This window comes from Grampus griseus (assembly GCF_964374135.1).
Source record: "Grampus griseus genome assembly, chromosome: 18".
In the NCBI taxonomy this organism is placed as follows: domain Eukaryota; kingdom Metazoa; phylum Chordata; class Mammalia; order Artiodactyla; family Delphinidae; genus Grampus; species Grampus griseus.
The window spans coordinates 12,730,262-12,802,350 of record NC_139012.1 but is presented as its reverse complement, the minus strand read 5'-3'; positions in this window follow the sequence as shown (position 1 = coordinate 12,802,350).

Sequence of the window (72,089 nt, the reverse complement as noted above, 5' to 3'; positions counted from 1 at the left end):
ATTGTACAGAGCTATTGATGCCACATTAAGTGACACTGCCAAGATGGGAGAGGCCAGCTCTCCAAGTGCAGGACAGAGCACATCATACTGTTCACCATGTTTCTGATCCTACCACGTAGTGATACTCAGCAGACGTGTGTCTAATGAAACAGGTACCATGAATGAATGAACTGACAGCCTTTCCCATGTTTATACCATCTTCCCAGAGACATTCCCATAGGGTAACTTGGTATTTTTCACCACACCCAAGAGCTGGCAAGATCAGGAAATGTTGATCCCACTTTGGATATAAGGAAACTGATCTGTAGACAGGTAAATGGGCTGGAAAAGCCCATGGTAAGTGACTAAGCCTGGACTTAAAGTCAGCCAGCTTTCTGGCCATGGCTCTTTCCATTCAGGCCAAGCTCCTACCTTATTTTTTTAAACCTTTGCCTCAAGTTTCTGGACCCCAGATTCAGTTTTATGTTACATTGTATAATGAGTTATGCAACTGACACACCCATCCATGTACATAACCAACATCTGGTTTGTTCTCATACTGTTTTTAGACTGGATGTCATTTGTATGTGAGATTTACATTTTTATAAACCTGCATGGAAGTTTAAAGAAAATGTCTCTCCCGTAAACCCAGGATTTCTGGGCTCCTGGCTTTTGCAATTGCCTGTACTCCCCACGTGGTCTCCATCCAAGAGTCTTTGCACATACTGTTCCCTCTTCCTAGAAAGCATCCTCACTTAGTGAAGAGTCATTCAACTTTAGATCTTACTCAGGCGTCTCCTCCTGAGGGACACCTTCTATATCTCCACGATTAGACCTAATTCTCCAGTTATAGGTTCTCATAGCAGGACATAACTGTCCCCCAGATCCCTTGTCATAGATACAATTTTACATGAATGTGTGTGATTATCTGATGGCTTTCTGCCTCATGGCAGAGACTATGCTAGCTATTCCTAGCCCAGAACTTGGCATGTTACTGCTGGGCCCATCCTGGATTCATCTTCTTATTTACCTCATCTTTTGCATCCCAACCACCTGGCTGCCTTCCTGGTTCTAGCCTATGTACCCAGATCAGTTTTGCCCAAACTCTCCTTAAATAATGTCTGGGGCTTGCAGTTCTTTCCCTTGTAATTCCCTGTTACGATGCAGGAGCCCTGCTGATGTGGTGGTGAGATGTGTGGAGGGATGAGTTCTATAGTCCTGGATGAAGTCTTGGTGTTTTTAGTGAGCCTGTGCCCCTGGGCTGTGACCAGCACAAGGGCATCTCACTTTTGTTTCATTTTGTTTTGTTTCCTGCACCCCTTAGGTGAGACAGGAGGGCTAGAGGGGCCTGGAGTTAGGTATTTCCCTTCCCCACATCAGTTTGGTTAGTCTTTTGTAAAACCCCAGGGGGTTAAGCTCTTTTAAAATAGTTTCTCTCGAGAATGGGCCTTGTTAATAAACAGAATTTTCTGGGGCTATTTCAAAATGGCTACTTTCCCCCTCTCCCTGTCAGAAGCACAAGGGGATTTTTTTTCCTCTGGTCTTCTCAGTGAGAATGTTGTAGGGCTCCTGGACATAAACTCATAAACATGTGGGACCCCACCCCCTTCCAAGACTGGATCTCCTGGACTTTTTAACTCTCAACTTGTCCATACTGAGCCTTCAGAAATTCATCAATAAAACTTTAGGTTTTCCTCCCCAGGTACTGGTTCCTGCAGAGTTTTCTGCTCCTTGGCCTCTGACCTGTAGTACAGTTGTGATTCTCTCCACTTGTCTCTTCAATTTTGGGGACAGTGGTTTGCCCTGTGACCTCATTTCTCTGACGGATGTAAGAAGAGATGTTGATTTTTGGTTTGTTCAGCTTTTTTCTTGTTCGAAAGCTCCTTACATGCTGGACCAGAAACCAGAAGTCCAAGTTTGCCCAAACTCCATCCAACATGGGAAATGGCTTTCGACTCAGTCCTGGCTGACTTGCCCTTCCTGCAGTCTTGCTGACATGTCGTCCCACGTGGGCTCCCTGGAGAATGAACTCCACATGACTCAAGACAAGAGATCTTGTAGTTGGTATATTTCAGAACAGGTAATCTGATTTTTATGTAGGCAGTCACCCAAAGTTCATAATTGAACAGGCCTAAATTTCTTCCTGGATTTTTATCAGATGCCATTCAAATCATTTGAGATTATTTATATAGAAAGAGTTTCATGTGATAACAAGGATTTCATGTGATAGCAAGAATATTTATAAGAGGTCTTCTTATTAATAAGAACAAAGAAAAAGGGACTTCCCTGCTGGTCCAGTGGTTAAGACTCCATCCTTCCACTGCAGGGGACTGGGGTTCAATCCCCGGTCAGGGAGCTAAGATCGCGCATCCCACATGCCACCACCAAAAAAAGAAAGAAGAAAATTAAGACAGACAACGGTATACATGTCTCCACCTCTGTGACTGAGTCAGTCCACATTTTTTGCAATATTCACTGGCTGAGAACACTGATAGGCTCTGGAGAAATTACTAATGAGTTTACCATCTAATCAAAAAGGCAAAACTGACAGGAACGATTGTATCCAAGGCATTAATCATGCAGAGAATCAGAACACTCACAGAAGGAAAAAAGGCTGAAGGTTAAGGAGGATGAAGAAGGAGGCCAGGGTCTTACTTGAATCGTTAAGGAGAATGAAGCCAAGTGGAGCTGTGATGGGCTGATGCTTCTCAGATATTAGCCCGTGTTTTCCCCGCATCCCTCCCACCTACATCCCAATTAAGCCATTTTGTGCTCATTGCCTCAGAGGAAAGGTGTGGCTTGGTGGAAAGGAGAGGATAACAAAGAATCCTTTATCTTTTGCGGTCCAAAGGCAGATGTCGTTAGAGAGATAGAAAAGCTTGGACAAAATGCCTGTTGGAGATAACAGGAGACATTTTCTCCTTCCCAGACTAGAATGGTTTCCAGAACTTGTGGAACATAAAAGAGAGAGACAATTGGCATGTGCATGTGTCAGCATCTCTGTGTTGAGTAAGTCCATCAATAACAGGAAGGGAATATTGAGATGCAGATGAAAGCGTCTTGTACCTTGCCTCCTGATTACAGTGCCTGGGAGGCAGCAAAACCCACCAGAGGGTTGATGAGCCCCAAAGGCAGAAGAAACTTGTGCTCTTAGATAGAGCCCCAGAAAGGAAGAGAGACCCTCGAGAGGAAGCATATCTACACATGGATCAACAACTAAAGACCCAAAGAAAGGAGGATGTCTCTGTGGACAGATGCCATACAGGACCAGAAGTTCCCCATCCCCATCTTGCCTTGGCACTCCCTAAGCCTGCCCCTAAGTATGTATACCCAACGGAACTCAAATTGAGCATTTCTACTCATCCCAGAAGAATGGGACCCACAACCCAAACCAACCTAACATTAAGTTAGGTTGAATTCTAGAGAAGTACAAAATATGTTTATGGATTTAAGTCTAGAGTCATACCTGCAATTGGCTAATTGGCAATTTTGGTCCATCTCAACTTTAATGAATATCGCTTATGTGTCAAGTACTAAGCTAAGCACCTTCCTCTACGTCATGTTCACCACAACCTATAACAAAGAAGCCAGGCTCCGGGAGTTTAGGTAACTTGCCAAGATCACCAAGCTAGTGAGTGGAATCAAGAACTCCAACAAGGGCCAGATAACAAAGCCTGTGCTCTTAACTCCCTCTATTCTGACTCCAGCTGGAGGGCAAAATACAACAGCGAGGTACTCTATACCTGCCCTCACTGAGCTGACGGTCTAGAATGAACCAGAGGATGAAGAGGGCTTCCAAGGAGACTCACCCAGTCCGGGGGAACTAGAAGGTGCAGGAGCAAACAGTCTAGGTCATCCTTTATCTTCACGAAAAGGAAATCTCAGCTAGAGACTGGAAGGCAACCAGGTGTAGATTATCTACTCTACAAGTACAATTAGTTTTGGAATCAGGGTTTGGTGCAAACTGCTTGTGTGGAGTGTCAGCAGTGTGGCCTCGGGCAAGTAACTAATCCACTGAACTTCACTTTTTTTACCTTTAAAACAGGAATAATAATACCCAACTCACAGGGTCATTGTATAGATGAAACGTTCAGCCTAATAACTGATTGGGAATCAATATGCATTAGCTCCTCTGCCTTTCCTCCAACACAGAGCATCCTCGAGAACTGCCACCCCATCCCGAGTCCTTCCTAGTTGAAGAATTCCCAAATTGAGATACCAGGTGGACCTTCCACAGTGAAGGCAAACCCAAGCTCCTCAAGTTCTCAGTGTCAGATGGACATAGCCTGCCTCTAAACCAGAGTTGTCTTGCATGGTCTGGAACATTCTGAAGTCACTTCAACTGAGTTATTCCATGCTGGACCCACCAAGTCTGGTTATAATTAAAATGGCTTCTGCTTCCAAAGCACTGGCCATAATCTACCTCTTGCAGATACTATTCTCAGCCTAGCCCTCAGAGGTCATGTTTCTAATTTCAGTGAACCTGTATGGAGTTCCCCTAAGTGAAAGCACATGGTCTCTGCCCTCCAGGAGTTCACAAACTGGAGAAGGAAAAAGATATATACAAAAATAACACAAAGCAGACGGATAAATTCCACAAGAGACGGTGAAAGTGCCCTAAGACATAGATTTATACTGACTGAAGAGGGAGTCAGGAAGGTTTCTTAGAAGAACTGACATTTGAAGTTGGCCTTGAAGGATGGCTGTATAGTATGAGGAGTCATAAGAGAGTAAATAGATGGAGATTTCAAAGCAGAGGGAATACCTTAAGCAGAGGCAGATGCCTTAGAAAGCCCATAGTGTATCCTGGGATGAGATGTGGCCAAAATTGATGTGTGGTAGGAAGTGGCCTGGATGGCTAAAATATGGAGGGTTTCTAATGCCATTTGAGCATCTATCTTACATGGAACGGAGAGTTATCAGATAGTTTTGTAAAATGGCTAAAACAATACTGGATGAGTGGGGACAAATATAGTGACTATTACAGGCTGTAACTAGAGTAATTAAGTGCATCTTTTGAGTAATTATGTGCTAAGGAAGTAGTATCATTGGGATAAAAGTTTGACCATCTGCCACTGAATTTAACGTTTTTTGCTACTAATCCTAATCCAGGGGTTGTCAACTCTGGGTACAAAATAAGGTCATCTGAAGAATATTACCCAAAAAAGCCCATGTCTCGTTCCCACTCCCATAAATTCTGAGTTACCTGACCTGGGATGGAGCCTGAGCATTGTTTTGGTTTCATCCCCCCAGGTGATTCTAATGTTCCGTCAGGCACGCTAAAATCCACGACCTGTGGGCTCCGGACCAGTAGCACGAGCGTCACCTTGGAGCTTTTTAGAACTAGGAAAACTCGGGTCCCAACTCAGACCTACTAGATCAGAATTTGCATTTTTCACAGTATCCCCAGGTAGTATGTGAGCATCAAAATATAAGAAGCACCTGTATATACAAAACTGCCTGTTCATTCCCCACTTCTGCCAAGCCCATGTTAGCCTGAAGAGGGAAGAAATAAAAGCCCCAAAGCCCTAGATATAAGGTTATTACTGAATCACATAACAGAAACGTGAATAAACTTATCTCAAATTTGCCACGTCAGGGCTTCATTGCATAGCACCAGATGACTTGAAAAGGGAGAGAAAGGGGGAAAAAAGTGATTGTTTAAGTAGAAGGAATTCCTGACAGAAGGACTAGGTCCTAAAATAGTCTGAGGCAGATGGGGGTCAGCAGAAGCCTTCAGTGACTGGGATGTGACCATGACTTAGCACGTGCTCCTGACACAGCAGTCCAGGCTCACAGGACAGTGAGTCAACGCCCAGGAGCTGCGCCTGGCTCGGCCCCGTGCTCCTCTGAGGACACAGGGCTTACTCTTCCACCTCCAACCGTTCTAAGGACCACGTATCTGTTGTCATTTTTACCTGCAGCCTTCAAGGCGCAGGCCCCCAGTGTATTCAAGTTCAAAGAAAATGCTCAAGACCAGCCATCGGTTTGTGGTAGCTGGAAGCACAGACCATCACAGAGACAGAGAACTAAACCCTCAACTGTCCGAAGCTGCTATGGTCTAAATGTTTGTGTCCCCCCACCCCAAATTCATATGTTGAAACCTAACCCAAGGGTGATGGTTCTGGTAGGTGGGGCCTCTGGAAGGTGATTAGGACGTGAGTGTGGAGCCCTCATGAATGGGATTAATGCTTTTATAAAAGAGACCCCACAGTGCTCCCAGGTCCCTCCTGCCATGTGAGCACAGAACGTGAAGTTCTGTCCATGAAGAACTGCGACCCGGGAGAGGGCCCTCACCAGACCATGCTGACACCCTGATCTCTGACTTCCAGCCTCCAGAGCCAACCGTTGTTTATAAGCCACCCAGTCTGTGGCATTTTGTTATAACAGCCTGAATGCACCGGGATAGAAGCCATTACTAAGCACCACCTGAGACCCTGCACACACCCTAATCTTGTCAGCAACCCCACCCTTTTGAAACTTTGCAGAAGAAAGAAGAATGCAACACTGTTACATGAGTCCTGACTATATACCCTTTCCCTATTCCCCAGGAGGGGGACACACTTCTTGAGACGCTAGCCTACTGTGTTCCCTCTTCACCTGGCAAAGAAATAAAGCCGCTCTTTCTTTCTCCTCCATAACTCTGTCTCCCTATTTCTGTTTGGCATTGGTGCACAGAGAGCCAAGATTTTGGCAACAATATTACAGAGAATGATAAAGGGGGAAGTAGGTTAGGTACCTGTACTCTTCTAGGCTCACCAATATTCAGGCAGAGAGATGAGAAGGCATAGTGGTGTCCTTGCTTAGTGTGCTAGGTAAAATCCTGGGATGACCCCCATGACTTTCACCTTTGTAAAATGTTATGGAAAAACCTGAACGAACTTTTTGGCCAACACGATATAATCCCTTCCCCATTGAGTGTGGGTGGAATTTGTGATATGACGAGGTACCTCCTTTGTGATTATGATTAAGGTTATACTTAAAGGGATTTTTCAGTTGGCTTTGAGTTAATCAAAGGAGACATTACTTGGGTGGACCTAATCTAATCACAGGTGCCTTTAACAGGTGCAGGAGTTTTCTCCAGCTGACAGCAGAAGAGAAGTCAGAAAGATTCCAAACACAAAAGTAAGGGAATCCCTTTGAAGACGGAGAGGGTCAAACAGCAAGGAATGTGGGTGGCCTCTAAGAGGTACTTACTACTGGCAACCAGCAAGGAAATAGGGACCTCCATCCTACAACACTAAGGAACTGAATTCTACCATCAGCTCGAATGAGCCTAGAAACAGATTCCTTCCCAGAGTCTCCAGATAGAAACTCAGCCCAGCCAACGTCTTGATTTTGGTCTTGTGAGACCCTAAGCTGAGAACCCAGCTAAGCCCACCCAGACTTCTGACCTCCAGAACCGTGAGCTCATAAATGGGGGGTGTTTTAAGTCTCTAAATTGGCAGTAAGTTGTTAGGCAGCAATAGAAAATTAACATACCAAGTGAGAGAGAAAACTGCAAGATAAGTCAAACGTTCACCACGAAGCTCTGAAGGCTCCAGGTGGACCCCAGCATAGAAGGGATTCCTAAAGGGACTTACCCAAGCTCTTACCTGGGAGGCCTGATCAAATCAGAAGTGCAATCACTGAAGCCAAGATCTTTCAGAAGCACCAGGCCTTGGAGGGGTGGGATGGACCGGAAACTACGAGATGAAAAGATAATATTAGAATTTTGAGTAGGTGCCTAAATTTCACCTCTGCATCCCCACCTGGGGTAGGGTTTAGTTGGAGACAATAGAAAACTGCCCAAGAGATGAGATGCAGAATTGCCATTAGCAAGCTCAGGACTGCAGCCCGGAGCAGAGCTAGACAGTGAGGGTTCAGGTGGACTGCTGGAGTCAAGGGATCAACACAAAAGGAAACCAGGGAAAGAAGGGGTGGGTGGAGATGCAAACTAGCCAGACAGCTGTCCTCATTCTCCCTCAGGTACAACTCACCCTGCACAGACCTGTGTTCCTGTGAAGTTTCCTTCTTCAAAGGTCCACCTCTGTTCTTCTCCGTCATCTTCTTACTCTCCCTTCAAGGACCAGGAGAAATCCCATCTCTTTCAATCTTCCTTTGAACAACTGCCTGAAGTCACCTTCCTACATCAGAGCTTCAACTTTCAGTGAAAGATCCCCGGTCAACAGGAGGCGCTTCCTACCTGATTAGTTCCAAGGGCAATGACCTCATTTCTTCGAGCCATAACCCACCCCCTTTTTTTTTTTTTTGCGGTACGCGGGCCTCTCACTGTTGTGGCCTCTCCCGTTGCGGAGCGCAGGCTCAGCGGCCATGGCTCACGGGCCCAGTCGCTCTGCGGCATGTGGGATCTTCCCGGACCGGGGCACGAACCCGTGTCCCCTGCATCGGCAGGTGGACTCTCAACCACTGCGCCACCAGGGAAGCCCATCCCACCCCATTTTGAGGCAGTTTTAATGGCTAAAGAGCTCCTCCTCGCACTTAATGACTGTGTAATACCAGGCAAGTGAATCCCTCTATGAGGCCCACTTTCCTCATTTGCAAATGGGAGTGAAATCAGTACCTTCCTCAAAGGATAGTTGCGAGGATTAAATAAAATATTCCAAGTAAAAGGCTTTGTACTGTGTCTGACACATAGTCAGGGCTTGATAAATGGGGTTGGTTGTTACATTGTGGAAAAAGATGCTGTAATGCGTCTGTTACAATGTCTGGTGCCCTGTAGGCACTCAATTAGCGGCAGCTCTTATCAGCTATGGCAGCAGTCTGAAGCCTTGCAGTCTCAACACCGCTCTTTTCAGCTGATACCTTCCAAATATATAGACAGTTGTGTAAGCTGCCTGAAAGAGAATATATGATCCATAAATGTTATTTCCGAAGTGTTCTCTTGTCCAAGTAAGAGCCCACATTACAGGGCTTCTTCCAGATGCCCTCTACCAACTTTCTAACTGCCTCTCTCCAAATGAACCCCGCTCCCAAAACCGAAGAGAGATCTGCCCATGTGACAAAATACTGAGTGAATATAGACGAGGCGTAATCTACCTTCACCTGGAAAGAGCGGTTCTCCTAATCTGATGGAATTAGCTTTTCATATAAAATCTGAACATCATATTGATTACTTACATTTCCATCCGTGCCTCTCTAATTTAATCCTTCAAGATTATTTGAAATTTTTATTCTATTGTCCATCATGTTTGCTATTCTTTTCAACTTTGTCATCTGCAAATTTGAGAGCCTGCTTCCCAGGCCTCCATCATCATTTAGCACTAGTTTTGTTCTTATATCTCATCTCCTAATGGATTTTAAGATGTTTATGAGGAAAAAAAAGGAAAAATTCCATGCTTTATAATATCCTCTACCGTAGTAGCTTTTAAACTTTTGTAACTGAAACCTATAGTGAGAAATACATTAAACATTGCAATTCAGTTCAACTACACAAACACACACACATATATCCTGATATAAATATTTAAATATTTATATCAGGATATTTATTTATGATGCCCTCTCATATTATCCATTCTATTATATTTATTATTATTATTACTTGTTGGTCAAGACTCATTTGATCAGTTTCACAATCCATTAACAGATCCTGGTCCATTGTTTGCAATATGCTGTTCTATAAAATAGCTTTTAAAATTTTCCACTAAAGTGGCAGAGAAAAGGTCATCTGTGCTCTGGGGCAGGGGAGAGGTAGCAGTGCTACACAAAGAAATCTTTGCTTTATCTTTAAAACCCTTGAGAGTGTTGTACTCCACTGTATAACATATCTGTGTTTATTTTAATAGACAGCTAATGAGACTTTATTTTTTCTAGTAAAAATTATAATCCATGAAATGCATTCTATTTTTATTCCATGCTTCGTTTGCCCTTTGGTACTCCACCAGAAACCCACTGACAGATGGGTACCCCAGTTTGAGAATAAAAGCTCCACAGTTCCAGAAACAGGGCTAAGCACATAGCCATTTCTCAGTAAGAGTGGGCTGAATCTCTCAAGAAAGGAGTGTGTGAGATAGGATGAATTAAGTGCTCCATTCAACAAATATTATTTGACTTTTTCTCAGGACGGGAGTGGGGGGATGGGATAAAGGGATGACTAGTGAAACATTGACCAGGAAGATGCGCTTTGTAAGGAGACAGCTCCCCGTGGGTCTCCCACGTTTCTGCACAGCTCCTGAGCAGAGGCACTGACTGCCTTTCTTCTGGGCTGTCTTTTCAAAGAGGTCTATGTACAATCAAAAAACCTTAGAAAATATGCTTAAATATAGAAATAGTGTTTCCCTCTGGAGCAAAGGGCAGTTTTGTTCACTGTCCAGTATAATAAAGGTAATGTATCCCCCCAGACAAAGGTCAGGCTGGCTCATAGCCCATTATAAAAGATTTGGGTTCCCTAGGTTCGGGAGTCCTCTCCTGTAACATACCCCACTGCACGTGCAGATGCTACCTTACCCTCTTTATGTACTCCTGGGGAAGGTTTGGGAAACTACAGCAAATGCTGATGCTCCGGCCACTGCTGTCACCGTGAATGATAAACTGTCCTTTATCTCAGACCTAGGAGTCTCAGTGTACATGACATTGTGGTGGCCTAGCTCAGCTGGACAGTCTCACATTACTGATTCCAACAGATGAGGCTATGTCTTGAAGTAACAAAGTTTACTTTTTATTCTTTTTTTTAATGTATTTACTTAATAAATAAACACGTACTGAGTGCCTAATCAATGCTAGGAAATTTCCAAGAGGATGGGAATGAGGGGAACCAGCCTTAGACAAGGTCTCATAATAAAACACAGAAACCTCATCATAAAACCAAGTTTAGTGAGGGAAGACAGGAGATAAACAAGTAATCCAGTAAGCAAACAAAATCATTTCAGAGAGTGTAAGTGCTAGAAAGAAAATAACCCAGGATGAAACAACAGAGTGATTGAGGTAGACAGGGAAGGCTTGACGCTGGTGATCAAGGAAGGCCTTTCAGAGGCAGTGAAACTCGACCTGAGACACTCATGACAAGGTCAACCAGTGATGAGACGGTCTTGGGGAAGAAGATTCCAGGAGTAGCTACTGTAGATGCCCTAAGGCAGGAAAGAGGATGATGTGTTTCAGAAAAACCAAAAGGCCACGGGGAGCATCAAGGGAGGTGAGGGTAGAGAGGTGGGCAGGGTCCCAGGAGAGGGCCAGGTCTCAGAGACACTGGGGGGCTTGGGAGGTCCTGGATTATCATTATTTCCTCTCTCTTTCCCTTCACCCCTTCTGGCTCTCCTCCTCTCTGAAACTGTCTGCAGGGCACATTCCTGATGGAGCCCCTGGGTGGCTTTCTCCTTTGGAAAGTGAGTGGTAACTGCCTTAAGACTTTAATTTGCGGTCCACAGAAATATTTGCATGATAGGAATGAAACTGTAAAGACTGAGAGTATGTCCGGTGCATCTCCAAAGGCCGAATTTCAAACGCTTGGCATCATGGAGGAGGGACTTCTGGGTAGATGCCCTCCAGAAACTCTTCTCACACCAGTCGATGGGACAGACTCCTCCCAGTTCGAGTTTAATTTTAGGATGTAGGCACTCATCCCTGAAAGCAAAAAATGAAGAGTGGCTTCCAGTGGCTTGTTTAAAGAGCTCCTGAGGCTTCCTAAAGAGTCTTATTTGGCACTCACCAACGAGTGGCATCCTGAAAGGAAAGAAGAGGAAATGGACCCAATGTCTTGTGATGAGGAAAGTCATTGGATAATTATATCAATTCCTCACTTCTATATGAAACTCACAAATAGGGTAAAACTCATTTAGAAAACTAACTAACCCAATTAGTTAGATCTCCAAACGGAGTAAAACTACTTTAGTTAACCTACTAATTAAAAATATTGGGATACTGCAAGTTAAAACTCTAGAATACGGTATAAATGTCAAAAGAAACGCTAGCTTATCCTTTCTAGTAAGTAGAGCAACTCGAGATTACCACTACCTTGGACTTTCCAAAGAGATCCTACAGAACCTGACTCACTTAATAGAATGTTCTATGATATCGCTTGATTCAGACAACAGTGCAATTCATGCAGTCTATAATTGTATATATGATTTTTAGTTCCCTTTAATTCAACAGGATTCCCATAATTTCATCTTTAGGGGTTGCTTTCTTAGCAAACACATTTTTCATAGATAACTCACAGGTCAACTCGTCAGCCATCTTTATCACAAACACCACACTATTTGTGTCTCCATTGAGGTGGTTGTATCAGAGTTTTGTGATCATTTAATCACAGCTGATGCTGTCTTAGGGAGATTGAAAACTACTGGAGCAGAACATAGCTATCTGAATTCTCTGATACGAGTAAGAGATAGAAAAAGGCTGCCATTCAGGTAAGAACCAGAAGCCTGTTTCGGGGATCTGGTCCAGGTGGGGTGGATCTGAGACTGTATCCAGCAAGCACTGTATCTACAGACGAGGTGGGGTTGGACCACACATCAGATGGCTCTGGATCTGAGTCCTAATGAGATTCTTCCCAAAGCTCAGTTAAGACAAACTAGAAGTTTCTCAAAATGGCTGTCATCAATGTTTTCAGGTATGGAGAAGTCATTGCTTTTAGATTCAGAAAGATCTGAAAAGGCTGGTGATGGGAATTTCCACAGCACATGAATTTCTGAATCCCATTTGATCCCGGGCACATGGCACATGCAAAGCCAGACTGCCACCTACTGACACGCAGAAGGGGTGGCCTGGCATTGTTCTGTTCTCAGTGTAACGAAGATGCTGTTGATTACAAACGGTCTCCTGAACCCAGCTGCTGCTTTTTGAAAACCCAGTAGAAGTGAAGCAGTCATTGATTTGAGACCTGAATTATATATACATTTTTAAATGTTTGGAGAAAAAACTTCTCTGCCCAAACATATATAATACCTGCTGATGGGTCAAAAAGAGAAGGTAAATCTGGCATCCGGAGATGGACGGGGGTAAATGTGGCTTCATTTCAAACAGCCCCTCCTGTTTCTTCAGTATAAGAAATGAGAGGCAGCAGACCTGTACCACTTAACTGAAGACTCCTCGGAGGCAGGAATTGTATCTTACTTATGTTTCTTTTTCCCTAGGCCTGACATCTCTCAGTGCATTTTGAAAGCAAACAACAATTGTTAAACGAGTGTTTACAATTTTAATAATAATTGTAAAATTAAAAACCAAATCAAAGGCTCATAAAAAGGAACGAAGATAACCCAAGGTTTATATCCTGCCTCTGGTAGCTGTGTACTTTGGGCAGGTGACTTAACCTCTCTGAGCTTCAGGTTAGAATCTTTAAAATGCAGACGACATGACCCCTGGGTTGACCTATGGGGATTAAGTGACACGATGCTTATGATGTGCTTAGCGCAGTGCTTGGCACACAGTAAGTCTTCAAGAAAGAGAAGATGTTTTAAGAAGTAAAACAGGCCTCGGGTGCTGTCTGCTGACCCTGGGCTATGAGCTCATCTCCAACTCAGGATCCTGCAGCCTCAGCTTCCTTGGCAGCTTCCAGAGGTTCTTCAGCTGGCCGGCCGCTTGCACACACTTGACACGTGAGCACAAACCAGAGAACCATGGCGGAGCTGGCTGGGGAGGCGGGAGATTAATTGAAGACTTTTATTATTGTTATTTTTAGTTACAAAACGGCAGGAAAACAGTTCCTGTCGGATGGTGCATCTCTGGCTAGAAGGCAAAAACGCAGGTGGGAAGAGGGTTGACCATTAATCATAAGGAAGCAGGGAAGGAAACCGAGACAGGAAATGTCAACAGCAAGATGTCCTTCCTCTGGGTCACTCTGAAGGCACATCCACAGACCCGCGCGCTCAATGCCGGGCCCCGGCTGCAAAAAAGCCAGTCCAGAGGAAACGGCAAGCAGTCGAATGTCAAACCAAAAATAAATCGGGCACGTTTCCCTTCTAAAGCAAAGGGACTAGCTCCTCTTCTATTTGGCCCCCAGACTCTGGGAATCTGTCTTGAAAGAAAATGCTTTCATACGGATGAGAGTTGAAGAAGATGCCAAAATAGTGGAGGACAGGCGCGTAGCCTCACGTAACTTTTCTGAGCCTCAGTTTTCTAGTCTGTGTAAGGGGGATTTGCCCTCCTCCCAGAGGTGCTATGGAGACCAGGAGCGTAAGCTGATGACATTGGGCTTGTCGTGACTCTTAGGAATTCTTTTGACTCCTCTCATGATAGAAAATGAAAACCCAAACCTTGACAGTCCCTTTTGCCCCAGTCAACTGAGGCAGGGCAAACCCAGTCCACATGGGGACCCCTCAATCTCTGCTGAGGATGGGAGACGCAGTTGCTAGAGGCGCCCCATTTGTGCCTTTGATTAAAGCTTCTGAAGAACATTTACTTTCCTTCTGATTTTGTTAAATGTTGGCTTTTCCAGACAAGTATTTTTTTAAAGGAATACATTTTGTTGATATTACAGATTAAGCCCTAAGGGATAAATGAATGAAGTAAATGCTTATGTTGTGATAGCTTTTAGCCCTAAAAAATCTTTTACTCCCAATACTGTTTTTATCTTTAGATATTTCAGCGTTGGGGGGAGTGATTCAGAACACAGGCTTGGAGTCGAACGGATATGAGTTCAATAACTACATCATAAGCCTTCGGTATGAATTATTTGGCATCTAAACTCATCTATGCCTCAGTTTGCTCATCTGTAAAGAGGGAGAAATAAACACATGATAGCTAACCCCTCACTCAGTGGTAACTAGTGAGTTTATGACGCATCTGGACCATAAAGTTTCCCAGTCTTATTTTTAATAAATTGGCAGGCTCACATTCATTCAGCATTTATTCCAGACCTATAGTCCCTGGGCATCATATGAAACAATTAACTTGCCAGTGAACGGAGCTGGACCACTCAATCTAGTTGATGAGACAAACATACAAACAAACGATTGCAGTTCCCATAAATGCTGTCCCAGAAGAAAGTTCTCAATTCATTTGGTCTCCAAAGAAGGGCACGATCACCTCTGCTTGGGTGGATCTGAGACTTCACAGAAGTGGAAATTCATACCTGGTCTCATTGGATGAAATGGAGTTTTCCAGAAGGAGGAAAGGAAGGACATTCCAGGAAGACCAATAGTATACTCCAAAGCCATCAGAATACAGTACCGTAACTTGGAACAATTCCCCAGCTCTGAGGCTGCAGCATAAAATACACAGAAGCAAGCTCAGGAGATGGGGTTTAGGGAAGCTGGGGCCAGGCCACAGAGAGCGGAATACTCCATTCTAAGGAGTCTGGAGAGTAACTTGAAGGAAATGAGTAGGTTTTGAACGGTTTTAAACTAGGGAGAAAATAATCATAGTGTTTTTAAAAGATGAGTCCAGCAGTCTGATTGGATTGGAGAGAGGCCCGGGACAGTGGTGGGTTAAGCGCCCACTCTGATGGTTTGGGCCCAACAAGAAGACATGAAGGCAAATCACAGGAAGGAGAGGAGGACACAGGGAAGAAAAACGTCGAGAAGGTGTCACTGGTAAGACCTAGAAGTCCTTTGACATCTTTTGAGGAGAGGGAGAGAGGTATGGTGGAAGGAAGGGAAGGGGGTAAACAGTGGAAAATTCTAACTAAATGAACCTTTTTAAAAATAAAGTTACAGGTGCTGGGAATGCGGAAGTAAAGCCCACAGCCCGGCTTTCAAGAAACATGCATCATCCAAGGGAGGGGCTTCCCTGGTGGCGCAGTGGTTGGGAGTCCGCCTGCCGATGCAGGGGACACAGGTTCGTGCCCCGGTCCGGGAAGATCCCACATGCCGTGCAGCGGCTGGGCCCGTGAGCCATGGCCGCTGAGCCTGCACGTCCGGAGCCTGTGCTTCGCAATGGGAGAGGCCACAACGGTTAGAGGCCCACGTACCGCCAAAAAAAACAAAAAACAAAAAACACTTACTACGGCCGTGCGGAGCCTGTGCTCCGCAACGGGAGAGGCTGCAACAGTGAGAGGCCCGCGTACACGCAAAAAAAAAAACAACAAAAAAACACTTACCACGGCTCCCCTGGTGGCGCAGTTGTTGAGAGTCCGCCTGCCGATGCAGGGGACACAGGTTCGTGCCCCGGTCCGGGAAGATCCCACATGCCGTGCAGCGGCTGGGCCCGTGAGCCATGGCCGCTGAGCCTGCACGTCCGGAGCCTGTGCTTCGCAATGGGAGAGGCCACAACGGTTAGAGGCCCACGTACCGCCAAAAAAAACAAAAAACAAAAAACACTTACTACGGCCGTGCGGAGCCTGTGCTCCGCAACGGGAGAGGCTGCAACAGTGAGAGGCCCGCGTACCGCAAAAAAAAAAACAACAAAAAAACACTTACCACGGCTCCCCTGGTGGCGCAGTTGTTGAGAGTCCGCCTGCCGCTGCAGGGGACACGGGTTCGTGCCCTGGTCCGGGAAGATCCCACGTGCCGCGGAGCGGCTGGGCCCGTGAGCCATGAACGCTGAGCCTGTGCGTCCGGAGCCTGTGCTCCGCAGCGGGAGAGGCCACGGCGGTGAGAGGCCCGCGTACCGCAAAAAAAAAAAAAAAAAAAAAGTCACATCCAAGGGAGAACATGAACGGAAACCAACAATTATGGAACAGGGTTTATTGTCTCACCTTGACTGCTGACTTCTAACCTCCAGAACTGTGAGACAATAGATTTCTGTTGCTTAAATCACCCAGCTTTGGAGCACTTTGTTAGGGCAGCCCTAGCAGACTTCTAGAAGAGCATCCGTATGAGAAATGAAGACCTCAAAAGATTTTCACAGTCATTCACACTGCAAAGAAAGGGCTTTGATCCCACCTTGTTGTCACAATGAAAAGAAAAGCTTTTACCCTGAGCTGTGGGCAGAAGGAGCTCTGGAAAGTGGCTGAAGAGGAACGATCTGGAGATCAGAACAAGGTGTGGGTCTTTCTGTGACTGTCTCCTCTCATCCAGTCAGAGGAACCCAACTTTATTAGCATGGCCTCATCTGCTACCACTCTCACTGATAGTTTAGGTTCATAGTCAGTGGTGTTATAGCAAATACAGGGTAAATACATGTACAGCAAACTGGCTCTTCAAAAGAAAAACGTGTACATACATGTTTATTATAGATTTTAACAATTGATATGTAGCATTTAATTTACAAATAATAATACCCTTGGTTGTAAATTGTTAGCCAGTTGATTCTCATGGAATGCGTTCATTGATTTTTGCCAAACCCTTGCATCTGGGGCCAACCTCTAATTGCAATTAAACCATGACTGATAAATGGAGTTGCTTCCCAATCCACTAATTCTTCTCCCATCGAATGTGCTGTCATGAAATCTGATATGTGATTTTCTGTTAAACTATTTCTCACCCTTGTATTAATTATATTCATTAACTGAACATGTTCCAGCTTCGGCAGTAAATCAAGCTCCAATTTACCATGTCTACTGATTTCCATGGTGTAAATACTGCACAAGGACCAATTTCAAGCTACCGATGTGTCATCACTGAATGCAGATTTGGGGAGAAACGTCCAGTAGTGCACCGTTACGTAGTATTTCCACCGTTCAGAGGCCATAGATGTAGATAACCCAAGAGCATAGGCTAAATGTACTAAAATATTTAGGCAGTGATGGATTTTAAGTATTATTGTCTTTGTTTTTGGTATAATGCATCTAATTGTAAGTTTGTATCACTTAATTTTTTCTAACGGCTGTGTTTAACAACCAGCTCTCAAAATACCTAAAAATTTAACAACTGGCTCTCCTGGGCTGGTGCAGGCGAGCCCCAGCACACCACTGCCTGTGGCTATTAACAGCTTGTAGATTTTCCCATTACATGAACACAGGCAGTTTCCAAGCTACACCCTGAAGAGGAAATAATTGCACCTAATACAATATTACTCTTTCTCTTTCTACCACTCTTGCCCCAAGATGCAACCCATAGAGTTCAGCATCACCCATCATTAGTCATGAACACTGATTACATCTTATGGTGTACACCAGCCTGTGAGCCCTTAAGATCAGGGACCATGTGTCCACATCACCGAGCAGAGTCAGATACATGGTAGTTTCTCAGTGAAAGTTTGCAGAACCAGTGACCTAAAATTATGACCTAGTGTTCCAAGCAATCACAAGTCTACTTAGGGTGCGTGACCATTTTTTCCCCTTCATTGTCCCTTTTCTGATCAATTTATGGACAAAATGGCATAAAACTAAACAGACAAAATGAACTGGGTCCACAAGTCATTCCTGTCTTCCTCTTCTAAGCTTAGTTGTTAAAGAATGGCTGTTTGGCTTGGTGGGTGAACGAGCAAAACTGTCTGAATATCACCCTAGGAGCCCTCTCTGGATGGCTTGGACTACGAGTCAGCTGGAATCAGCAGAAGGGGCTGCTTCCAGTGGGACCAGTAACTTTCTCCCTCTAGAAGGAAGGTACATAACGTCCTATAGGCCCCGAGGGAGGTCTCTAAGTGCTGAACGGCTAATATTCCCAGACAATTTCTACCTACAGTCGGCTGCCCAACCCTAGATTACCTGCTACCAAGCAAGCTGTGTATTCCCCACTGGCCTGGGTACTCTCTCACCTGTGCTGTAAAGAAAGAGTCCTGCAGAGAGGTGGGGTCCAGCCACTCGGGTGGAGACCCACACTGAGGGTCTATCAGTGCCCTGGCCCAGCACAACTTTCTGGGACAATGAGAAAATCAGGGGTAGAGCCCTTCTCTTCTCTCAATGCCCCCGGCCTCTGTTAGTTTTTCACTTCCCCAGTAAAGCCTGTATTATAACCCAAATGGTGTAACATTGTTGAATTGGCCTCAGACCCAGATGGGATTCACCTGGCAGAACAGGTAGGGCCCCAGAGGAACCCACCTTCAGATCAGGCACCCACGGTGTTCTGCGTTGGCTGGGACTCTATGCACGTGGCTCCGGGGGAAAGCCTGAGCCAATGAATCCGGCAACCTGGAGGCCAGCAGTCCCTCAAAGAGATGTGTGATCTGGCGACCGTTTTTCTAGATCCCTAGTCCTCAAATGGCCTATGTGTGAATTTCCAATAACACACAAGCTGAAAAGCAAAAGGCGGTCAAGTAAAACAAAACTCTAAATGTCCCTCGATGCCACGAAGCCCACCGAGCCACCGCACTTGATGTCATACGATCTTTACATGGTAATTTCTTGTTGATGCCCGGAGGGAACTAGGGGCCCGTGTTCACAGTCCAGAACCTAAAGGGGCGGCTTTGTTCTGGGAATCTTTGGAGTACAATGAAAGAGGTATAAGAGGGCTTCCCTGGTGGCACAGTGGTTGAGGGTCCGCCTGCCGATGCAGGGGACACGGGTTCGTGCCCCGGTCCGGGAAGATCCCACGTGCCGCGGAGCAGCTGGGCCCGTGAGCCATGGCCGCTGAGCCTGCGCATCCGGAGCCTGTGCTCCGCAAGGGGAGAGGCCACAACAGTGAGAAGCCCGCGTACCGCAAAAAAAAAAAGAGGTATAAGAGACTCAATTCTTCCAGATGTTGTGACATGAATGTGTAACAAACAAATGGTGAAAGGTGAATCTCAGTTCATTGAAAGCTCCACAGATGATCCCACAAAAAGAAGGAAGGTCCCCAAAAGATGCCAAATTATACACCAGCATATTTGGTTCCTTTTCTGATCATCATTGGGAAGCAAACACCCAGGGTCATCAGCAAGACGCAGCTGGTGACCACCTTAACGCATGCAAGACACACGGTAACTCTACACCAGGTGCCACTGACAGACATTTTGAAAAATATTTGGAGAGAACGTCTGGGGCACCACGTGGTTAGACCACACTGACTAAAAGAATAGCAAGCTCTTCATGCTTCTGCTTCAAGGGTTCAAGGGCTATACGGAAGCAAATTGATCCAAGTCTGAAGGAAATTGGAGTCCATTTTATGTTATTCTCTGATGCCTCCGAAAAGATAGCATAATTCTTTGCCGAGGGTCAGGAAAATGAAACTGGGCTTTGCTTCTCGTGCAGTACAGCTCAGCAGTGACAAGCACAACGGGGTCGTTGTCTTCACATCTTCACATCACCCCAGCTGCTACCCTACAACCAGTCCTGCTACGCCTTCAGATCAGGCACCCACGATGTTCCGTGTTTTTTATGTTGGGAATTATATTGTTGGTTGAGACTGTCAAGTAATTACCAACAGCAAAAAACAAACAAACCCAGCACAAACACAACAGCATGCAGCCCTAGGCTGACACATACCTCTAACTCTAGCCCTGTTGAGAAGATTCTCTCTGAACAGGGAAAAAAGGCAGTCATAGCCACAGAAGCTGTTTACCATAAACGCTGTCAAGAAATTGTTTGTAATATGACATTAATTGTGATTGAAGAGCTGTACCTACAGTTTCTGTCTGCAGACTCCCAGATGTTTTCTTTTTGCTACTTGAATCCCAAAGCCCTGTGTGAAAGACTGAAGGTCACCGCAAAACTCAAACGTTAATAGCTTGGTTTTGATGGAAGTAGCTAATGTCAATATATTTTCCATAACCTATTTATTCATTGCACATCTACCTTCTACCTAACACTGTTGTTTCCACACACAACCGTGTAACATAAAGACATTCTTGTGATATAATATTAAGTGAACAAAGAAGGCAACCTACGTACACACAAGGTTCCCCTGGATAGCTCACATCCATTCAACGAATACCTACAGCATTTGTATTCAGCAATCTCTATCTTTATTTGGAGCTCTGGAACTAGGTCATTTTTTTTCCCTTTTAAAAATAACCCAGCATATTTTTTCAAGGTTGGTAGGGTTGTTTTGATTCTTTCATCTAGCACATAATAACGGTGAAAGCTATGTTTATCTTAAGGATATAGGATAATTCTTAGAGGGCTCTGAAACCCACCAAGAGAGGAGCATCTGAGATTCTTTAAGGTAATCATGGTGTGAGTTCTTAGCATTCAAACCTACAGTAAATGGTTTCAAGATGGACAATATAACACTGATTACCAAACTCCAAATTAACATTCATGTTCCACTTCTAAGGTGACACACCTGGTTCTGCTTACCAGTGAGTTTAATTTCTTTCATAACTACAACTTGGCAGGTTATGCCTTGCATAGTCATTGAATTTCAGTGTTTTGAAACCAGCCTACCTGTGTTTCAACAACCTTGTCAGTAGTTTCAGATCTAATCATCAAACCATAGTGGCAGATGCAAAAAAGTGCAAAGCACCATGATTTAGGAATTTATAATTTCCAATAAAACAGATGTGTGTAAAAAAGTTAAACTGTAAGAAATTAGTTATAACTTCAACACGTTAAGATGATACTAGAAGAAATGTCCATTTTGGTGCGTGATTGAGTATGTGATTTCCAACTCAGATCTGACTGGCTCCAAACTCTGTGCTCTTGGGTTGGACATAGACATTTCCAGAAAAGGTCTGCCAAACTTGCTCTATCCACTAACCTCAGAATTTGTCTTTTAGCCAAATGTCTCTGAAAGGCTCAGCTGTCTTTCACAAAGAGGAGACGTACGGCAGTTGCGAGATGGGAAGACCTTGATACAAGTCTCGGGGGCTGGTCTGCAGGAGGGACTCTGGAATGCTTTTCCCCAGCAGGGGCATCTCATGTCATCTGTTGTTCTGGAATATTAAGGACACTCTCCAGATTAATTGATAATGACAATGGTAGCAGCTGTTGGCGTTCCTAAATGCTTGCATGTTAAGGTTTAGAGGACTTTTACATGAGAAACTGTGCCATAGAAAGATCATCTGTCCTGGTTTTGAGCTTGTCCTATGGTTTATAAGATGTTGTCAACTGGGGGAAACTGGGTGAAAGGGACACCGGACCTCTGTGTCCTATGTTGGCAACTTCCTGTGAATCTATAATTATTTTAAATTTTTATATTACAAAAAAAATTGTAACTCTGTAGTTCAGTAGGAGGGACACACCTTTTCCAAGGTCAGAAGTAGAAGAGGCTCTCCTTGCAACTCCTAAACAGACCACCTCCCTGCATTGCTCTCAGTCCCGGAGCCAGGCTTTGCAGCTGGGGCTGGAGGTGGCCTGGGGTGGAATTTGGAATTCAGAGTCGGGGGGCAGGGTGGTAGCCCTGGTTCTCCCACTAAGCAACTCTGTGATCTTGCCCACATTCCTTAGCTCTGAATCTGTTGTTTATCTGTCAAATATGTCTGTCTCTTTCAGAAAAGGCCACCTTCAGTTCAAATGAGATAGTGATGGTTCCTTGAGACAATATGTATGAAGGCCCAGGTAGCTGCAAGAGGACATACAAACGTGGGTTTCTTCTGAAAATCATCTTTGCCAGATTTGGCCCAAGAGTCCTGTGAGAGGCCAGCAGCCCGCCCCATGAGATGCTTAAGTCCCTCGGTTTTGCAGTAGAAGTCCTTGAGATGCTCATGGCTCAATGGGCTTGAGTCTTTGCCTCTTAACCTCACCATGAGCCCAGCACCTCCACTCAAAAGAAGCGAATCAGCTCCTCTTCGTTTTCTACAGCTGCTTGCATTGCCCTCCCCACACTCCACGGCCCCCGGACTGTCATGCTGCCTGTACTAGTCAGATGTGTCCCCACCATCATGGCAGACCCACCATCGGCTGTGACTCAGGGCAAGTCCCCAAGCTGCTTTCCAGGGCTTCTAGTTGGAGGTTTTGTCCTGCCCTGGCCTGTGCCACAGAGCTGAGCAGTGGCACTGAGCAAAGTCTAAAGTGCCCAAGTGCAAGAGGATTCCTTCCCCATGGAAAGGTGAAGACCAGCATGGCTGCATGGGCTTTGCTTTGACCTTGAAGCCACATGGGTCCTGGAAGCACGAGCTGGCCGGCCTGATTTCCTGCTCTAACCTGCACACCTGGAGAGCTCTCCTTCCTGCTCATGTCCAGAGCATGGGTCGAGTTTGCTCAGGAAAACAGGGGCCATGCTATCCCTTCCGCGTATGATGAGTCTTAATTCAGGGGAAGGGAAACGTTGAGGCAGTTATTTCTGGAAAGCTGGACGTCTCTGATGTGGCGTGGGGACCAGCAGCACCCATGTCACCTGGGAAATTATTAGAAACGCAAAATGGGGAGGGCAAGGCCCGGACCCCCTGAGTCACTTACCGCAGGAGGAGAGCCCAGCAATCTCTCTTTAACGAGCCGCCCTCCCACCCAGTGCTTCTGATGCGTGAGAACTACTTTGAGCTTCTGGCAAGTTGCCATGGCTCTTACACCTGCCTGCAACTGCTCCTGAGTCTCGCGTGTCTGCCTCTCTTTGGGAAGCTCTACCCCAGGAGCATTCAAGGGGAGCAGATTCTGAGAAATATGTTTCCCAGCTTCTCCTCTGAAGAGGAGAACTTAGACAGGAATATTAGTGGTATCAAAGAAACAGGTCAGCACAGCCGGTAAGCAGGAACTTACGATAGTTGCCCCTGAGGCAGTTCTGGCCATATTCACAAGGAGTCACGCACCAAGTCATGTACCAGATCCTTGTCTTCAAGGGTGTCCCCTTAAAGCCTCACCCAGGGCTTTTAAGGGCTGGACTATGTGCCCAAGAAACATCTTTCTACCCCAGGGATGGCCGCAACCCCCCCCCCTTCACATGAGAGTTTTACATTAAAAAAGTCCTTGAGGTACAAGTGGGGAGTACATAAGTAACACCAAAGTGGGTAGAACTTGAGCCAAAGTAGCTAACAGAGAACTAAAGGAGTGACATGGGGTTACTAGTAATGGAATGCTAACATTCTGGCTCACCTTTCCGTTTCATAATTGGAAATTTATATATACAAATGTATGGAAATTATATGCAAACACCCCCAGGATTAAACAGTCACTAACATTTCATGTTATGCATAAGTATATTAGGTCAGTTTCCTAATTGACGCAAAGGTATTTTGGCAGCACTGGGCAACTGCAGGGAAGGTGGAAAGGGAAGGGGAAGACGGAGAGGCAGGTGAGAGTGCAAGGATGCCAGAAGCAATCAGCATTGACTGGACTATCAAGAGACCGCTGGTAGATTGCATTTACTAAAAATTTTCAACACCTGTGGGCACCCACCATGAGCCCGGCACTGTGTTAGGTCCCAAAGACATAAGGAAGAATAAGACACAGTCCTTCTTTTCAAGTGGTTAATGTTCCAGTAGCCAGATAGACACACATACAAAAAATTTAAAACAATATAATTAGTGCCGCGGTTAAGATTGTGGGTAACTTGTGATGTGATCATTGGAGAGAGAAAGAATTGCTTCTTGGGGGCTGTGCTGGATATCTTTTATTTGCCTCTCTATATCTGCTTTCAATCTTTCAGCACCCTCTCGGTGGGCTGCCTGTGGTCACCAGCTTCCAAGACAGCTCCCAGTGACCTCCTTCCCCTAGTACTTATGTTTCTGCATGACCCTCTCCCTCATTGTATTAAGGTTGATTTATGTCAGAAGAGATACATGACTTTCAAAGCTAGGTCTAAAAGACATCACAGCTTCTCCACTGTCCTCTCCCTCTCTTCAACCACCTGCTCTGGGAGGAGCAAGTGGCCACGTCATCAGGACACTCGGGTAACCTTATAGAGAGGCGCACAAGATGTGGAACTGAGACCACTAACCAACAGCCATGTGAGTGAACAATCGTGGAAGCAAGCTCTCCAGCCTTCAGATGACTACGACCTCAACCGGCTTCTTCAATTAGCCTCATAAGAAACCCTGAGCCAGAATCCAGCTAAGCCTCTCCCCAGTTCCTGCTCCACAGAAGCAGGATAATGTCTGCTATTTAAGCTACTAAGTTTTGGAGCTTCGTTGCACAGAAATAGATTAACTAATACACTGGCCTATAGCCTGCATCAGCGGTCTCCCTTGCCCTCTCACTTCCAGCTGGGTTCAGCTAATAAGGGTTATGAAGAGAGAGTGAAGGTAGAAAACAGAGGGAGTTGGGGAAATTTGCCTACCAGGCTTCCTTCCTACGGAGTCACTGTGTGCTGTGTATGAAGGTCTCAGTTCCTGTTTTGTGGTCAGCCCCGTACAGCTACTGTCACCAGGTCCTATAGTGATGACACTCTTCCCCTGCCCTTTTGGGCCCTGATGTTACAAACTCCGGCATCCTGTCATCTTTCCCTTGTAACTTCCATATACCCAGACCATACCTTTGTAAACAACCCCTTTATGAACCCTCCTCAAATTACCCAATTTGAGTATGCACCTGTTTCCTTCCTGCTGAAACATGGCTAACATAAACAGTGAAACTCAGGAAGTCTCAAAAAAGTGATATTTGATCCAAGTCTTGAAGGATGAGTGTACTCTTGTCAAATAAAAAGGGAAGAGCAACACATGTTCTTGTATCAGTAGCCACAGGCGAGCAGAATATCTCGTTCCAATATTGTTACAGCCATGGTTGCTCAGTTCCATGCGACACCATTCACACTGTGTTCTAAGTGGATGACACACAGACTTAGGCAATAGCATCATAACTGTAGGACTGGATTTCAGTCCATATCCAAAGGTGCATACGAAATATTATTTTCCACATTTTCTACAGTTCAATTTCTATTTCTATTTCAAACAACCCATCCCATAGGCAACAAAGTTTCTTGATTTGAGATTTCTGCTCTCCCTCCCCTAGGATGAAATGGGGCAATAGGAGATTTAAAATTTTTTCAGCAAATATTTCAAAAACACCCAGCAGTGTTTAGTAACATTTTATTTCTTTGGAATACACTAACTCAGTATTTGTTACAGTCCAGCGTAGGTTAGGTTAGCGCTCAGGGTGGCCAATGGAAAGAGGTTCTGTCACACAGCCGATTAGGCTGAATGTGATTCAGGAGCACGTTTAATCTCTGTAAGAGAGCAAATAACTTTTAACGGCGTTGGTCCATCCACTGTTTGTATGTAAATAGGAATGCTAATTATATACATAAGTTTTATCTACTCAATACAGCAGCTCAGCGGGACGTCCACTTGGAAGTCTTCTGTCAGAACTTTGTGAGAATTGTTTGAGTTGCTTTTTGCATTTAAAATACATTTCTTTAAAAAAGACTCAAATTCAGTCTAGTAACTAATTTACACTGACCTTCCACCCAATTAGTGCCCACCAGTGAAGCTTAACCACAGCTTGACAGGGATGTTGGCAAAAAAACGGCCAAATGCATTAGAATATAATCTGTAGGATCAATGAGGCACACTGGAATCTTTTCAAATCCAGATTATGAAAAAACCCTTGAAATAACTAATTAAAATAAGAACCGACCATGCATTCAACCAGCTGAGCTGAAGTATTTACTTAATAAGGTTACTGGCAATAACATTGGAGCCAAGGGAGCAGAATGGAAAAGACCCTCATATCACAAAGGCCCAATTGAAGCCGAAATTAAGTATGCTGATCCTTGCTTTCAACCTGAGATAAGATGTGGAAATGCTGGCGCTTACCATCGATTAAGCAGCTGTTTGGAATTCCCTTACTTCTTTTTCTGCTTTCACAGAACACCTGCTGGGGAAGTGCACAAAATTGCAAGACACTTGGAAACCAAGACGTGAACTTACCTTTACATCCTGGGGTAGTAACCCCAAATATCTATCATAAACACCAGACTGAGAGTTAAACCACAGGAGACAAGGCTATGATTTTCTTCTTAGCCAGTTATATTAAGAAAAGCGCTTGTGGTATTCTGCGCCCAAGGTACAAGGATAGTTCTAGTTTAAAAGATTTGTTTCAGGCTTCCCTGGTGGCGCAGTGGTTGAGAGTCCACCTGCCGATGCAGGGGACACAGGATCGTGCCCCGGTCTGGGAAGATCCCACGTGCCACAGAGCAGCTGGGCCCGTGAGCCATGGCCGCTGAGCCTGCGCGTCCGGAGCCTGCGCTCTGCAACGGGAGAGGCCACAGCAGTGAGAGGCCCGCGTACCGCAAAAAAAAAAAAAAAAAAAAAAAAAATTGTTTCTGTTGCCCTGTCATTGTCCAGCTGGGAGCTCTCTGCAGTTCCACTGATTGGATGGGGAAGGAGGAAGCCATCCTCCACCTTCCTGGATCACTCCACCTCATCATTTTCTTGGGAGACAAAAACGATGACATGTTTCAGGTATATACACACCCACCTGATTCACAAACCACATGTCCAATTCTTTTGTTTTGAAAAGAGTCTTCATACTATGTTCAAACTAGATGAGGCTAGTTTGTGCTGTGGTAACATCCTCCAAATCTCAGTGGCTTCAAAGATTGACTTCTCACTTGTAGGACACGTGCTTCATTGTCTGAGGGCTCTCTTCTAAGTCATCCTCACAATGGGACCCAAGCTGACGGAGCTGCCAACCAGCCGGAATGGTGCCTGGCTCTATGCCAAATAACACACTCATTCTTTAAACTTCTGCTTATATTTCATTGGCCAAAGTATGTCACCGGAACATGCTGGAGTCAACCCCGCCATGTGCATGAAGTAATAAAAATCCGGATATTTATGAACAGTCCCATGACCCTTCAAAAAGTTCTACATATTCTTCCCAGGAAGGGATAGTCACAAAGGTAGAAACGTGAAAGGAAACAGAAGCAAAAGGAAGTAAAGCAAAGCAAAGAGCAGATCAGAGACGCGGATATGAGAAAACATGTGAGGAAAGGATGGAATTTGTGGAGAGGATTTTTAGTCACTCATATGACCTATATTTAGATTTTTGACAGTTGCATATGCACAAGAAATTTCTCTTCTCACCTTCTCCCAACTTTGGCTCTTCAACTGATAAAGAATGACAGGCAGAGGAGGGTGATAAGCTGACAAGACAGCACCATGCTGTGTGTGTGTGTGTGTGTGTGTATGTGTGTGTGTGTGTGAATGTGTGTGCTGGTGTGCAAGAGCTGTCATGTGAGGCAGGTTGTTTTATTAATCCTCCAAGAAAATGACCAGGGTGGAGGAGTCTGAAAATGAGTGTCTGCAACAAATAGCTCCATTATGGCACTCGTAGGTGTCCACACCTCATCTCTACAAGGAGCTCCTTGGCCAAGGAAGAGGGAAGTGTTGGAGAGTCTGTAGCTCTCCAATCACAATTTTCAGCACATGGAAATGTGTGAGTCCAAAAATATCTCAGGCCCAAGGATGGTTGCTCAGATTTGGGAAACAAAATGAATGCCCCAAACACAGATGCCCGATTGAATATGAACCTAAGATATATTAAATAATTTTTTTTTAATCCAGTGGGTAAAGGATGAGCTATTTCATAAAGAGGACTGGGAAATCAGGAAGTTCTCCAGAAAGAAATCCATCTAGATACCTGCTTCAGCATTTCACTAACTGACATAAATTCTAGCTGCATTAGGGATTAATTAAACCACTGTATTTCAATTAAACCACTAAAAGAAAAACTTAGAAGAAACTAGGTAAATACATAGTGTCTGGATGGGAAGGACTTTTTAAACATTAAAGCTACAGTAATTTAATTACAAGAGAAAACAACAATAGATTTTACTACATAAAATTTTAACTTATTTGTCCAAAAATCAAAATAAAAGGTGTGTCAAACTTGGGGGGGTGCTGCGGGGAATGGTATCTAATGTGATAGGCAAAATGTGAAAGGCAAAGATGAACAAATCTTCACTGTGTTAAGGGCTCTCACAATTCAATAACATAACAAAGAATATGGCTAAACATAAGAAGTCAGCTTCTACTAGTGAATAAAGTAATGAAGGTAGGTAGACCAAGGGGAGAGGCCGTAGATTGGGGAGGCCAGGAATAAGGACAGCACCACGGTTCAACATGTCCCATGGGCAGACTAGTAAGGGTACCTACCGCAGACCCACCAGGTGTACACCCAGGTCCATCCAATCTCTCCCAATCAGGCCCTCTGCCCCATCTACCCCCTAGACTTCCACAGCAGTTGCTGAGTCCACCAGTCTCTCTAAGATTAGTCACAAATATTCTAAGCATGACGAACAGCACTGTGTCAGACACATTTATCTCGTGTCATTTTCATTTGTTCAGTTTTTGGCTATCCCAATAAATAGCAAGGCTCTTGAGAGTGTGAGCTTCCTGTCTTTATGAGAGGCAGCGTGCTGAAGTGAAAAGAACAATAAATTTTTTTATTAGTTATCTATTTTATACACATCAGTGTATACATGTCAATCCCAATCTCCCAATTCATCCCACCACCACCCCGCCTGCTTCCCCCCTTGGTGTCCATACGTTTGAAAAGAAGAATAAATCGATTCAATGTTGCACCTCCCCACCTGCACCCCTGCTGCTTAGTGTGTACCCTTAGGTAAGCCTCCACTCCTATCTGTAAAGTGGAGGTGATTACATTCAATACCTTCTTTGCCAGGTTAACATGGAATCCAATGTCCTGATAAATTTAAAATGTCATAAATCATAAAGTCTTATATAAGTTCCCAAGAAGTTTACCATCACTTTTCATACATAATAAAAACAATAACAACGAACATTTTTTTATGGTGCCAAGTACTCTGTCAGATGCTTTCTTTACACAGTAACCCTATAAGGCCAGTAGTATTATCTTCATTTTCAGATGAGAAAACTGAGAGACATAAGGAGATTGAATAACTTGCCCAAGACCATGGGTAAATGGCAAAGAAGGGACTCCTTTATTACTTTGTATTTTCCTTTGTGTCTAGCAGACTGTATCCCACATATGGCGTTCAGTAAACACGGGTGACATGATTAAGCTTATTTATACTGTTCACGGAGCAAAACAGCCTTTGTAGGCTCCCCTGCTGTAATAGGCTTTTATTACATGTTTACATCTAAAGAACATAACTTGCCCTGAGGTTTACCAGAAGTCCTGCAATACTCGCTTTGTGTAAGTTGGTGTGACCACATTTAAAGCCAGGTGGTATTATCTTTCTCCTTTCAAGCTTTTCACTCTTTGTCACTAGCTATAAATAAGTCTCCTCCCTGGTAGGTAGTACTTAAAATGCTTCATCTGACTTTCTACCTCCCTGAGCGTCTCAACCAGGTAATCCTTGGGGGCAACTAGACTGGCAGAGCGATACGTGCATGGACCTCCCGCATCTCTCAGTGTCAGCCAGACCATAAGGGCCCTGTAGTGCTTGATTCACTATGGTGACAACACTGCTTCTTCCGGGTTTCACCTTCCCTTTGCCCTTGAATTTGTAGTTTCCAAGTTGCAGTATTTACCACAGTCCTGAACTATATTTACTGTTTTTATCTGCAGGTGAAGGCTCTGATTCAAAGAAGCCAAATATAAAATATGCTTCTTTACAAGCTGGACTGCAAAATAAACAAATCCACTGTGTTTGTCTTTGCCTTCCTGTGACAGTCCACAGAAGCTTAAAGCAACCTTATTGTATCCCCTAAGAAAACCCCCCTAAAAGTCAGAACTTCAGAGCTTACATTTTACAGATGAGGATCGGAGGTCCAGGGAGGGGACGTGCTTTGTTACCCCAAAGATCTGATTTGGTCTTAACTCAGTAAGCAAGGTTCCCGACTCACGTCTTCAGGGATCAATTTGAAAGACTGGCAAAATGAAGTTTATTTCATTCCACCCCCCACTCGCCATGGATTGCAGGTGACCCTGAGGGGAGAAAAAAGGGGCTTCTCAGGATTCTGGTTGCTGTTCCCCAGACATGTCCAATCATCTCCACACAATGAACATTTGAAAATTAAACAGAGCTCAAGAGCTTGAAATCTCTTGACCAGCTAATCACACCATTCTGAGCAGTGAGAATCCTGGAGAAGAAAGAGCGCAGCGTTATTGCATTTGTGTTAAGCTGGTGATGTTTACTCGCTCATCATTGGTCAGGGAGCTTTGGTCCCTCTCGCCTTTCCGGTTCCCATCTGGAAAACATCATATGAGATTAAATTAAAGGCATCACCAGCCTCGTGCTTTACTTGGTACTTAAAGCTGTCTGGAAGGAACCCCGGGGCATCACAACTGAATAGTTGGATCATCTGCCTGGTATGATCCCCTTTGCTCTGGCTTCTTGAGAGAAATCGTCTGTTTGCATCAAGTCTTAGAGCATCAGTCCTAGAGCGCTGGCAAGTGCAGACGCACGAAGCCATCGATCTCACCAGTTCTCACATTCATGCCAAGAAGTTCTCAGTTACGCTTGAAATTCCCAAGAAGCTTCAGGGCTCTTGGAGCATCTGAAGAGGAGGGAGCAAACAGAAAATATAAAACACTGGCAGCCAATGAATCGAGGGAAGAGTGTGTGGTGGAAGATGCTGATAAACTCTCTCTCTCTCTCTGACATGCTTGGCTATCACCCCTCATCTACTGCTGCAGACACTGGAGCAGACAGACTGCACCAGCTCTGTTGGAAAGGGGATGGTAGTATCATCATAAGTGGCACGCTTTACTGGGGAAGAGACGATGCATTTAAACGAGTGAATTCCTTGGAGGAAGCGGGTGAGTCATCAAGGAAAGGAGGAAAGGGATGTTATCTGCTTTCCCCTGCTTTTACCTCCTGGCTTTATAGCTGCCTCCTCTGCTCTGCTCCACAGGCTTCTGTTTTAAATTATCACTAAATGAAATATAATTAAAATGGGATGGAATAGCCTTTGGGTGACTCTGCTTTGCATCTAAATCCTTGAAAAACAATGGAATTCCAAATTCTGAACACTTTCGTATTCAAGGAATAATTTGAGTTTGAGGACAAGAGTGATTTTTTATAGCTTCTTTGTAGTAAAGAAGAAAATATTGCTGCATTTAACAAGGAAGAATGTGATGGGGTTGAAGAGGAGAGTTTACTGAAGCTAAGAGACTAGCCCCTGATCCCTTGCCTCTGACTCTTCATATGAAAAGGGAGGAATTTGGAGGATGGATTTGACTTTTCTTAGGGTGTGAAGAAGTTTAGCAATATAGTTGTAGCCTTTAGACTGGCCCTATCTGGTACCTTCCAACACTGTGATATGTGACCATAAAACCAATTCAAGTTGGATGAGGACCCAGTGTCCTTAGGGATTAAGCAACCACCTTGCCCAATTCCTTTATCCACTCCTCCAACCATCTACACTGAAGGTCAGAAGGGTTAGGTAACTTGTCCAAGATCACCCTGCTGAGGGGCAGCAGACTGACTGCTACCTTTAGCCAGCACCTGGTGGTCCCCCAATCCTTCACACTGTCTAGTATAATGTTCAAGGCTCCAGCTTGAAAAACTAAAGCCACCAAAATTGACACATACACACTGCTATATTTAAAATAGATAACCAACAAGGATATACTGTATAACACAGGGAACCCTGCCCAATATTCTGTAATAATGTAAATGGGAAAAGAATTTGAAATAGAATAGATACATGCATGTGTATAACTGAATCACGTTGCTGTACAGCTGAAACTAACACAACATTGTTAATCAACTATGCTCCAATATAAATAAAAATTTTAAAATAAAATAAAATTTAAAACTAAAAATAAAAAAACAATAATAAAATGAATTCTTGGAAAAGATAAGAAAAAAAAAAAAAAAAAAACAGAAGCCCAAGAATTAGAAACTCTGTGATCTGACTAAGAAAAAGAAGTCTCTTCACTCAGCCCAAGACAGACTTTTTTGATAGATTTGTTATAAAGCCTCAGACTTAGAAGCATTCCTTGAGGTGGCCAATCCTTTTGAGGATGCACACTTCTTTGGATAGGTTGACAGAGAAGAAACGTCCTCCATGCACACAGACACGTTATTGGTTACAACTCATATGAAACCCTCACTCCTTCTGAAGAGTTCTGAAACCATCTTCCAGGAGGATGATTCCGTGAGAAGGATCTTCAAATATTAACAGCACTTTGAAGAGAAATATAAAGACCACTGCTGAAATTCCTTGATAATTATAGTCACCGAGGAATTAAATCCTGTGTCTGTCAGAAGGCAGAGAAGAGTCTCTTGGGCTGGGCTCTCAGAGAACAGCAGGCATGGAGGGAATCCCTTCTGCATTGTCTGCATTCAGAAAATAGGATCTCTTGGGAAGTACCATGAAGGAGGAACGTTCAGTGTTACTAACGACAATGAGGGGGCCAGTGACTTACTACAAAGGAAGCATCAGTCATGAGCTCAGCTGGACAGCCACACGACTGAAAGTGTAGGAAAAACAAAGCTTACACTCAAAAGAAAAGCAAGTTAGGAGCATGGCAGATAACAAAGGAATGAATAAATATAAACGACAAAAAATTCTCAGCCTCACATAATATAGTAAAAGAAACATTTTTTCATATGTCAAAGAGAAAAAAATAACCTTAAGATTGTAATTCTCTGCCAGAGAATTATAAGATTACAGCCTTCTTATTTAGTCCTGGTGGAAGTTTACATTTTTCAGAGGGTAATTTGACATAGTACAGGCCTTCAACATGTTCATGTTCTTTAATTCAGTGATTTAACCATTTATAGAAATGTCACACGATGAAATAGTGTGCACAGACTAATATGTAAAAATGTCATTGATGTATTTATAACAGTTCAATAATAGGCAATTGCCCGATAAAAGACAATTGGCTACATATTTAGCAATAGGCAGGTGTCTAAGTAAATTATGGTCTGTGGAGCCATGACTATTGGGCAACCATTAAAAATAGGTTGACAATAGCTACTTTTGACCGGGTCCTTATTCTGTGATAAGTCGATATGGAGAATGTGACAAAAGGATCTAGCTGCATTATAAATACATGAAACAACTTCACTGAAGGGAACAGGAGAATAAGTAACTTGGAAATGAATAGTCTATAAGACTAAAGGCAAAAGAAACCGTACATAAGCACTGTCATCTAGTTGTTAAAGTTCTTTCCTGTAAGAGTATGGGTTAGCAATTCTGAAACCACTAATCATGTACACAGTAACTGAACAATTAAGTAAATAGATGGAGGATGGTGGGATAGAAGTTTCTCACTGTTGAAGTGAGAGATTACAAATAAGCAAGGAGAGGATGTTAGATTCGTCCATGTGGTAAGGGATTAGAGACGGCTACATCAGTATAAACTCACATCTTGCTCAATATAGATACAGATGGTTACATATAGAAATATATATACATCATTAGAATATACAAATATATCCCCTTGCTCTGTCAGATAAGAGGACCTAGAAGCAAAGACATGCTAACAAGAACAAGTACACATGGTGTCCAGTTCATTGTTTCTAATACCATCTCCAGTAAAAGGAATCAGCGCTTCTTGGAGAAATGGCTGATTCTAGAACTGGGGCAAGAAATATACAAGATGAGCCTGGCATCATGTAGTGCCAGAAAGTAAGACAGTGCTAAAACAACAAAACAAACAACAACGACAACCTTTACCATAACGGGGGGGATGTCAAAGGGACACAAAAGCCAACTAAAAGAGCTCCCAATGTTCAAAGCCGGGACAATTAGAGCAAAAAATAAATAATACAGTATTGGATTATAAACCAACATATAAGATTGATATAATAACATTGACTCATAAACAGTGAGTCCATACTGATATAAATAAGTGATTAAATATAAATAAATGTGGGACAAGAGACAAATCCCCCATGCAGAAGCATTCCAAATAATCCGTGTAGGTACTGAGCTTTCAAGGAGGCGGAGCTTAACTCCCACTCATGAAACGTGAGCTACACAAAGTGACTTCCTTCCGAAAAGTGCAGTGGGCGAAAGAGAAGAAAAGAAAGATGTAGCTTTACAGTAGAGAAAACTGATGTACACTAACAGGTGATCAAGGTCAGCAGCAAAAGTTATATCATGTTGATGGTATGTGCCCTTGATATGATGTGATGGGCATCGTACTTCATTTCTGTGGTTTTCCTCCCCCAAACCCATAACTGCAATCTAATCATGAGAAAAACATGAAATGAATCCCAACTGAGGGGCATTCTACAATACGCTTGACCAGTATTTGATTCCTTGAAGCTGTCAATGTCATCCAACACAAGAAAAATATAAGAAACTGTTGCAACCAACAGCAGCCTAAGAAAACATGACGACTAAATGTAATGCGGTATCCTGGATGGGATCCTGGAACAGATAAAGGACCTTAGGGAATAAATGAGGAAATCTGAATACAGTATGGACTTGAGTTAACAATAATGTATCAATATTGGTTCATTTGTAACAAACGCACATACTGTTCGTAAGAGAGGAAAGTGGGTGTGGGGTATGTAGGAATTCTCTGTACTATCTATCTAATAATTCGGTAAATCTAAAACTGTTTTAAGGAAAAAGCATACTAACAACAAAAAAATCTAATCATCACTGCTAAGTGATGTCCAAGAAAGAGGGTTAATAAGTATTGAACCTGCTCTCCAGTTTCACATTTGGCTGAAATAGTTTGTAGGCAACTTCTCCAGGCTGGAACAAGTATGATTCATTAAGGCAGCAATAAAATTATCTGCCCTGAATGTTACAGTTTCAGAAGGATTCCTAGAGGGTGAGAAAGTTCCTTCTGCCCCCTGACACCCTTCTTTATATCTACCTCACGATCATGTTATGACCCTTGAAATACAGCAGACATTTCAACAGGCCGTTTCCCTGCCCCGCCTGCCCCATATTGCTGGAGTTTGATTTAGTAATATACCCGAACCATCTCATTATTTCAGTGTAGCCAAGAGGAAATTAGTACGACACCACATCAATTCTTAATTGGGTATCTTTTATTAAACAGAAAATGGGAATTACCAGATACTCATCTGCCGTCTGAGTCACTCTAACACCTACGCAAAACAGCCTCTGGATCTCAAAACTGCCTTTCCTGTGACTGATTTTTCATCACAGGATCTGAGCACGACGGAATTAGGTGTGGTAATAATAATATTGAAGATGACAACAATAACACAACATTTATTGAGCACATTACTATGTGCCAGGTCCTGTTCTATTTGTTTTTGTGGTTTTTCTTGTTGGTTGGTTTATCTTTTAAATAAGAATAAACTGAATTCAGAAGAGTGCAAGAAGGTAAAACAACTTTATTTTCCTCCTGCCCGTGACTTTCATTTAGGCGTCCCATTACAGTCCTAGACAATATATCAGACAACATTTTCCAAGTCACTCTCAGGGATGAACAAACACCCCCACTTTGACATATTAAGAAGTCCCACCCAGTCTTATATCAAAGCAACAATCTCTCGACCAGTTGGAAGCTTCTCCTTCTATGGAAGCTCAGGCTTGACTCAGACTGAAGTCACCTGCCATGGGCAAGAGGACGGTGGGGCAGGATCCTCTTTGGTGCTGTTTCTCCACCTTTTTTTTCTTCTTCAGTCACCATGTGCCTCCAACTGCAGTTGGGGTTGAGGGGAGGGAGAGAGGACAGGGGAGGAGCAGATGAGGTCTCACCTGACTAGTGCTGCTATAATCTGATGTCGATGTCCTCTGGCGGGTGGACATTGAATGAGTGCTTGAAGTTTTGGCACTAGACTATTGTGCTCAATATTTTAATATGTTTAAACTAAAGCTGAACCACAAAGAGATACCACCTCACAGCCATTCGGATGGCTACAATCAAAAACAAACACAAACAACACAAACAAATAACAATAAGTGTTGGCAAGGATATGGAGAAATTGGAACACTTCTTCTCTATCATCAAGAATGTAAAATGGTGCTGCCCCTGTGGAAAACAGTAGGGCAGTCCTTCAAAAAACTAAAATAGGATTATCATATGATTCAGTAATTCCACGTCTGTGAATATACCCCCAAAATTGAAAGCATGGTCTTGAAGAGATATTTGTGCACGCATGTTCAGAGCAACATTATTCACAATAGCCAAAAGTTGGAAGCAGTCCAAATGTCCAGAGAATGGATAAACAATATGGTACATATAGACAATGGAATATTATTCAGCCTTAAAGAGGAAGAAAATTCTGACCCAGGCTCCAACATGGATAACTTTGAGGATATTATGCTAAGTTAACTAAGTTAATCACAAAAAGGCAAATACTGCATGATTCCACTTATATGAAATGCCTAGAGTAGTCAAAATCATAGAGACAAAAAATAGAATGGGGTTGCCAGGGGTTTGGGGGAGGGGGACAGGGAATTATTGTTTAATGAGTACAGAGTTTCAGTTTTGCAAGATGAGAAGAGTTCTGGAGACGGATGGTGGTGACGGTTGTACAACAATATGAATGTACTTCATACCACTGAACTGTACACTTAAAAATGGTCAAGATGGGGGAGTCCCCTGGCTGCCTAGTGGTTAGGGTTCTGGGCTTTCACTGCCACGGCCTGGGTTCCATCCCTGGTTGGGGACCTGAGATCCGGCAAACCACACGGCATGGGCAAAAAAAAAAAAAAATAGTCAAGATGGTAAATTTTATATCCATATATTTTACCACAATTAAAACATGTTTAAACTGAAATGTAACCCCACTAAAGTAATAAAGTTGTGATTAACAGAAAAAAACTGAAATAATAATATATGAAAACAAAACCTGTTAAGTGACTAGGAGAGCAATGACATCTGTTCAAAGTGTGGCTAAAAGATAGGAGAGGGAGATGCAACACAGTGCCGCTGAAAGACAGTAGCAAAAGAAAAAAGAAATTTTAACGCTTCTTCATGATTTACTGCCGCTAAGGACAGCTTGCTCCATAAACTAATTACAGGGACTAATTTTTTTTCTCACAACAGTTTTATGAGGTGAAGTGGAATGATAAATTTTCTGAAGAAATAAACTGTTCTTAATGATACATTCTGATCATCCATTGAAAGACACCAATTCCACTGACTATTGTCTGTGTAGATCTTTGGGGGCCAGGCCTCCCTTCTAGTGATTGTTGAAGTAAAATACAAAATGGCAAGTTTCCAGTAGAGGAGATCCTCTGGGGAGGAAGACTTTTCTAGCTCCTAATAAGGTACCTGAAAGTAATCAGTCAACCTCAAGGTGGACATGGGGTGGAAGAACTTGTTTGATCACGGAACATGCATCAACCAAAACCTCCCTCCTTCTGGCAGGAAGTGGGTTTAGATTTCAACTGGTCTGTGAATCCAACAAAGCTCTGGGTATAATGACTTGTCCTAGCTCACAACACAGCACAGGGTAACAATTAATCCACTGTGCCCTTATGTTGTCATTTATTTTTCATTTTCCACGTCCACTGTCTCAAAATCCTGAGACCGCCCTTGGTCTGCTATATCAAGTTACATCTGTTACCTCACGCACTCTCCCCATCTACACCCAGAGGTTCCTGAGATAAGTCAGCAGAATTCGTTGCTGTTGTTGTTACTGGTGGTTTCTACTTACTAACAGCACTTTTAGGAAGTGAGGAACTGAGAAATTTCCATTTCAATCACCCCGTTTCTGGAAATTCTTGCCAAAAGCCATTGAGGCTTTTAATAGTCCCTATTTGGAACTGAGGCCTACTTCAACTGGCAAAAACATGTTAGTCTATTTCTTCCAGTAAATCCAAAAAATACAGAATTTTTCATGTTTTTCTTCTGTATTTTTTCAATTGTTAAGGAGTTAGGAGGATATCAAGATCACTGAGAACAGAACCAGGAAACTGAATGCAAACAGTGATAGGTATTCAGCTGGTTGACTTGCACTCTATGGAATGTAGGCACAAGGGCTGTGTCAGTGTGTTCCTTATAGACAGAGTGAAATCGATCACATTGAGTGTTCTAGCTTTCTATTGCTGTGTAACAAATTATCCAAAACCTTCCCAGTTTTAAGCCACCCGTGTTTATTATCTCACAGTTTCTGCGGCTCAGGAATTCAGGTGTGGCTTAGCTGGATGAGATAGATCCCTTAGAAGGTATCTCATGAGGCTGCAGTCAAGATATTGGCTGGGGCTGCAGTAACCTCATGACTCAACAGGGGCTGGAGAACCTGCTTCCAAGGTGGTTCACTCTTGAGGCTGTTGGAAGAAGGCCTCATTCCTTGCTGCTGTCAGGAGACCGCAGGACCTTGCCAGATGAACGATCCATAGGACTGTGTGAGTGTCTTCACAGCACGGCAGCTGGCTTCCCCTCAGAGGGAGTGAGCCAAAACAGAGATCAAGGAAAAAGCCATAACGACTTTCTTTCCTGGTCTTGGAATCCAAACACCATCACTTCCACCATATCATATTCATTAGAAGCAAGTCCCCTAGTGCAGCCCACAGGCAGGAGAGAGATGAGGCTCCATCCCTTGAAGGGAGGAGTACCAAAGAATTTGTCTACGAATTTAAAACCACCACATTAAGATTTGGAGATGGTGGTTGTTGTCATGTTTGTTCGTTTTGCACTTACACTCACAGTGAGTGGAAGTATCCTCAAGTGAAACCAATGTGAATGCCAATTACGGAGAATAATTTCGGTAAAGTATAACATGATACCCTTTATTTCCAGCCACAAAAAGAAAAAAATTTTTTTCCTTTGAATAGGAAAGACAGAGAAACTCCTAAAAGCCTGCACTCCAAAACTCTAGGTAAGGATCAAAATATTTTAAAATAAAAATTCTTTTAAGATTGTTCTCTTTTTCCAGTACAAAAAAGTGATATTTTAATAAAACATTATGATTAAAGAAACTGCTAATGTATGTACAGAGTTACATTCCTAGATTCAGATGACTGGGGTCCAGTCTTATTTCCTTCCTAATAACAATAGTTTAATCAAGGAAGTAGTTCTTGATGAAAATCTAATGCCCAACCCTTTATAAAAAATTACCACAAACTTCTCAGTTAATCAACTAGCATTCATGGTGTAAATTAACATTCATGATATAAAACCTTCAAGTTCTATCTAGGTTGATTAAACAAGGCAAACTAGGACCCATTCACATTAAATTGATTTCAATTTACTTCAACCCCATGGAAGTTCTTCCACATATTACCTATATTAGTTTTCTTTTATATAATGCATTTAAAAAAATCACAAGAGGGATGAACATTTGAACATGGTGTAGGACATCAGAAAAACTTCTTTGGGGATATTACGTACACAGTTGTAAAATTATCTGCTGGTTTTTTGAAAAAAATATCCAGAAATGGTTATTTTGATGTCCTGTGTTTTCTAAGTAAAAGCAAAATATTGGTGACTATGCTGCCCTCGAAATTGTCTTTGTTATCAAAACTAGCATCGCCGCGCCGCGCTTCGTGCCCCGCCCCCGAGCCGGCGGCTCGTCGTGGCAGGGACGTCTCGCGGTTGCGTGGAGGCGTTGGAGGCGGGAGGGGTGGTGGGGGCGGGGGGGGAGGGAGGGAGGGGGAGAGAGAGAGAGAGAGAGAGAGAGAGAGAGAGAGAGAGAGAGAGAGAGAGAGAGAGAGAGAGAGAAGGAGTCGGTCGGTCGGGCGTGGAAGGAGGCCGGGGAGGAGGGCCCGGCGGTGGGGGGCGACCGCCGGGTTTCCTCAAAAAAGAAAGAAAAAAAAACCTAGCATCAACACATTGTAATATGTTGTCATAAAACTCACCTGTCTTTATAATTCCAAAGTTGAACTTCCAGTTTAAAGATGGTGGTTTAAGGTCAGAATATCCTCTTACTTTCTTGGGAATCACCTGAAAGCCACAAGGAGAATGAGAAAGAAGAAATGCAAAATTCATTTTTGGTAAAACTAGGCAAGAGAAACTCCGTACCACCAAATAGATGGAAAGGCTGCCAAAAGCCGACCTCAAGTAGGGATGTGTGTGAAAGGACAAAGGACCAAGAAAATGCAAAAAGTCGAAGAAGAGAGGGTCACAATTTAAACTTTGTACATGGTTGAAAATAAGATTGAATTTGGGCCAAAAAGCACTAACTGAGAATAAGACAGGCACTCTGAAAAGAAGATACAATAGTTTTTAATATTTATGCACCAAAAAACATAGAACGAATATCCATAGAACATAAAACATAATCTAAATCTCTCAAAAACGTCATGATTTTTCTAAATATTTGATCTCTGTTTTGTTGCTAACCACACTCATACTTCTTTTTCAGTTATGCTTCTCTCTCTAGAATTAATGACGCTTACTCTGGAAAAATCAAAAGACCATATCCACAGACTTTTTAGGAGCTATTTTATGCAGATGAAAAGGTCTACTTGGGATCCTGCAGGTGGAATTCATGGGTTCTTTCATATACCGCTTTACAAATTTTTTCTAGATATTCTAAAATTTGGTTTTGATTTCAAATCTTTGGGCTAAAAGTTCTTTTTCCAATTGATAGAAGCTTTTTATTTTCAGTCTTTATTTTAATTAGGTACTAGTATTATTAGACTGTGATAAGTGTATGTTTCTTTGTTGTCTTCTTTTTAGATTTTATTGAACTAAATTATCAAAAGTGCTGCCAGCCAGAATTAAGAAGTTATTTAAGATATAAGACCTTTGTTCTCTCCAACTTTCTACTAGCAGGAAGCAGCCTGAGATAGCATATGCCTTAGTGCCGGCTTCAGAAGTGCCTGCTAAGGAACATGATGATAAAGAAAGAATCTTTCAGAGAGCAGAGTCAGGAGCCAGAGGGCCATATGTAATATGAAGACCTACTCCCAGGAAGTAAAATTCAGGCTACTAAAGAAAAATTCTCTACTCCCAGGATAAGGGGGCCAGGCAATACCTGACCCTAGGATTTGAATATTGCTATAAACCAGTGACAGCCATGTACCTCCTCTTCCTTCCCATTTTTTTTTTTTTTTTTTTTCTGTATGCGGGCCTCTCACTATTGTGGCCTCTCCCGTTGTGGAGCACAGGCTCCGGACATGCAGGCTCAGTGGCCATGGCTCACGGGCCCAGCCGCTCTGCAGCATGTGGGATCTTCCCGGACCGGGGCACGAACCTGCGTCCCCTGCATCGGCAGGCGGACTCTCAACCACTGCGCCACCAGGGAAGCCCTTCTTTTTGAATGGGTGTGCCTGTGGAGGTTAAGCTGTCTCTGCTCCATCATGGAATGCAGGCTAAATAAGAGGAAATAATGCACAGTTCTCCCAGGCAAGAGGAACCAAATTCTAAACTAATTTAAATGAGAGCCCAGATGTCATAATTGGATGAGATTTTGGCAAATCTTACATAAGAGTAAGTATATTTTGCACGTGAGAGGGATGTAAACGATAGACAAACGAGTGGACTGTTGTAGAATGAATTGTTGTTCTCAGTTCTTCATGCCCACTCAGTTTTAGAAGTCACTTCCTTTGTCATGTGACTTCACAGTAACACCACCTATAGTAAGCAGAGTATATTTTCCCAGGTCATTGACGTTGGCCATGTGACTTGTGTTGGCCAATGAAATGTGGGTATAAATGACAGCATGCAAGTACCACGCTGGATGACTCAAGAGGCATCATGTGTTTCCATTTGTCCTCTTGTGCTCCTGCCATTCATCTTGTGGCAACATGACCCCAGGAAGCCACTGGACCAGAGAAGATGAGAGACACATGGAGCAGACCTGAACCAGAGCTGCAGCCTTGAGCCTGAAGCCTGGTGCCTAGCTTGGTGGAGTTGCAGCTAATGTGTAGATCCATGAACAAGGAATAATGTTTTGTTGTTTTAAACTAAAAACCACAGGGAAAGATAGAAGAAATCACAAAAACATAAAATTTTTTAAAAGAATTAGAAAGAAATAACTATAAAGAACAGATCTTCCTCAACTTGCAATAGGGTTACATCTCAATAAACCCATCATAAGCTGAAAATACCATACGTTGGAAATGCATCTAATACACCGAACATACCGAACATCATAGCTTAGCCGAAAGTACCTTAAATGTGCTCAGAACACTTACATTAACCTATAGCTGGGCAAAATCATCGAACACAAATCCTATTTTATAATAAGGCATTGAATGTCTCATGTAACTTATTGACTACTGTACTGAAAGTGAAAAACAGAATGGTTGTCTGGGTAGAGAAGTGTTGTGATTTGACCCCCGTGATCGTGTGGCTGACTGGTAGCAGGGCTGCTGCCCAGCATCTCAAGAAAGGACTGTACCACGTGTCTCTAGCCCAGGGAAGGACCAAAATTCAAAGTACAGTTTCTGCTAAATGCGTATTTCTTTCGCAACATCGTAAAGTTGAAAAATCCTAAGCTGAACCGTCATAAGTCAGGGAACATCAGTATTATAACTATAGAAAACTACAATAATTGTATAGACTTCTTTGCCCAACTATGTGTAAATAAATTGGAAAAGTGAGATAAAATGCATAATTTTTAAGATAAGTACAATATACCCAAACCAGCTTCAGACAAGATAGTAAGTCGTAACAGACCGTTTCTATAGAAGAAATAGGAAAAATTGTCAAAGAGCTCTCTCTCATCAACTTTACATTAAAAGTAATAGTCTCAGATGGTTTCACAAGGGAATTCTAAGACATCTTTAAATAACACATACTTCCAACATTATTTGAACTGTTCTAGAGCATGGAAGAGGAGGGAAAACTTCTAAATACCTTTTAATGAAGTAGCGTTGATACCAAAATTCAGCAAAGATTTAAGAGGAAGAGTCAAGTACAGATCAAACCAATGTATGAACACTAATAGAAAAATATTTAATAATACTAGCAAGTAATATCCACCTCTAATAAGTAACACATCTGACCTAATGGAGTTTATTCCAGAAATGCAAAATGTATCAATACTAAAAGAAATTTATTAATATGTTTTACTGTATCATATTCAAAGAATAAAGATTGTATTATTTCCATCAGTGATGCAGATAATGTATTTGATAAATTCAACATAAATTCTTACTCGATTCTTTTATTTTTAAATTTTTACTGGAGTATAGTTGCTTTACAATGTTGTGTTAATTTCTACCGTACAGCAAAGTGAATCAGCTATATACATACATCTATCTCCTCAAGATTCTTTTTTCTTAATCTCCTCAAGATTCTTAATCGAATAGAAAACGATGGGTATTCTCTTAACATGATAGAAGACATCTGTCTGAATTCAGAGCTGGCCTTATGCTTAATGAAGAAACATTCTGTTTTTAAAATATAAGTTTCAGGGCTTCCCTGGCGGCGCAGTGGTTAAGAATCCGCCTGCCAATGCAGGAGACACGGGTTCAGTCCCTGGTCCGGGAAGATCCCACATGCCGTGGAGCAGCTAGGCCCGTGCGCCACAACTACTGAGCCTGTGCCCTAGAGCCTTCGAACCACAGCTACTGAAGCCTGCGTGCCTAGAGCCCGTGCTCCGCGGCAACGGAAGCCACCACAATGAGAACCCGCGCACAGCAACGAAGACCCAATGCAGCCATAAATAAATATATTAAAAAATATATATATATATAAGTTTCAGGTGTATAGCATTGTAATTCAATATCTGTGTACACTGTAAAGTGATCACTACTATAAATTAGGTACCATCCATCACCATATAGTTGACCCCCTTCATCCATTTCACCCACCCTCCAGCCCCCTTCTGCTCTGATAACCACCGCTCTGTTCTCTGTATCTATGAGTTTGTTTTCGTTTTGTTTGTTTGTTTTTTATTCCACATGTGAATGAAAACATAGAAACAGCCTGTTTTTACAAATAGGACATCTATGAACACATGAACATTCTCATACATATCTCATTGTGGGCATGAGATGGTTGCATTTGGGTACATGCATAGGACTAGAAGTTCTGGATCAGAGCATATGATGCTTCAGTTTCATAAGACAATAAAAATTAATTTTCAGAAGGGACTGCACCAAATTACACTCCCACCAGCAGTGGACGGGAGATCTCACTGACCCACATTCTCACATACATTTAGTATTGTCAAAATTCTTAATTTTACTGCAGACTGCAGTTATTTTAGTCCAAAAGAAATAGCATTAATTACACACTACGTGCCAGGAAATTTCACATGTACTGTCTCATTTTAACCCTGTACTCTTAGCATCCTCGTTTTATAGATTAATTTTGTTCAAAGACACAAAGCTCCCCCAACAGGCAGCCCTTCCTCCCAATCCAGTAGAGAAGCTGAAAATCTACCAACTGGGTTGGAGCAGCTCACTAAGGAGCAGAGAGGGGAGGAAACAGATCCGGGACATACATAACATGTGTTCTTAGCAGCTTCCAAAATACCCAGTGCTGAGACAGCTTTTAGGTGTTAAGGAAAGAATACAGACTTAGGAGGCCCAAAGGCCTGGAATGGAATCTATGTCCCGCTGCTTACCAGTTTAACAAAACAGAAAATTACAAGCCAGGTTTTATGGGGGGATTTTTTGGCTGCGTTTTGTCTTTGTTGCTGCACGCAGGCTTTCTCTAGTTGAGGCAAGCGAGGGCTACTCTTCGTTGCGGTGCACGGGCTTCTCATTGCGGTGGCTTCTCTTCTTGTGGAGCACAGGCTCTAGGCATGCAGGCTTCTGTAGTTGCAGCACACAAGTTCAGTAGTTGTGGCGCATGGGCTCTAGGGCACATGGGCTTCAGTAGTTGTAGCACGTGGGCTCAATAGTTGTGGCTCACGGGCTCTAGAGCGCAGGCTCAGTAGTTGTGGCTCACAGGCTCTAGAGTGCATGCACAGTAGTAGTGACGCACGGGCTCAGCTGCTCCACGACATGTGGGATCTTCCAGGACCAGGGCTCGAACCCGTGTCCCCTGCATTGGCAGGCAGATTCTTAACCACTGAGCCACCAGGGAAGCCCCAATACAAGAAACTATTGAAAAAAATGATAAAGAAGCAGACTCACAGATATAGAGAACAAACTAGTGGTTGCCAGTGGGGAGAAGAAAGCGGGGAGGGGCAACATAGGGATAAGGGATTAAAAAAAAGGGTTATTATGGGATTAAATGAAATCATGTGTGTGAAATTTGGAAGATTGTAAAGCACTATTGAATCTTTTGAATAAATTAATTTTAAAAAAAAATAGAACACAGGACAACCATGTCCTTACATCACTAGACCACTTGACTATTGGGATTCCTTTCCACTGGTAACCATGGGCCACGTAGAGACCCCACAACTCTCCATGATCTAACTGGCTTCCCACTTCCTCTTGTCCCACTCAACATCCTGCCCATTAATCCGTCTGGCTCCCAGTTCTTCCCCCTGCAATCTCTTCTCTTCTCTGCAGAACAATTAAATCTCCCCACTCCTATTCCGAGACACTGCTTCAGGCCCATCCTAGCCTATCCACAGTCAGGAAGGTTCTCAACAACACATTTCTTTCATAGTAAAAAGATCAACCCCCTTAACATGCAGTCATATTAGTAAACAGCAGTTTCTGCTTGCCATTCCATTTCCCAGGCTTTGATTTCAACCCAAAAATAAACTAATTGTATTGGAGGCCATGCTAATGAACCACAGAATATATTAAAACTTTTCAGATGTCCAGTCTCAAATGTGTTTTTCTCTGTGAAACTTTCCCTAGTTGCCCAGGTAATTGGTTCTTCCTCCTACCTTTTCCCAGGATTTATCTTTTTGTGGTGTTTATGGGGTTTTTTTCCCATTCCACCAGTCTGAGGATGGGAATCATATCTTATTCACCTCTGAAGCTAAACTCTGAAGCATCTATTGTAGAGTAGGCATACAGTAAATATTTGTCAAATCAATCATTCAATACCAATTAAGTCTGGTTAAGATTGAGAAGTAAATTGTGACAACATGGTTGGAACTTGAGGGCATTATGCTAAGTGAAATAAGTCAGACGGAGAAAGACAAATACCACATGATTTCACTTGTATATGGAATATAAAAAAACGAATAAGCAAACGAACAAACAATAAATAAACAAACCAAACCCATCAAAAATAAACACATAGATACAGGAAACAGAGTAGTGGTTACCAGAGGAGAAGGGGTTGGGGAGAGTGAAATGGGTAAAAGGGATCAACTGTACAGTGTTATGGAAACTCACTATTTGGTGGTGAGCACATGGCAAGGTATACAGTAGTAGAAATAGAATGTTGTACACGTGAAACTTACATAATGCTATAAATCAAAGTTACCTCAATAAAACAAAATTTTTAAAAATTGAAATGAATATTGACATAAAGAAACAATACTTTATCAGGCCATATAACCATCTCAAAAAAAAAATTGAGCAGCAAATCAGATACTTAGTCCCAGACAACAAATGTGCAAATCCCTCCAAGAGTGAAGCTGTAATGCCAGAAGATAGAAATGGCCTTTTAAACCCATAGAAACAACAAAACCAGAGAGCTTTTCAGTGCAGAAAGGTACAGAGTGTACCTTCGTTCAGCTTATCCTGGAGCAGGCTTTCTGCCAACCTTGGCTTTCTGCTTTCATCAATTGTGTTCTAGCTGTGCGGTCTCTGAAACTCACAGAGCCCACTTCACTCGGCGATGACTCACACTCACCATGTGACAAATTATTTCCATTTTGATATCATTTGGAGGCACTAGACAGAAAGACTATAAACCCGTCCTACAACAAAAGATGGTTTCTCAGTAGAAAGTTTTCACCCACCTCCTCTCTCAGCTAGTTTCCAAAGAATAATTATAGAGCGAAACTTTAAGCTAACTGAAAATCATAGCTGTGTCTAATTTTCCTTTATACGACATTGTACGCAAACTTGAGCTTAGTAAGTACTCAATACATACTGAAATACATGGAAATAACTATAAAGTAGATTCAGCACAAGAGTAACTTTAACAAAATATGTATATGTACATAGGTGTGTATATATCTGTACATGTATGGTGTATTTTCATACATATATACATACACACATACACGGAGAAAGAGTGAGCCTGCATTATAGACAGTAGTCAGTAGTGATGCTTGATCATTTATTGCCCTATATACACCACGCTATGCCATCTGTTTATTTGTTCATTCCATCAACATTTATTAAGTTACAGCATGCCAGGGAGAACTCAAGATGGGAGGAAAAGATTTCTTGTCTCTTTACAGCTGTCTCTGATTTTTCTCTCTGCTGGAGCAGAGAGGAAGAGGAGATAGAAAGATAACACAGCCTCCCCAGGGTTGAGGGAATCAGTATCTTGAGACGCCAGCTGCTTCAGGCCAGTCTCTTAACTTTACAGGTGAGGAAGTTAGATCCTTGCCCGAGATCATCCAGCAAGAGGGTCGCAGCAGGGCCAGGAATGGATATTTCTGACTCCACTGCTTCTCAAAGTACGGTCCACAGACCAGCAGATTCCATGCCACCTGGGTACTTGCTCAAATGCAAATCCTCGGACCTCACCCTGGACCTACTGAATCAGATACTGGAGGGGTGAGGCCAAGCATTCTGTGTTTTCACAAGCCTTCCAGGTAATCCTGACGGTCACTCAAGTTTGAGAACTGCTATTGGAGTCTATACTAACTCTCAATGTTTCTACAGGCTATGGGGTTAACATTCAGGGTGTCTAACTCAGGGGTTGGCAAAGTTTTTCTGGAAAGGGCCTGATACTGAATATTTCAGGCTTCGTAGTCTGTCTGGTCTCTGTCACAGCTACTTAACTTTGCCACTGCAGCACAAAAACAGTTATAGGCAATACTTACATGAATGGGCCTGGCCATGTTCTAATAAAACTTCGTTTATAGAAATAAGTACTTTGTTTATAGAAATATTATTATTTAAGAAATAATAATAGAATAATAGGTGTAGATGTGGCCTAGGGGCCATAGTTTGCCAAGCCCTGGTATCAAATGATTGAAGTAGATTCTCTAACCCCATAATTTAAATTCTTAGCCATTCTGGTTAATATCAAAATCGTTTAGCAACTTATGGCTTCTGTCAATGTCAATGTTACATGTCAATATCTGTGTGTCAACGTTGGTGTCTATATCTGTCCTTTCCAGACTTCCCTGGTGGCGCAGTGGTTAAGAATCCGCCTGCCAATGCAGGGGACACGGGTTCCAGCCCTGGTCCGGGAAGATCCTACATGTTGCAGAGCAACTAAGCCCGTGCGCCGCAACTACTGAGCCTGTGCTCTAGAGCCTGCAAGCCACAACTGCTGAGCCCACGTGCCACAACTACTGAAGCCCACGTGCCTAGAGCTCGTGATCCGCAACAAGAGAAGCCACTACAATAAGAAGCCCGCGCACCGCGAGGAAGAGTAGACCCCGCTCAATGCAATTAGAGAAAGTCTGCGTGCAGCAACGAAGACCCCATGCAGCCATAAATAAATAAATAAATAAATTTATAAAGGAAAAAAATATATATATATATCTGTCTTTTCCCATTCAACTAACATGTGCTGAATGCCTCCTAAGTGCCAGCTTCTGGGCATACAGAGATGAAAAGATCCATTCCATGCCTTCAAGTAGGAGAATTTCATGCAGCAGAGAAGCCAGAAATCAAATCAGATGATACTGTTTTTGAACGTGGCCTTGTTGAAGAAAATGCCCACTTAAATGTGTGCATTTTACAGCTAAATATGTTGATTTTCCATTTATAATGCACAAATAGCATGATACTGCGTACCCCAATTTCTAAGCCAGCTGGGTTGGTACCTGGCAACCACTGATTTATTATACTCACAGATTCTGTGGGTCAGGAACTCAGACAGGGCAAATTGGGAGTGTCTGCAACCACGCCACAAAAGCCTTTATGGGGAAGACTTGCAACTGGGACATAGGAACTTTTGAAGTCTTCTTCATTCACGTGTCCAGTATCTGGGCTGACATGATTCAAAGACTGAAGTAAACTGGCATCATTGGCCACACCCCCAGTATGTGGCCTTTCCAGGTGGCCTGGGCACCTCACAGCATGGTGGCCCCTGAGCTGGCAGACTTCTTACCCGGCAGCTCAGGGTTCCAAGACATTGTGTTCTAATGAGTGAGGTAAAAGCCCCATGGCCTTTTCTGATCAAACTGCAGAAGGCACACTCCATCATTTTGCCATATCCTGTTGACCAAAGCAACAGGAGCCCACCCAGATTCAAGAGAGGGAGGCCTATACGCCTCTTAAGAGGAAGAGAGTCAAATAACTTTCATCCATGTTTTAAAACCACCAGTCAGAGGAACCAACAATGAGCAATTATACTCCAATAAAGATGTTTAAAAAAAAAAAATAAGAAAAGAAATGCCCTATCCCAGAGTAAGGGGGAATTTATGAATTTTTAAAACTACAGATAATATGCTAAATCAAAACCAACTCTGCTAAAACTCCAAAATGAAAGAATAGGTCTAGAAGTTATTTAATTTGGATATACTCATTAAATAATGATCCTCCAAAAGAGGAATTTAGGAAATGTTTCCATCTGTCCATAAAACAAAAAAGACTATAGATGCTGCATAGAACTGAATGACCTGTAGGATACTGGCTTATCCACTAGTTTGATACGAGTGGCCATGCCAAGGCCAGGTGACTGGCCATCATCGAGGGATAGATGCTTGCAGCCCTCTACCAAGATGCCAGAAATCTCACTCATCAGAGAATAAGAATGGAATTTAAAGTATTTACTTGTAAATTTTCATGGGCATGTCTTGAAAAGAAAAGAAGTGAACTTGAATCTTCCTTCTCTTTTGTCTGTTCTTCATTTAAAATTGCTTACTTCTTGAGAATTCAGCACTAATTTAGAAATAACTCTATAACCCTTTAATATAGAAACTCAAATAAATGTTTTTCTTGGTGAAATGAGTTGTTTATACATATTGTAGGATTTTTTTCATCATTTGCTTAAGAAGTAGTTGGAACAATAAATGATTACAATTTTCTTAAGTTATTCCAACAGAAGAATTTGTTTTGAAAGAAGTTTAGCCTAGAGAAATACTTTCTAATTTGATTTTTTTTCTAAAAATAAGGAATCATTTTTCTAGTAAAGAAGTGAGACTATTCAGTTTAGGACAATAAAGTGAGTGGGTGGAGATAATGCTAGTCTGTTCCTTTTAAAAATAGAACTATGCTTAGAGGACAAGCTTCAATACTGAATCTGAAATCATGGCCGTGTGGTTAGTCATAGCCTCCTACATATTTACAGCTATAAAAGGGCCCTTAGGAATCATCTAGTGCAACCCTGTGGTTTTGCAGATGACTAGACTCAAAGATGCCAAGAGTGGAAGAGACAGCTTCTGCTCACTAAATATTCCAGAAGTTCTCCTCCATTTCCCAGTCTCTCCTGAAGTTAGGCTGTGGCCATGTCACCAGTTCTGGCCCATGAACCATGAGCAGAAGTGACATGTCACTTCCTGGCTAAATTAGTGAAGAGCTAATATGCACCCTCTGTCTCTTCTTCCCCTTGGAGACCCCCACGTTGAGATGGTAGAACCTCAGTATAAAAGCTGCCCAGATCTCTGATTCATCCCCTGGAAGAAAGCTGCCCTGGAGAGTTGCCCAATGCTCATCAGACTTTGCATAAGCAAGAAACTAACGTTTGTGATATAAAGCTGCAGAGATTTCAGGATCTATTTGTTCCTGCAGCTTGGTTTACCTGTCTCAACTAATGTAGCAAGCAAGTTGCTCAAGTTCGGTCAGCAAGTCAATGGCAGAGCTGAGAACCCAAGTCTCCTGAATTGTCAGTTCAGGACCATACTTTATAACCACAGACAAGTCAGTGTAGGTACCACCACACCAAGTCATTAAGAGAAGGACCAGTCAGCTGAAGACAGAGACAGAATGTGGAATGGGCCAATAAAGACGTGGCACCCATAGACTGAGGTCCAGAACCAGAGAAGACATGGCCCAGGAGGACAGACGCCCCAGTGTCCAGCCTTCATATGGGACCAGAGAAGATGATCCCCAGCTGGGGGGACAGATGCTTGAGATTGTCCCCAATGGTTCCTTTCTGCCCAATTTGTACATATTGGGTTGGCCAAAAAGTTCGTTTGGGTTTTTCTGTAACATGGAAAAACCTAACAAACTCTTTTGGCCAACCCAATATTTTTCAAGTTGATGACAATTGCCCCTAGACCCTGTAGCCCAGTTAGGAAGTTAAGTGCCCAAAAGGAAGTGTTCCCACCTTCTTATGCGTGTACAGCAGCCATTAAACACAAACAAGAACCGTATGCCTCAGACCCAGGTTAATTCAACACCACGTAGAATTTTTTAAAACAACAAATTGGGGTGAAAAAATATGAAGTTTTGGTTGCTAGGCAACATCAGTACAAAGCTCTTCCCTTCTCTTCAAGAACCTTCTCTCCATCTTCATGGACAAAAAGTCAAAGTGTCCTCAGCAACAGGCATATATTTTGGTTGTGACATCAATAGACACCAAATTGAATTTTTCCTGAAAACAACATAGTGCATTGCGTCAAGCACCTCACAGTTCCAAATCACTACCCTCTGTGCACAGGATGACGTTTCCTGTTCTGAAATATTTATTTTTCTCTGCACAAACAAGTTAGATGGCTACCTTTGGGCAGTAATCGAGATAGGAGTAGAGATTTTGCAAATTCATGCAAGTTTGTTCTCTCCCAAGGACAGGAGGGGCGTAACTATGACCCATTCTCTGTCTGCATGTCAGGCAGCTTCAGAAAAAGAGAAGTCTCTCTCCCAGTCTCCTCTTGAGAAATGGAAGCTTTACCCCTGCGCCGACCTCTTTAGATACATACACTTACTCAAGTGTGAACAGAACTAAAGCTAGCAATAAGCATGGAGACCCCATCTCTGCAACAGTCTAGAACACTTTCTGCAGACCCTCTGGGTTACACAGCCTCTTGCATTCCTTTGCCCAGGTTCTCCTTTCCCCCCTTTCACTTTCAGCTTCACTTCACCCTCTGGCCCTGCTAGTTACCTCAGCATCCTTTGCCCAACATCAATTTTAGACATAATTCCCAGGATGAAGCTTACCAACATACTTGGAGTTCATTTTTGCTATTAGCCCCCAGCTCCAAACAAAAGGGCAACTTCCTGGAAGAGGAGGGAATGAAAATGCACCTTCAGGGGTATCATCGAAAGTGCAGCTGCCCTACAGATGCCACTAGACCTGAAAAGAACCAGGAATTAGGATGGTCTCCATAGCATTTCCCTCCGGGACACAGAGAATTTCTCAACCTAGAGTTTCTGAAAAACTCACTATGTGTAAGACGCTGTCAGAAGTGTAAAGAACATAAAAGAAGAAACATTATGGTTCTAGAGGAAATAAGACTAACACATAAGAAGGCAGCCCTGACTATTCACATCGTCCAATTTTGCCTTTATGAAAAGTTTACAGGAGATAAGGAAGCCAGAGAAAGGGAGACAGAAGATTACTTTAGAGACGGCATTGGACCGCTTGGTGTTATCAAACGCAGATTCCCAGTGACCCTCTTGTTGTCCAGGAAGAGGGGCAAAGGCACTTCCACAAATGTCCCCAGAGCTCTGTCCAAGGCACTTGGAGGAAACAGGGACCTGTTAATCCTGACTCTCTAGCTGGGCCTCTTTGTTGATTCCTCCCGGGCCTGATTTCTGAATGTTTTTCGAGATCTGGGTCGTACTCTCATTGCTCTCATCCCCGTAGAATTTTCCTGCTTCATTGCCAATACCTTCCCTGATTCCCTCTCCCTCCACCCCATCTAGCTGCTGGAACTAGTTGCCCACATTAGGTGACCTCAGCACATTCCCTCCCTGCCTGCCTTCTGTCTTCCCGCCCCAAAACCAGGTGTATGTTAGACACCACACTGGTAAGCCCTGGGAACATGAAAACAGAAAAAGCATCGCCCCTGTCTTTAAGGGGCTTATCATCCAAAACAGGCAACCAACACATAAAGTTATAAGTCCCACTGAGGCTAACACCTGACCAACTTGGATGCTCTAGGTTGGGCAATACACGCATGGCAACGGGTAATTTTTTCAGTTCATTTCAGCTGAATCTGGTGCAAGCGTAACCACCCATGCAGCAAAAAGCCTCCCACCAAGAAAGTTCAGTTCCTATCACATCCTTCAGGCAAGGATAATGCTTGAACTTCCCTGCTTAATACAGTATTCTGAGCACAGGGCGTTTCTAGGCACAGAAAACGTGCTCATTTAAGATGTAGGATTGAAAGGCAATTCCTTCAAAGGGGCTTGTGGTCTTTTGCTGTTTCTGGTCTCCCCACCTCTCCCTCTCACCCTGCCACCAACCTCACCACATACACACACACACACACTCTATCTCTCTCTCTCTCTCTCTCTCTCTCTCTCTCTCTCTCTCCTCTCCAGCCATTTTTCATGCAATATGCTTTGTAAATTTCAAGGGTAATTCACAAACACTAAATATTCCTGTTGTGTCTGACTTCACTCCTTTTCCCTGTGGGAATAAGACACTCTGGGTACCACAGCCCAGCACATGTGCTGCATATCCCTTTCCCTCACCTCCCCACACTGTCATGGAAGTGAGGCCAGCACCCAGGCAGAAGTAAAGCCAGAAGCCAGTAAAGAAGCTGTCTCTTCATCTTAGCACTGCCCAAACTTGTGTGCCCCTGAAGCAGCTTATTTTCCATTTCTGACGAGTGTTCTTGTAAGCACAGACCTAAGATCTGTGTAAAGTCGAGGCAGATTACATCCCTGGCTTCCTCTCCATCAATCTGGCTTGCTACGATGTCCCTGAAAAAGTTGATTGGTCTGCCAGGATTTATACTTTATGGGGTCTCACATTATCACCCTGAAATCTGTTTTCCTCCAAGGGCTTTCAGACACATACCAGTTTCTTCAACATTTCTTCAAGTAGAGAAGTGCATCTTTGAGGATCTTCTCATCCACACTGAAATCTTACAGAAATGAGGGCTCTGTGTGTGACTGATTTAGTAGAATAAGTTCATGGCCCGAGCAAACTGCCTGCATTGCACAGAATGGTGATTAGTGGAAGTCGTGACAAATGGCGTCCATCTGTATATGTTGTAAACTGGCTTAATAGTTGAACCCGAACTTTTCATTCTAAAGTAGGTAACTAATGAATAGAAAGTTTGTTCTATTAAAACAGGCTCAATTCTGAGGGCAGGAATCTCCTGAGGTGATCAAGAGATGGCTTAGATGATTCTAGGAGCCCAGGCAGTTGCACGATAGACGACTGAAATGCATACTATCAAGGAGCAGCGAATAATACGTCCTTCTGTTTATGGAATCCTAGAACCAAGTCCCGTTTTCCAACATGACCTAGCTCTACTGGTGTTCTTTCTTAGAATGACCAAGCTCTAAATATTTTAGTGTGAGCACTTTCAGTAGGAGAAAAGTGCTTTTTTAATTATATTTTTTTTGCAATGACTGTTAGTATGAATAAGTTCCTTTCTGAATACCCTAAGCTAGTTTGGGTTTTTTTGTGATTAATCTCTAAACTCATCCACCAAAAAGATAGGTATATATTTACATCAAAGTTCAATAATATTTTTGAAATGATTGGAATTCTAGAGTCCTAATATGTCCGATACGTACTGCTTTCCTATTGCCCTGCAAGTCTTCCTACATTAAAATATATTGTCTAAGCAGAAAAAAGTCCCTATATTGATCAACCAGAATTTATAGAGAACTAGCCCTGTACCAGCACTTTGAGATTAGTTTGGGGAGGAATATACAAAAGAATTATATGTTGTGGTATCTTTTCCTAGTAAGATTACTATCTACTTGAGAAACAAAGTCAACCAATGAACTTGCTTAAGGACATTTAACGTTTAAATTGTGTGACCCTGTCCTGCTATAGCACAAGGTTAGGATGAAGAACACATTGAAAGGAACTGGAATGGATATTTGCCCATTTCAGGGATTTGCTCTGCACTTCCTCCAACCAGAGAGGACCCTGGCCAAACCTCAAAATCAAGGTCAATGCCCCCCTCTCAGTGAATCCTTCATGAGTCCTCTTGGTCAGCATTACTTATTCCTTTTGCCAAACTCGTAAGCAGCACTTTGCTTGTACTTCTGTTAAAACCATTACTTGATTCTGCTTTGATTTATAGTTAACTAGTAAATATCTATCTCTAAATATCTATCTCTCCTAATAAGCTGCTTGAAGGTGTAGATCAAGATTCTCCCCCAAACCAGCACCTTGGGTTTTTTTTAATATATTGTCACTGTTCAATAAACATTTGTTGATTTTATTTACTTTTGCCATAATACGAAGATTGTACTTTCATGGAATAATTCATGTGCTGTTTTCATATTAGTGTCCTATTGACTATGGGAGTTCTAGTTGAAATAAGATATGTAAAGTTCTAATATACCTACCGTTCACCATTAAAGTACACATATTCATGTTTTTGATAATGTATTTCTTTCCCCATACATTATGCATCAGATATTCTCCCACAGAATAAAAATGAATTCAATCCAAAAAAATTATAATATTATGCTAATAGCATCATAAAGTTATTTTTTTCCTTCTTTAACATTCACATTTGGAAGTAAGAGCCTGGTTAAGTACAAGGAAGCTCTTAAACCATATATGACACATTTAGAATATTTTTGGGAAAAAGTTCTTTTTTTTAAAGCAGTATTATTATGTCATATTAATAATATTGAACATTTATGATACACTTACTGGTTGCCAGACACTGTGTTAAGCCTTTTACATGAATTATCTCATTAATTTATCACAAAAATTCAGATTCCAATACTTTTTGTTGTTATGACTTATGCTCTTTCCCTGTCCTTGTGAGTTTGTCTTTTAAAAAGCTTTTTGTTTCGTTTCAGTGGAATTGCTGAAGGGAAAAAATATGATGTTTGGGTTCAGTCTGCCTTCTTAGCCTGACCAGAATCCAATGTTTATTAAAATGAAGGCATTTTTAGGACAGTGATCAAGAGCGCAGGCTCTGAAGACAGACTGCCTGAGTTTGAATCCCTATTCTAAAAATTATTAACTGTGAGACCCTTAGATACTATTCAGAGTGAAAAAAGAATTTTAAAATGGCTTTAAATGCCTCAGAGAAATAAGAGAAAGTTTACATCCATGAAATAAAGACAGAGTGCTATTTTAAAACAAAGAAACAAGTAAATATTCAAGAAACAAAAATCGCTCCTGGAAATTAAAACATAGTAAAAACACGATAGCACAAGTTTAAAAATCAGTTGAAGTGCTGTAAGATAAAGTTGAGGAAATCTCCTGAAAAGATAATGATACAGAAAGTATGAAAGAAAAGCAAGGGAAAATTAGAAGACAAGTCTAGCAGTTGAGCCTCAAATGAAGGAAATTTCATAAAGAGAGAGTGGAGAAAATGGATGGGGAGGAAGTCATCAATGAAATAATGCAAGAAAATAACAAGAACCGAAGTGAGTGAATTTCCAGAGTGCAGGGGACTCTCTTTAAAAGCTGCTGCCTGGATAACCTGGGAACATTCAGTCACCCATCCAAGGGGCGCCTCTTGCTCTGGCATCCTCCTGCCTTGTGGAAATAGTCCATGATGAGTTTTGAAGCAGAAAATACAGAGCAACAAACAACTCTGAACATTTTTTTTGCCAGAGATCCTGTACCTGCTCCACACAACAGCCTTGCCAGGCGCCCTGACTGTCCCAAGTCCCATGTTCCCCTGGACTCACTCTAGGCCTTACCATGACTTCCCCAAAGGGTTTATTTTATCAGGAGAGCAGAAGCCCAACTCTGACCCAGAGGTCAACTCATTCTCCCCTAGGAGCCTTCATCTGGCTGTGGCGTATCACCCCTTCCTCACAAAGCTAGGGTATGCTCTCTACTCAGTTTTTCAAAATCTAACAATGTGTCACTGGGGATATATATTTACATGATAAAACCAGAAAGAAAAGCAAGATTGTTATTAACACAAAAGCCAGCGTTTGACTTACTTCTGGGGGAAGGACGGCAATGTACTCAGGGAGGAGCAAACAGGGCAATAGGGGTTGCGGGGCGGTGGGGGCGGGGGTGTCTACAGGTCTGGGACTGAGAATGTTCCATTTCTTAACCTGAGTGGTGGCTATATGGCATTCATTTCATCATTATTCTTTAACTTGCATATGTATGTTTTATACATTCTTCTATGTAAAGGATACAATTCACAGTTTAAAAAACATTAAAAATAAGATGACTGGACCTCAGGTCAGAATACATGAGGCCTATCTCTACCTCTAACTGCCCGTATGATTTTAGGCAATTCACTTCTTATGAGACCCTATTTCCTCAACTGCCAATAAAGATAATCCCTCTTCCACCCACCTCAACATGGGTGCTGAGAGAGGAAATAGGACCATATAATTGAAAGTGCTTTGTAGTATAGACACTGCAAAGTAATATAAAAGCACAGGTATTGGTATTATGGCAAGAGCCTTTGCTAGGGAGAGCTGTAAATAGAGTATCCCCATGTTAGGGCCAATGTATCCCATGCCTCCTGTGTATCCCAGAGGTTGTTATCAGGCTCTTTGTTATTCTTGGATATCCTTGGTTGGATCACAAATACTTGTTCTCTTGGGAATGACTGGGTGAAATAAAAGTTTTGCCATTGACTGCTCTTTCTAGAGAGAAGCCACAAAATTTATATCCTTAGGTACATCTTAACAATAATCTTAGTTGCTGGGCTTGATCATTATGGAAAAAATCTTTGTAAACTGTTTTAGCCAAAGGACCTAAGAACAGGGTGAGTCTTGTCCATAAAACAATGTACTTGGAAGAACTTGGAGAAAGTTGAGTTATGTAGCCATCACCAGGCTTTTGTTTTCTTCTTACGTGCACTAAAGAGAAAGCCAGAAATGGAAATATTTTTTGTTAAGAACTTGTTACAGGTTGAATTATGTCCCCCCAAAATTTATAGGCTGAAGTCCTAAACCCCAGTACCTCAAAATGTGACCTTGTTTGAAAATAGGGTCATTCAAGATGTAATTCGTTATGATGAGGTCATTAGGGTGGGCCCTAATCCAATACGACTGGTGTCCTTATTGTAGACTGAAAAAAAATTCACAACGTGAGAGTTGTGAGTTAAGTTTCATTTGGGGCAGATGAGGACTATAGCCTGGGAGACAGCATTTCAGATGGCTCTGAGAAACTGCTCCAAAGAGGTAGTGGGGAAGGTCAGTGTTATACACGATTTTAGTGAAGGAGGTACTTGCATCGAGCACACATTTTGGTAGAGGCTCGCTGCTGGTCACAAGGAGCAGATGTCACCACTGATGATGGTTTAGAACTTTTCTAGGTTTGAGAAGATGCAAGAATTGGGCTCATAAAATCTTCTCCTGAAAATATCTATCTGAAAACCTGTTCTGCCAGTTTTTCCCAGAGTACGGAGTGCCTCATTCCTGATCTCCACCCTGAACTTCTCTCAGGGGTGTTGAAGGTCAGCAGCCGTAGCAGCTCATGATTTAAGCCTTGTAGAGGTGGGTGGCACTGCCAATTTGTAGTTGGCATTGTAAAAGGGGAAATTAGGACACAGAGACAGGTACAGAGAGCAGCTAAGGAATGTCTGAGGCTACCAAAAGCTAGGCGAGAGGGCTGGAACCCTTTCTCCCTCACGCCTCTCACAGGAACCAACATTGCTGCCACCTTGATATTGGACTTCCAGCCTCCATACTGGGGAAAGAATACCTTTCTGTTACTTAAGCTACCCAGCGTGTGGTATTTTGTTACAGCAGCCCTCAAAATGAATACAGAAGTAAAGGGGAGACGAAAAGCATTTCTATATTGTCTGTGTGCAACTGAATCTCCCCCTTGTGAAGTTTTTCTGTATTTTCCCTTCTGTTTGGCCTCCAGTGTCTTGTGGGTCTCCCAGACCCAGAAGTTGAAATGTGAGCCATCTGCAGGCAGAGGAGGCCATGCCTGCCAAGGGTCCTGCGTGCCTTTCATTCCTATGACCATGCAAAAATTGGCTTCCCCTGCATCACAGACTTAGGATGTGGAAAAAACATCCAAGCTCCAGACACCTGTTTCCTCACCGTTTGTAACCATTTGTGCTGAGGATCCAGGCAGTCCAGGCTGGCCCAGCCCAATCCCGCAGGGACCCTGACTGCAGCCTTCTCCCCAGCAGCGCTCAGCACCCAACCCAGAAAAGCAGCCTGCTCATCCAGACCCAGACCCAGTCCTGCACCCTCAAGTCTGCCCCCCCAATCCTGCAGCTGCTTCCCTAAACAAGCCTCCCCCAAACAGTCCTTGCTGCTTTTCCTCCCCTCTTGCCATTCACCAAAATAAATTTAAAGAATGGTTCCTCGTGCTTCTCAACTCTGACTGTATATTAGCCTACTTTGGGGTGTTTGGTTTTTTTTTCAATGGAGATGTCTGGGCCCGACCCCAGATCACTTCAAGCAGAATCTCTGGTTGGGGACTGCAGTATGATATAAATATATACTTGGTGTTTGTGCCTGATTCCAGGCACAGAGATCCTAAACGCCCTGGAGTTTCCTGAGTGATAGGAGTGTCTTTGTTATTCACAGCTTATTCATAGCAAGCCCTTTGGGGCCACATCTGAGTTTATGCTAACGAGGTGACTCAGGATGGGGCCCCTAGGTAGATTCAGGTTGAGGGCTGGTCACCAGAAAGACCAAACTTGGATTAGAGGGTTGGAACTTTCAGCCCCCTCTCTCCAATTTCTAGAGAGGGGAGGGAGGCTGGACACTGAGTTCAATAAAACTCTTGAGATTCCGAGAGCCCCTAGGTGAATGACCGCTTCAGGATGGTGGGACAGGTGTGCCTGGAGAGGGCGTGGATGCCCCTCCCCTTCCTCCGCACCTCGCCCTGTGTATATCTGCACTTGGCACTTCCTGAGTTGTATCTTTGTAATAAGGCTGTAATCACAAGTAGAGCCCTTTCCTGAGTCATCTGAGTCATTCTAGTGAATCATCAGACTTGACTACTTCCCCAAAGTGGCTGACTCTGAAGTCAGCCAAAGTGTGGGTCACCTGGGAACCCATCTTGCAGCTGACGTAGGGGCTGTCTGGTGGGACTGAGCCCTTGACTCGTGAGATACCATGCTAACCCCAGGTGGATACGTCAGAGTTGAGTTGAGTTGCAGGACACCCAGTTGGTGCCCAAAGAGTTGGGGAATTGGTCAGAGTCGGGAAAAACTACAGGGGCAGCGGCAGTTATGAAACGTGCCACTCAGCTCTCCTTCAGAGAACCTGCAGAGGGGAGGTTAGCCCAGTTGTCTGGTGGCCCCCCTGCCTCCCTCTGGATATCACCCCACATTTGTCCTGTTTACCAACTTGTCCCAATTTGCCCAGGACATTCCCAGTTTTAGCACAAAAGTCCCAGGTCCTGGTAACCCTTTCAGTCCCAGGCAAACCAGGACAGCCGGTAACTCTATGACATGTGCACCCATGCACACTGCTCCAGCCAATACTGCACCCTGTGGGCTACTAGATCTAGCTCATTTCTGCTGGATGCAGGAACCTTCTGACAGGCAACCTGTCCTCGGGCCCTTCCCACCAGCCTGGCCTAGGTGTTCCCATCACTGTGCTGCCGCCCTGAGGCTCTTCGTACCCAACCCTTCTCTCCCTCCCCCTCTCTTTTCACAGGTGTCAGACCTGTACCATGATCTGATGGCTCTCCCTGTCCACTCCCGCTCTTCCTTTCTTCATCTTTCACAAGCATTTCTGTTAGGGGAACCACTGACCAAAACCCCCCGCCCTGGCCAGGCCTGATAGTAACCATTTGCATGAGTTATCTTACAACAGGAGGTTCTTGTAAGGAATGCAGAGCTAACAAGCTATCACCAACTGGAAGAATTCGGGAAAGGTCAAAAGGAGAGAGGAGACGCCAGTCCCTATGTCCTACAAACGTCCCAGAATCCTCCTCACTGGAATCCATCTTGGCTGAGTGATGCACGCCACCAAGAAGGACCCTGAGTCTGAATGTTTGGCCAGAGACAACCCGGAAACTAACCTCATGACCATAAAACCCGAGACTGCGAGCCACGTGGCAGAGAAGTTCTCCTGGGTTCCCTCACCCTGCTGCTCTCCGCTCAGGCGCCCCTTCCCCATAAAGTCTCTTCCTGCAACATTTCCTCCAATAAACTCTTGCCTATCTATTCCTGTTTTGGCATCTGATTCTCAGAGGACCAGAACCGACACAGGAATACGTTTATCAGCATTTTTTAAATCTCCTTAAATGACTGTAATATCAGCCAGGTTTGGGAACCACTGTCCAGGTGTGCTCACTACCGATGTGCCTTCTGACAGTCTAATGGAAAGACCAACATGTGAATGCGTAATTACAGCTCAGCAGAGAAAATGCAGCAATAAAGATGTGAGCAGAATGTTCTGGAAGCACCAAGGAAGGAGTGACTAAATTGCTCTCATGACATAGGGGAGGGTTTCAGTTTCCAGTGCTGATAGACAACAGACATATCTCTTGGGCTCTAAGTAGAGAATTCCTATTTTTCCCATCATATCACACCACTGTGATAAAATCATCATGTATTATGGACACAAACTCTGAGATGTTTTTGCTCACAACACTCCTAGCCACCAAATACACAGGGACTTTTCCCACATCAACCAGTTCTCTCCCTCTCTGGACACCAACTGGGTTTCTGACAATTCATTTCAATTCTGACACCAGCTACTCAGAGTTAGCACTGGTTCCACAGGTTAAGGGCTCAGTCCCATAAGACTGCCCCTGCTTCAGAGACCAATCTCAAGTTCCAGGTTGTCACCTGTGCTTCTGACTGACCAGTTATAAATCAGGGGTTCCCACAACCCCCTGCTCAGATTGGATAATTTGTTGGAATGGTTCACAGAAAGGAAAACATTTTACTTAATATTACTGGTTTGTTATAAAGAATACAACTCAGGAACAGCCAAATGGAGGAGCTGCATAGGGCAAGGTATGGGGGGAAGTACTTGAAGCTTCCATGCCCTCTCCAGGTGTGTCACCCTCCCAGCACCTTGATGTGCTCACCAACCTGGAAGCCCTCCAAACCGTCATTTAGATATGGACGCTTCATTACCTAGGTGTAATTGATTAAATCATTGCCCATTGAGGATTAACTCGATCTCCAGCCCCTCAGACCTCCCTAGAGGCTGGGGGGTGGGATTGAAAGGTCCAACCCTCTAATCACGTGGTTGGTTCCTCTAGCAACCAGAGCCCCCCCTGAAGCTCTCCAGGGGCACTGGGAGAGTCAGCTCATTAGCATACACTCAGGTATGGGGCTTATTATAAATAACAAAAGATGCTCCTCTCCTGTCACTAAGAAAATTCCAAGAGTTTTAGGAGTTCTAGTGTCAGGAACCATGAACAAAGGCCAAATATTACACAAAAGATGCTCCTATTACTCAAGAAATTCCAAGAGTTTTAAAAGCTCTGTGCCAGAAACTGGGGACAATGACTAAATATATCTTTCTTATTACATCATAATATCACACAAACTCACAAGACTCAGATTTGATTCCCAGTGAGTTCTACTGAAATCAGTAGAAAGAAAACTGACTACCTCAAATAGTCAGTACCTCAATTTGACGACCTCAAATAGCAAGAGAAAGTGGTGTGTGTGTGTGTGTGTGTGTGTGTGTGTGTGTGTGTGTGTGTGTGTGTGTGTGTGTGTGTGTGTGTGTGTGTGTGTAGCCTTGCATCCATAGGGTCAAACCTGCCACGCTATCAACACACATACTTTAGAAATGTAGAGATTTTTACATCAACTGTCTCCAGTCGTTTCTGGTTTTCCTTTTAAAAAATGCATCACTAATTATGGGATCGTTATCCCAGCTGGAAGCCTTTTATCCTTGCTGGATACAGCCATTTCCCTGCAAGGCTAAAAACCAGATAAGTGCTATGTGTGGCATTTAAAAAGTCAAAGATTACACAAGGTCACATGTGAATCACTTTTTTCCCTAATGAATGCATTATTTTGATGTTCCAAGAAAAGTGTTCTAACACATATTTTCTTTTAGCTTCAATTATTAAGCAGTTTAAAACAGAGGGCCGCATCACATCCCACCAGACTGACAATCTCCTGGATAGATAGCTTCACAGGAGCATAGCTAAGCAGCTCTTCATAAGTGTGGGATAAAAAGAGAAGAAAAAAGAAAACACAGATATTTTCTTTAGCATTTTTCATTCTAACTGTCATCTGAAGTTGGAAGAAGAGTGGCCACAGTAATTGTTTTGGGGACAAGTTTTGTTTTCTTTTGTTTTTTTTTTATCATGGCAACATGTATAGAACATAAAATTTACCATTAACAGCATCTGATCCTTTTCATAGAATATAGCCCTCTGGCATCATATTGTATGTTCACATCCTGTCCCCTGACACACACACACACAGTCACTCAGGTCACTCATACACACACTCACAACACGTGTGCACTCCTAACCTCACCTTGGGGATCCTGACACCTAATTGAAACACGACGGCCATCAGGAGGTTAGCGGACACGAACCAGTGAGAGGAAGCGTCTGTAGGGAAAGAGGACGCAAGATTTGTCCCTGTTGGGGAGAAAACAGATGCCTGAAAATCTAAAACAATGACAGCGGTTGATTTGCATAGAATTGATTTGTGGAGAAGCAAAGTACAATTGTGTTTCTTTAGCTGTCCATGGTTCCTTAGCACAAAACTAGGACTGAATGTGGAGTTTCAGAAACATCAAAGGAAACAACTGCCCACATTTGCCTCCTTCTGAAGCCACCCCCACATCTCCTGGTGCTTTTCATAAGCAAATATCTTAACATCAGAGTCGATCCTCATCTCTCTTAACTTCCAAGCATTCCTCAACTCAGTGCAACCTGGCTTCATTCTCAGCACTGCCCTGACACAGCTCCTCGTAATTATCCCCTAATGACCAGCCCAAGGCTTTATTTATTTATTTATTTTTATTTATTTATTTTTTTTTTTGCAGTACGCGGGCCTCTCACCGCCACGGCCTCTCCCGTTGCAGAGCACAGGCTCCGGACGCGCAGGCTCAGCGGCCATGGCTCACGGGCCCAGCCGCTCCGCGGCATGTGGGATCCTCCTGGACTGGGGCACAAACCCGTGTCCCCTGCATTGGCAGGTGGACTCTCAACCACTGCGCCACCAGGGAAGCCCTAATGCTTTATTTTGTGATCCTCTGCCTAGTTGAAGCCTCTACAGCACAGGACAAATGGTCCGGAACGCCCCGCCCCTTAGGTTCTAGAATGCCCCTCCCCTTAGGTTCTAGACACTACCCTCTTGCGGCCCTTTCTCTGGCTGCTGCTTCTGCTTATCCTTGAGTGTCTGGATCCTCAGCTTCCTTCCTGGCCTCCTTCTCTTACTTATTCTACACTCTTCTTGGATAATCTCCTACATTGTCTTGGCTTCTGCTTCTATCCTTGAGGCAGGAGATAGATGGGCCCCAATCTGAGCAGCTGGGGTCTGTCCCCAGTGGACAGACACTTCAAAATAGCAGGAGCAAGAGAGGAGCTGAGCCCTGCCCAGATAAAAGATGGACACCACGTATTTCTCATTCTCGGGGTCGACCTTCTCGACTACACATGCACAGAAAGGCTCCTCGGAGGTCAAAAAGGGAGTGATGTCAACCTACCCATAGGCCTCTTCGCTAGAATCCATCTTGGCTAAGAGATGCGTGCGCATATGTGGGAGACCCTGAGATAAAATAAATACGGACTCAGCCAAACAAAACATGATGATTAGCCACAGGAAACCCAGAAGAAATTTCCCATATAAGTGATTCAAACTACCACGTGGGCGCAACTCTTTCTCTGTGTCTGCCCGAGTGCCTATCCACACATACCCCTTTTCCGCCTAATAAACACTTATTTCACTACTTTCCATTTCTTTGTGGAAATTCATTTTCTGCAAAGCCATGTGGGCCAGGGCCTTGTCACTGGACACTGGTCTAGTGGCTAGGATTCAGCACTCTCACTGCCAAGACCTGACGTCAATCTCTGGCCGGGAACCGAAATCCTGCTTCTAGCTGCTGCAGGCCGAGGCCACCCGAGATCATCCTGAGAACTCTCCAAACCATCTCCTGGCCTGACTGCTCCCCATTGGTCCTGGTCTACGTCCCCAGACGCCCACAGACATCTCTTCCTCTCTACCTTACTAATATCACATACTGAGCATGTCCAAAACCAAACTAAAAATAAATAAATGAAACACCACAAAAATCTCTGTCCCCTGTAGTATTCTTTCTTTATATGTGTTAATAGCACTTAGTCACAGTGACAAAGCACCATAGACTCGGTGGCTTAAACAACAGATATTCATATCTCACAACTCTGGAGGCTGGAAAGTCCAAGATCAAAATGCCAGCAGATTCTGTTTCTGGTGAGAACTCTCTTCCTGTCTGGCAGATGGCCGCGCTCTAACTATGTGCTCACATGAGGGGGAGAGAGAGACACACACACACACACAGAGACAGAGACAGAGACAGAGACAGAGAGAGCTCTTGAGTCTTCTCTTATAAGAACACTAATCTTTTTAGATCAGGGCCACCCTTATGAACTTCTTTTACCTTAATTACCTTCTAAAGGTCCTATTTTCAAATACAGTCACATTGGGGACTTCAACACACAAATTGTGGGACACAATGCAGTCCGTAGCAGGCACCATGTCCCAAGTTAGTTTGCATCCTTGACCCTTCCTCTCCACCACAGCCAATGGGACACCCCAGTTTATGAGTTGCTGGCCCTAAATTTCTCTTTAGACCATTCCTTCCTTCCATTTACACTTCCAGTTCAGGGTCCCTTGTGCCTCGCCTAGGCCACTCCCTTTGGTTGAACAGCGGTTCTTCCTCCGCTGTCTTTCCACTGTGGTGCTGCCAGGTCAGCATCGCAAATAACAGAACTGGTCAGGTTATCCGTAACCTGTTGGTGCCACAGTTCCCCTATATATCCCCCATCTAACCGCTCTGGTCTCATTTCCAGCCGTAGTCCCCATGCACCCATGCATCATGTTTTGGCCACGCTGAGCTTCTAGCTGTCCCAGCATGTGCCACCCACCTTCACACCACCTTCCTTCCTTCCCTGCTTTAGCCAGGATTTCCTGCTACTTGGAATGAGCAAGTAGCTCATTCCTCCTTCACTTGATGAGTTCATACCCACCTTCCAGGCCCCAGTTAAATATCATCTCCAAGGAGCGTTTCTCGGCCCCCTGGGCTTAGCTGTCCCGGCACCCTATTCACATCCCTGTTGCAGCACCTGCCATATTCATCCATCCATCTCCCCATCAGACCTGCGGTTCCTCATGAGCAGTGACGGATTCTCTCTTGATCTTGAACACCTGAGCTCCGCCCAGAATAAGTATTTGATAAATGTAAGTGGAAGTGGAGTGTGTTTCATGAATGTCAGGGGCAGGCATGCTGTACAAACTTTGCACTTAACTTTTCTCACTTAAAAAAGTAAATCTTAAAATATTTTATCTTATTAAATGTTAAAATCTTAAAAATAATATTAAAATCTTTAAAATATTTTCAATTATATTGAAATATCAGTCCATATTTGTATGGACCATTTAATTCTTCTGAATACAGAATATTAGACTTTAAATACAGATACATTCCTTTTATGTATATAATAATGCTAATTATATAATTATTATAATAATTATTATAATTTATTATAATTTTAATTAAGAATACCTCCTGTATTATAAATCAATTTTTCCATTCTCAAAAGAAATGTATGTTACAACTAGGATACTTCATGTAGGATTCAAATATGATTTTAAGTCAATTATATAAAGGCAAGGACCATTATATTTTAGTGTCACTCAGCTTTAATATTTGTTTGAGGTTTAATTTTAAAGAAATCTAAAAGAACAAGGTTACCAACGTCCTCAATTTAAAGCTCCTCCTGGGATGAGTGGTCTGACCTCTGGTCCAGAGCACCAGGATTTCTAAAGATTGTATAAAAGGTGGGTTGACATTAAAACAAAAGTCTTCATAATTAGCCAGAATAAATCTCTGTGCATTGCTGGCCACATGCTTCAAGAACAGCATCTCTTTTCACCAGAATCCTTTGAAATATCTATCAGAGGTGGAAAGGGAGACAAAACTACACGGAATCATGTGAGGAAGACAGAGCAGGGAATATCAGGTGGCCTTTACAGCGCGCGCCTCTTACCTATTAAGCCAGATTTTATAAAACCAAGTGGCCGCGTGAAAGCTTTTTCGTGAGCAGAATTCCTATGGTGAAGAGATTCAAAGACACAGAAACATTCAGGAATCAGGACATTTCTACCACCTTAGATGATGCGTCAGTGTTCCCTCTAATTAACATCATCTGGGAGCTTTTGCTTAATGATGAAGGGGAGGAAATCACTATCTCTGAAATGAGAGAAATTTCAGGCAGAACAGAGCTAGACCTCCCAGTACCAAGACTGGGTCCTGAGCAGTCCAGAAACATGGTACTTCTCTCACGGCTGAATAAGGATTTGTCTGCATCAAGGCACTGATTCTGTGAAACTAAGAGGTCTGACTACCAGGGCTCAGCCGTGCTGGGGAACAGGAGAGTGGCAGGGGCTTGTTTGCTCCACAGGGTGTTTGCAGCTTGGGACTCCAGTGTTTGCACCTTCCACAGGGGCAGGAACGTGTCTGCCTTGTGTATATGTGTTGGTGTGCACCCCACGCCCTGTGCTGGCCAGATCCTGGTGGTAGATTTCTCTCTTCCTACTTCCTGCTTCCAAAACTGCTCCAAACCTCACCAACGTCTCACTGCCCAATTGCCTCTCATCCCAACGCTTTTGCCTGTGCCGCCCCTATTGCCTGGAATGCCATTTTGACATCCCACCCCAGCCCCTTCACCTGGCAACTTGTTGTTCAAGTCTTAAAATTCGGCTCTGTCACCTCCTCCAGGAAGCCTTCTCTGATCCTCCTCCCCAAGGCTGAGTCACGGTCCTTCTGGAAGCTGTTAGGAAGACTGTTCCGTGCCTTCTGGCAGTATCTGGTGTTCATTGGCTCATAGAAGCATCACCCCAATCTCTGCCTTTACCTTCACATGGCGTTCTCCCTATGTGCCTACGTGTTTCCAAAGTTCCCCTTTTTACAAAGACACCAGTCATATTGGATTAGGACCCACCCTAATGACCTCATTTTAACTTGATTACCTCATTAAAGACCCTATCTCCAAATCCAGTCACTTTCTGAGGACCTGGATATTAGAGATTCAACGTATGAATCTGGGGGTGGGCCCCATTACCTGTATTTCCATAAAACCCTCAATTATCCCAATCACTACTTTATAATTGTACATTCAAAGGGCTGTTTCCTTCACTGGACTGTGAGTGTCTTTGCAGAAGGTCCTGTGTTCTGTGATCTTGATGTATCCAATGTCCAACATAAGAACCAAATGAGTGAATGAATGAATGAGTGAATAAGGCCTCAGAGAAGAACCAGAACATTATGAAGGAACTGTGAACAGATTCACTTCAGAGTCAGCCTAAACATACATTGTTGTGTTTGTTTATGTGTACAAGATTACACATAAAAGACACATTACACACATGATATGCAGGTACGATAAGGATGGCTTAACCCCCCATCAATCCCTCCTCAATTGTATATTTGTCCAGTTTGTGCCAGCTCTGAACCAGATCCCTTCTTTTCCTTTTTTCTTTATGGTTTTATCATGAAGAGGGGGCTTCTGAAGGCTTTCTCTTTCCCACCCCAGTAAGTGGTTTCCCTGAGTCAGAGCCATTGGGTGAATGCAGAGACCTTCCTGGGGCTCCTGGTGCCTAATCCTGTTTCCATCGTTATTTTTGTTCCTGTTGTCTTTACACATCTCCAATGCACTGAATTTGCCCTTCCCCTGGCGCTGCCCTCGAGCACTTCTTGCTCTGCTAGTTCCTCCCCCAGGGAGGTTTGGACAGGAAGGGAAGTGCTCTCAGGCAGAATTCTGCCCAGAAGACCAACCCATCCCCACATTGCTTGGAAATTGTTGGTTTCATAATTATTTCCCAAGTCTAACTGCAAATATTCTCACAGCAAATCCAGAGACCTCAGACGCAGCCACTCTGGGGAAATGGCAGCTGAACTGGCCCTCAGATGTGGATAAACTCTCCAGCTCTTTCGTTCCCACAACACTTGGGTTACAAGTGCTTAGAATTTTTTCAACAGCCCTGAGCCATCTCCACATTTGAGTTTGCTCCGGTGGTCCGTTCTTAGTTATTCTCAGTGCCCTTATCTATGTTATTTACACCTCTGAGAGTTTTTCTTACCGTCCATTAGAAGGGCCTGGCATCCCAACACAACACAGTCAGATGCAGAAAAGAAGACATACGTGCATGTGTGTTTGATTTTTAAAATTATATTCTGGCCTGATTCGTACAAGTATTTTTAATAAATATACAACATTACATTAAAATTCAAGAATAAGCATTGCGTCCTGAGTGTCAGCGTGGCTCTGAGTTCCTAGGAGTGAATGGAAACATCAGTCCATTTGGAAACCTGCTCTTAGCTTATACAAGGGCGAGTTGAGTTAACCCTTACAGGGACTTAACCTTGGCTACCTCCTGAGGTCATGCGTAGAAGGTTTGAATCCCACCCTTTTCTCTGCTGCTTCCTAGCAGTTGGGCCTTGGGCAACATACCATAGTTCTATTTCTCCTCTGCAAAATGGCCATATTAATAGCAGCTAATGCATAGGGTTCTGATCATTAAACAAGAGAATACCTCACACTTAGAGCTTACTCGGTACCTAATGGAATATGACAAGCCCCGAATAGATATTATTTAGGATTATTAATGTTAGGTCTGTCTGGCGCAGTGTCCATACTCTTGAAGATGTCTAAGAAATTTTTCTATAGGTTTTCATTTTCTGCATTTTCTCTTTTCCATGATTATGGGTGATCAAAATGCCTTATAGCACATGGTTATATAAAATACATGGCAAAATACAAAATAAAAAATACAAATAAATCCTGTCTGTTTTCTAAATATCTCCTGTTCCCCATCACTTATACTGCCCCTACCATACCACTACAGCTGTAATTGAAGATGCCATCACCCCTCAACCCAGACTGGTTTTCTTAAACATCTTTATTGGAGTATAATTGCTTTACAGTGGTGTGTTAGTTTCTGCTGTATAACAAAGTGAATCAGCTATACGTATACATATATCCCCATATCCCCTCCCTCTTGCGTTTCCCTCCCACCCTCCCTATCCCACCCCTCTAGGTGGTCACAAAGCACCGAGCTGATCTCCCTGTGCTATGCAGCTGCTTCCCACTAGCTATCTATTTTACAATTGGTAGTATATATAAGTCCATGCCACTATCTCACTTTGTCCCAGCTTACCCTTCCCCCTCCCCATGTCCTCAAGTCCATTCTCTACCTCTGCGTCTTTATTCCTGTCCTGCCCCTAGGTTCTTCAGAACCATTTTTTTTTTAGACTCCATATATATGTGTTAGCATACGGTATTTGTTTTTCTCTTTCTGACTTACTTCACTCTGTATGACAGTCTCTAGGTCCATCCCGGACTATTAACCCAGCACCATTCTAGATGCTGTCTCTTGCCTCCAGCCTATGCCCTAACAGGCAGCCAGGTGGACCTTGTTCAAATAAAAGTCATAGGATTTCTTTCCTTTGCTCAAAGCCCTTCCATCATGCTTAGTATATAAACCAGAGCTCTTTAAGGAGGTCTCCCAGACGTTGCATTATCTGTGCCCGGCCCACCCCCCTTGACCTTGCCTCAATGGGCCAGAGTCATGCCCTTCCTTGTCCCTAGAACCTGCCAAGAATAATTCCATCTTTGGGCTTTTTATTTTTAAATTAAAGTATAGTTGATTTACAGTGCTGTGCCCATCTCTGCTGTACAGAAAAGTGACTCAGTTATCCACATATAGACATTCTTTTTTTTTTTTTTTTTTTTTTGCGGTACACGGGCCTCTCACTGTTGTGGCCTCTCCCATTGCGGAGCACAGGCTCCGGACGCGCAGGCTCAGCGGCCATGGCTCACGGGCCCAGCCGCTCCGCGGCATGTGGGATATTCCCAGACCGGGACACGAACCCGGGTCCCCTGCATCGGCGTCACCAGGGAAGCCCCCTAGACATTCTTTTTTTAATACTCTTTCCCATTATGGTTCATCCCAGGACATTGGATGTAGTTCCCTGTGCTCTACAGTAGGACCTTGTTGCTTATCCATTCTAAACGTAAGAGTTTGCATCTACCAACCCCAAACTCCCAGTCCATCCCTCTCCCTTCCCACCTCCCCCCCACCTTAGGGCTTTTCTGCCTGGAAACTTCCTCCCCGACAGATCTGCATGACTCGTTCCCTTGTCATATCCCAGTCTCTGCGCAGACATCCCTCCCCAGGGAAATCACCTGAGACCCTATGTAAGATAGCATTCTCACCCTCACTCTTTTTTGGCCTCACTATGAGGTGTGTGGGATCTTAGTTCCCTGACCAGGGATAGAACCCGTGTCCCCTGCAGTGGAAGCACGGAGTCTTAACCACTGGACCGCCAGGGAAGTCCCGAGTTCTCACTCTCTAACCTCTTGTCCTGCTTTAGCTATTCTCGTCTCTAACATGTCAAGAATACTGGGAAGTTTGAACCAAGACTGCATGAGGATTTTGATGGAAAACTCTTGACGTGACTTCATTTAAGCAAGGGTGTCACATTAGAAGCATGGTGGTTTTTTTTAAAGATTACTTCTCCTGCCGTGCGAAGTCGTGATTGGATGGTGGGGAGACCAATTAGCCAACTGGTTCAGCAGATTAGAAAGGTGTTATGGTGGCTTAAAAAGTGCAGAGGGAGAGATGTAGGTGTATTTGGGAGACAATTAGGAGAAAAGTTAAGTCAGCAGTGGATTG